The sequence below is a fragment of the Lampris incognitus genome, chromosome 4 (genome assembly GCF_029633865.1).
Source record: "Lampris incognitus isolate fLamInc1 chromosome 4, fLamInc1.hap2, whole genome shotgun sequence".
In the NCBI taxonomy this organism is placed as follows: Eukaryota; Metazoa; Chordata; class Actinopteri; order Lampriformes; family Lampridae; genus Lampris; species Lampris incognitus.
The window spans coordinates 27,752,360-27,824,448 of NC_079214.1; the positions used below are offsets into that span (position 1 = coordinate 27,752,360).

Genomic DNA, 72,089 nt, shown 5'->3' on the forward strand with positions numbered 1-72,089 from the left:
TGGTGGGCATTATTCATAATCAATCCAACTGTTCCTCTCTTGGACCTTCTGAGAAACACATAGTTGTTTTTTTCTTATTTTGATATATTTTATTGATCCTGTAGGGAAATTACGCTCTGCATTTAACCCATCCTAGTTGTGTAGCTAGGAGCAGTGGGCAGCCACCGTGCGGCACCCGGGGACCAACTCTGGTTCATCTTGCCATGCTTCGGTCAAGGACACAGATGGGAGTATAAACCCTAACATGCATGTCTTTTTGATGGTGGGGGAAACCGGAGTACCCAGAGAAAACCCACCACAGACATGAGAAGAACATGCAAACTCCACACAGAGGATGACCTGGGATGACCCCCAAGGTTGGACAAACCCGGGGTTCGAACCCAGGACCTTCTTGCTGTGAGGCGGCAGCGCTAACCACTGGGCCACCGTGCTGCTAAATGAGAGGTGAATTGGGTGCAGGTGTGACCTGACAGGCCGGCTGTACCGCTCTTACTTAAACTAACCAACACTCGATCTTTACCCCACTTGCCAAAATACAGTAAGTTAATAGTTAAATAAGTGTGTCTTATGATTAGAACCAATTCCTTTTCTGCTGCTATAACATTCAATCTTTCCATCGTCTCTGTTTTCTCTTGTCTACATGGTTCCTCTCTTGCTGTCCCGTGCATAAAGGCTCTCTACTTCCCTCCAGTCCAGTATCCATTTATCTCTCTTTTTATCTTAGCCTGTTGTAACAAAACGACCCTGCCAATAACGCCCCGAAAAAGTACAAACACGTCACCCTGCTCGAGTCTCCACACGGGGCTTTCCTTTGATGCCAGGAGGGAATCCCTGAGAGTGTGAGACAGTGAGGGACCAAGAGGATGAGAGCACTGGCAGCATCCGCACACATTTTCAGCAATTTAACACCATGCTTACTTACAGTCGCTGTGCAGGTAGTCTCGTTTGCAACCTCTTAACTACAGCAGGTTCCTGTGGTTTAATGGATACCACCTAGCCATACAGCAATACATTAAACTAGTTAAGAGCATGTTATTAGTTAGTTATGAGTAGACGTAAGAAATGTTGGCCAAATACGGGAGATGGAAAAGAGATAATTGTGTGATATTACCGTAAATTAATTCACATTAAGAGAAAAAAATTACAAGAATGTACTGTGCACTCTTTATGAGGACAAATGCATACATGCATACACGCACTTAGATCAACAAAAGCACATACACACACACACACACACACACACACACACACACACACACACACACACACACACACACACACACACACCAGCTCTGACCCAGAGAAAGTGCTGAGAGTGTTTTTGTGTGGTCCCTTGCCATCTGTCAAAGATTTAGGTGGATGGTGATGATGATGGGGTCCCTGGACAGAGATGACAGCAGTTCAAAAGAGTTCACTGTAACGTGCCACAGAAGGGACACACAAACAGGCATGCGCTGTGTATGCACATGCATACACAGCCACACTCACATATAAGCACACGTATGCATAGGCTGCATGTTTGTGAAGTGTGACACAAACCCTCACATTTACTTACAACACATACACACACATGTATGCATATGTGCACACACACACACACACACACACACACACACACACACACACACACACACACACACACACACACAAAACAACTGGAAAACAATACAATAAGGCTGTCATAATTTCCCTTTCATTACAAGAGAGGTTTGTGATCACGACTTAATTCTGTAATCCCATCTCCTCTTTTCCATCACTGCAGCAAGATCTGGTGCAGTGGTGCTACAACAACATGAAAAAGCTAGAGGCCAGCTTGCATGGACTAGGCATCATCTTCAGCCAGACAGCCTGCCAAGTCCTATGATATATAGGCCAACTGCTGTATGCATGTTTCATTGGTAGAGACAGGGGCACTTAAAGCAGAATATCAAATGATAACATGAGCGAGAGAGGGAGAGAGAGAGAGAGGGATACCATACCATTACAAAGCCTTGCAATACCAAGAGTTGAGCAACACCAACTGGTCCTGATGCTCAGTTCATTAACAAACACTAGCACTTAACAGCCTCAGCACCAGAACAGAGACAGTACACTGTGGCAGAACATCTGCACACAGTGACTGATACCCAACTGAGAACCACCTTGACGAAGTACAGACTCAGTGAGCATCGCCTGACTGAAGAAAAAGGCCAACACAGACAAACATGGCTGCCAGTAGAAGAGAGGCTGTGCCCACACTGCGACATGGGAGAGGTGGAGACAGAGCTGCACTTCATCATCACCTGTCCTAAGTATAACCAAATTAGAAATCATTACTACCCCCAAATTGAACAGATTCACCCAAATTTCAGAAGCCTCCCTGATGTCAACAAACTAGTCATCCTACTGGGAGAGGAAAAGACAAGCTGCAACACAGCAGCTAAATATATTGTTGCATGTCACAATCTGAGGGACAGTGAGCACCCTGTCCACACACCGACACACACACGCCCACCTACACACACACACACCGACACACACACACACACACACACACACACACACACACACACACACACACACACACACACACACGCACAGGATTCTTCCTTTTCTCTCTATTTTTTGTTCTTCTCTTTGTCCTTCAAGTTCAATTAACATTTGCACTACTAAATATTGTTAAATTGGTTGGTTGATTGGTTGTTTGTTTTTCACAGTACAGCAACTTTTTTTTAAATTATTGTTTGTATGTTAGAAACTGTACTGTACTGTTATGTACCACCTTGTGTTTTGGCAATACTATGTAACAGAATATGGTCATGCCAGTAAAGCCCTGTTGAATTGAATTGAATTGATTTGCGAGAGAGAGAGAGAGAGAGAGAGAGAGAGAGAGAGAGAGAGAGAGAGAGAGAGAGAGAGAGAGAGAGAGAGAGAGAGAGAGAGAGAGAGAGAGAGAGAGAGAGAGAGAGAGAGAGAGAGAGAGAGAGAGAGAGAAAGCGAGAGAAAGCGAGAGAGAAAGAGGGTTCAGCGGGTTGTGTATGCATGCATGCATGTGTGATCGAGTGAGTGAGTAAATGAATGTGTGTGTGTGCCTGTAAATGGGATCATATGTGTGCGCGCAAGTGTGTGGCCATGTGACCATTTACAAGCTGGTAAGGAAAAGCTCATCTCCAAAGATATCATTTGTGCACGTATGTCTGCTGCTATTTGGGGCAGTTAAATCACTTCAGTCAACATTAACATAACTGGGACACAACAGCACAGAAAGTGCTTTCCAAAACGTCATATATTCAAAGGAAAAAAACCCAAAACAAAACAAAAACAGAATGACTCCTAGTGAAAGCTTTGGCTAGAGAACTAGTCCCTGGTCTGGCACTGTTTAGTGTTTGTACTGCATTGCATTGGTATCACAGATCCTCAAATGCCAGTGGCCTTTCAAGTCAAGTCAGGACCTGTTTATGTGCTTCTGCTAAAGAATGGATTCGAACTGACCCTACATGATGGCTGAATATATATTTTTCATTTCCCATGTTGCTGTAAGTATTAGTTGTTGAGTAACTGACTGACAGATCATCTATTCTGTTGTTTATTAATGTTTGAGTAAGGGGCAGGTAAAATAAAAATTTTCTTCTCCCTGCTCCTTTTCAATCATGGAATATGTAAATTGATTTGTGTTTGATTATGAATTGCTTGTTTCTGTCTGGAGCTGTGCATCACCATGAGTGGAATAAATAATATTGAAATGAAATAATAATAATAATAATAATAATGATGATGATAATAATAAAAACAGCTGCTTTTTAAACGTCGTCATGCAAAAACAGTCTTATAATAAATGTAGTCGCGGTCCAGCCGTACACAAGGTTTTAACCTAGTCCTGAGGAAAAGTGACCTTGTCTGCCTTTCCTCTAGAATCTGACTCTCATTTTCCTTTCCTTCACTTCGCTAATGTCATATCTTTGTATTTCTTGTTGTCCTTTCCATTCTCTTACTCTCTCCATAGCAGGAGAAGGCCAATACCGTCATGGGAGTGAGTTTGTCTGTCTGTCTGTCTGTCTGTCTGTCTGTCTGTCTGTCTGTCAGCTTCATTCCTCTCTCCTTCCTATCCTATTTTCTCCTCTCCTCACAGGCCTGTGGGTGTCTGGGTGGAAATCAAAGTGCATTAAACATTAACCCTCCTGCTCTGTTAGCAAATTGGTAACAGAGTTACTGTTAGCGGGTCAGATGCACCCAGGCCGTGGTTTATCATCTACAGTAACACACCAAATATTTATGCAAAAATAGCCCATGCATATTATTTTCATCTCATTCGCGGGCAATATAATCAATATCTATGCAAACGGTGGATATTTTTTCCCTGATTTACTGCATTTTGCTTTTGAATATGCCAATTGGTTTCACTGTGGAAAAAAAGTGTACTTGATTAATTATATTCATGACAGTGCAAGCAGGGGAAACTATTATACATGGAAAATCAAACTTAAAACATATTTATGCAATAAACTACTGATTAATATTTTATTTCACCTATCATTCAGCACTATTTTGATTTTCATTATGTTTTGACAAAATAACCCGTATACACAAATGGACAGAGCCTGCACTACCAGGCTCAAAAACGGCTTTTTTCCCCAAGCTGTTGCCCATCTGAACCTGGCTACCCACTGAATGTCTGTGGATATTTTTAAATATTTTTGTACTCATGCTCTTTTTTTAACTTATTGTTTTCTTCATCTGTGTATATCTTATAATGCGTTTGCTGTGTTTGTCTATGTCTGTCTTGCACTGTTTGGCGAAGCCGCAGCCACTTAATTTTTAACATGTGCCTGCACATTGTTTTTAATGACAATAAACTGAATTGAATTGAAGTGAATTGAATTGCATAGACAAAACACAAGTCTTTAAGATAAATTAGTCTAATCAATAATAAGAATATCTTTTATAAAAATAAAATATGAATGACACATTTTGTTCTGAATGACAAATTATAGATAAAAAATTTAACTTTGGAAAAAAACATGAAAGTGGCACGAGTTAACTTTTTGGATTTTGCAATGTCTTTTACATCACCTGTTACAAAGACAACCAAAAGGCTTTTTCTTTCTTCATAGTGTAGCACCAAGATACTACCTGTATTCATTTACAAGCCATAGCTCAAAAGACTACCGCAGAACAAGAAGAGCTAAAATTGCTATATTTATATGTGTACCATAAAGCAATCCCTGTGTGGGTGTGTGGGTGTGAGTGTGTGTGCCAGTCTAAACAGCATATGATGGACAGGACTACGGTGTGTTTGCTGCAAATTAATTTCTTGCGCTCGCAGCATGAAGAAAACATCTATCTAACATCTCTTCCTGTTCTTGCTGCAACCTGGAAATAAATTAATATATAATTTCTAGTAATTAGAGCAAAATGTGTCTTTGTGTTTGTCATGAGCCCTTTACACCAGAGGTCTTCAACGTTTTTCAGGCCAAGGACCCCTTGGCTGATAGACATGGCGGAGGGACCCCTTATTACATATTGTATAAAATTGTGTTGCTTATTAAACCGTGCCAACAGTAATGTGTAGGGTGGCCTACAGTGCCATGTATAAAAGTACTTTGTAATGGTGTATACAATGCTAAGCCATTAAAATCATAATTATTGACAGATTCATATTGCAGCAAATTCGGGGGGCAGTCCGGGAACGGCCACAGCCGAGACGTGAACCCGTGTTTCCCACTCCGCAAGCGACAACGTTAACCAGTCGACTAAAGGGTCCGACCTGTTAGTTAAGGACCAACGTGTCTACTTATCCATGCACGTTACAATATATTTATAGAACATGTTTTTTTTGTAATTCTTATTGACAAGTCCATGGATTCATCCAACTGTAATGCCTCTGCCAACCTCAGTTTCTCTACTAGTTGCACCCTGACATGAGACGCCATGTCATCAACACGGCGAGCAATGGTTGTGTCTGACAACTGAATGCTTTTCAGTTTATTAACGTACTCATCAGTCCCAAACATTGTTTTGCACATATCACTGGCTGCTGGCAATATTAAATCCTCTGTAATTGCGTATGGCTTTTTGTTCTGAGCGATCCGAAGAGCAACTTGATAAGAGGCTTTCAAAGCTAGCTCACCAACTTTAGCTGATTGTCTCATCAATGTTTGTTGGCCTTTGAGAGATTTGAGATGGGCCTGAAAGTATTCCGCTGGCTTTTCTTTCAAGTGGGTATGGGTTATCTCCAAGTGGTGCTGCGGCTTTGACGGCTTTATACTGTAGCGAATTCGGGGGACAACGCAACCACAGGAACTGCCGCGGCCGGAAAGCGAACCCGTATCGCCCGCACCGCAGGGGACATCGCTAACCACTCGACTAAAGGGTCAGACCCGCCAGCCAGCGGCCAGCGTGTCTGCTTATCCATGCACGTTACAAAATACTTTTGTTTGACAGCACGGCAGAGCAGATGACACACACTGGTAATTCAACGCCCCCAGTCTCTTTAAAGGTAAATCCAAACTTGAGATAATTCTCTGAATATTTTCGGGTCTTCTCTCATTTGCGCTTAGCAGCAGTTGTAGCATGGCTCGCTAGCAGGTGCGTTAGCCACATCCTCTGAACTTTCGCCAGTGGTTCGTGATGAAGTGCAGGATCTGTCAGAGTTTCTTGGTCGAGAAGTTACAAAGCCCTCCATTGTAGATCACATTAATGTAAGAATGGCCGTATAATTAGGATAATAATACGTATCTATCTGGCTAGTATGGGATGCAATTATTTCCAGTGTTTTATGGCGCTGCACATATAGACTTGTTTAGCATAGGATAGCTAGCTGGTGCTCGGCTTTCAAGGTGATCACATTATTGCAAGAGAGCAGGATAAGCGGTTTGGATAATGGATGGATGGATGGATTCATGGGTATCTTTAATGTTGTAATTTTTTAACGAATAGGAAGCTTTATTTTGCGTATTATAGGTTGTATTTATGTTGATGTGTATTTTCGGACATATTTCTTGGAAGAAAAAAAAGTTTGGGATAATATAATTTGGTGGACCTCCTGCAGTAAATCAGAGGACCCCCTGTTGAAGATCTCTGCTCTACACACATTCAAATATGCAGACAGACACACACACACACACACACACACACACACACACACACACACACACACACACACACACACACACATACAGCCTCTTACCTCAGGCAGTGGAGGTGCAGGGTGGAGGTGGGACACTCCCCCTGGATTCTGCTGACCACGGCTGTTGTGGCTGAAGTTCTTGAAATGCACTGTCCCCTTTGAATCTGGTGTATCACTAGTGTGCTTATAAGCTACAAAATACGAGTGTGCCTGTACATGTGTTTGTATGTGTGAGTGTGCGTGTGTGTGCATGTGTGTGCGCGTGTGCGTGCATGCATGTGTGTCTGTGGGAAGGGGGATGCAATGCTGTGTGAGGAATGACTAATCCACTGTTTCTCTAAAATTTCCAAAACAAGTCTGGGCCATATTTGTCACCCTTATTACCTCTTTTTAGCATCAATTCTCACATCCAGGTCAAAAAACATTATCTTTGAAATACAAGCATGTGAATGGGGGTGTTGTATATGCTTGCAATAAAAAAATGTCCCCCAACATTTTCACTAGACCTAGCAAGCAGAAAGTGTACCATGGCAAATGAAATATCTTACGTTTTGAAAATTGAAATCGGGTCAATCTGACCCTAACATAACAGGAGGGTTAAATATGCTGGCAAGAAGCCGAAACATCTTCACACTGATGAAGATGGGGAAAGTAGGGCAGCAAAGGAAATGGTGGAGAGACAAAGAGAGAGAGAGAGCGACTAAGACAAGGAGATATGGACACAGATACGTAAAGGTGGAGAAAAATACATTAGAGATCCAAAAGAAAGACACAGTGGGAAATGGAGGGGGAGGGTGTGAGATAGACTATAGCCAGAGCACTTGAATCACACAATTTTCTGAATCATGAATCTGAACTGATACTGATGAAATGAGAATACTTGTGTATTTGTGGTATGTGGTTATTCGGTGCAGATGTAGAGATACATGTGCCCCTCTGTTGTCATGGAGACCACGTGTCCTGACCTACCTCCTCTGCTTTGTAACCACACACGCACACACGCACACACACACACGTCCAGGTAGCGTAGCGGTCTATTCCGTTGCCTACCAACGCTGGATCGAATCCCCGTGTTACCTCCGGCTTGGTCGTTCGTCCCTACAGACACAAATGGCCGTGTCTGCGGGTGGGAAGTCGGATGTGGGTATTTGTCCTGGTCGCTGCACTAGCGCCTCCTCTGGTCGGTCGGGGTGCCCCCCGTACCGGCAGAAGGGGTGGAGCAGCGACCGGCACGGATCAAAAAAAGAAAAAAGAGCAGGGTAATTGGCCAGATACAATTGGGGAGAAAAAGGGGGAAAATTGAAAGAAGAAAAAAAAATGCGCGCACACACACACACACACACTCCTAAATATATAGTAGAGAGATCGGAAGTAATTAAAAATACCACTCTTTTTCCTTTCTTGGCTGTCCTTACCATATAGTTAAGAAAGAGAGAGAGAATGAGAGAGAGCGACCAACAGACAGAGAGGACAGACTTACTTCCAGACCACTGAGACACTCATATTCTTAGCTCAGGACCGGTTAGCTTTGCTCTCTCTCCCTCTCTCTCTCTCTCTCTGTCTCTCTCTCTCTGACTCCGTCTCTCGTTATTGCTTTCTCTCCCCCTCAGTAGACGGGTATGTCCACAACATGCTGTTTGAACAATGATGTGAGCTCCAGAGGTTGTGCTAGATGTACCAGAAAATGTAGCATGTGGGGCCAGCAGCAGGGAAAGACGGAGGGAGAGAAAGACAGACGGGGACGTCTACTTAGCTAAAAGGTTAAAGCAGGCATCCCTCGCTCCACTGTTACTATGCAGACTGGTGAGACAAAGCAGTCTAATGTTGCCATAGGCCATTCTCTCTCTCTCTCTCTCTCTCTCTCTCTCTCTCTCTCTCTCTCTCTCTCTCTCTCTCTCTCTCTCTCTCTCTCTCTCTCTCTCTCACTGCATTTTTACTCAGTTATTGACAGAGTGTGAGCAGAGGCCGTTACAAATAGACAAGACAACATGTTGAACGAACAAATAAATATGCGACTGACACAAACAGACAAACAAACAGGAAGCCCAGCTGCCGGTGGGCACAACAGAAAAGCGTAACGCCACTCCATCGGCACATGACGGTGATCACCTGATGGTGAATTGCATGTCTCTAGGTTCTTCTGCATCCTGTTTGTGAGGAACAAACGGGATGTTTGTGAGTGTTCTTGTGTCCGTATACTGATCAAATGTCCGTTTGCAAACAAAAGAGGGAAGAAAAACCTTCCACATGAGGACTTTTGGCTGTCATCACTCTCAAAGTGGTGTTCAGTTCAGGGTTTGAGATGAGATTAAGGGATAGAATTAAGGTGAGGCTATATTTAGTTAAGGTTAGGGGTGAAGCGTTGAAGGTTATAATTTAGAAGATGAATGCACGGTACAAGATGCTCTGACACGTAGATGCACGTGTACCAACGCGTGTGTATTTGACGGAGACGGAATCTTATTCAGACTTTTCTTGTTTATGCATTTCTGATGTTTCTAAGCCAGGGCAAAATCCAAGATAATGGGTGTGACATGGAAAATCAAATTAATAGCAAACAAACTCAAAGGAATAGTCTGTTCTGATTTGTTCTTGTGGGTCTTCTGGAGCGACGACTGTGTTTTGTGAGAAAAATGTTTTATAAAAGTTAACTCATAAGTTCCTACATATGTTGCTATACCAGAAAGTATTTCAGTAAAAAAAAAAAGAAAAAAATCAAAAAATGAATTTGAAAGAATCCCATTTCTTAAATATTTGCTGTACATAAAATAGCTATATTCCATATTTCAACTTGTTTGGTTTTGTTTATTTTCAGATGGTGAATAGTTCACTTTAAGAGTTGTTCCACTTCTGTTTAGTGCTACAAAAACTGATTTCAGGGGTGTATGATGGACTTTAATGGGACCTCTCCATCTTTTCCAGTAGCCTCCAATGCAGAATGTGGTGCATTTGTCTGGGTGGTGTATTGTATTCTAGCCTCTGAATCTTTCAAATTGAAAAAAAAAAGTAAACTCGACCCGATGAAACTTAATGTGCAAATGTAGATGGTGCAACTCTTGTGTGCAATCCATGTTCTTGATTTTGAGAACTACGTTACTTTTTTGTCTATGTTTTGATCCTGTTATCTCCTCTTGCTACAATCATCGCACCTTGGAATGGATAAAAGACATTATGTGGAAAGACATGAGGGATTTTTGAGCTTGAACACCCCATGTCAAGTTGACTGAACACATTGTCTGCAGTGCTAATATCAAAAATAACGTTTTGGGGCATCCGGGTAGCATAGCGGTCTATTCCACTGCCTACCAACATGGGAATCGCCGATTCAAATCCCTTTGTTATCTCCGGCTTGGTCAGGTGTCCCTACAGACACAATTGGCCGTGTCTGCGGGTGGGAAGCTAGATGTGGGTATGGGTCCTGATCGCTGCACTAGTGCCTTCATTGGTCGGTCGGGGCGCCTGTTCAGGGGGGAGGGGGAACTGGGGGGAATAGTGTCATCCTCCCACATACTACGTCCCCCTAGCAAAACTCCTCAGTGTTAGGTGAAAACAAGTGGCTGGCGACTCCGCATGTATTGGAGGAGACATGTAGTAGTCTGCAGCCCTTCCTGGATCAGCAGAGGGGGTGGAGCAGGGACCGCGACGGGTCGGAGAAGTGAGGTAATTGGCCAAGTATAATTGGGGAGGGGAAAAAACAACTTTTGATTGTTTCATGTCTTGTGTACTTTTAGGGATTTTCACTATTGTAATATGGTGTAAAGTACATCAGAGGTGCACAGCAAGCCATCTATGCATCTGGCACCGGCTGCAAACTGCTACTTTTTGCTGGTGTAGCAGTAGCATGACAAGACTGAATGCTAACTGGTATTTTTCAAAGTCTGAATAAGGTTTATTATTAGTGTTGAGGTTTATCTGAATTACCTTTAGTATTTTTGCTCATATCAAATATTCAGGCTGCCTTTTTTGTGTGTTTTCTTAAACCGGACATTAAGAGTAAACATGAATTAAAGGTTAAATCGTGTGGTAGCAAGGCCAGACATAATATACCAACTGCAAAGGATTGCATGTTGAAGCTGTAATATGCAGTAAAAGCAACACACAGGGAACCAGCCAATCACTAGATGGTCCACAATGGTCCCTTTATTCAATATGGAATGATATTGGGGGCTAAATGGGGGCTCCCTGGTGATTGGAGGGTTGTCATTTTGAAACCCTGGTAAATATAAGGTTAAACGGGACGTCCAGATAATGTAGTGGTCTATTCCGTTGCCTACAAACATGGGGATCGCCAGTTCAAATCTCCATGTTACCTCTAGCTTGGTTGGGCATCTCTACAGACACAATTGGCCATGTCTGCGGGTGGGAAACCAGATGTGGGTATGTGTCCTGGTTGCTGCACTAGTACCTCCTCTGGTCAGTCGGGGCGCCTGTTCAGGGGGGAGGGGGAACAGGGGGGAATAGCGTGATTCTCCCTCGTGCCACATCCCCCCAGTGAAACTCCTCACTGTCAGGTGAAAAGAAGCGGCTGGTGACTCCACATGTATCGGAGGAAGCATGTGGTAGTCTGCAGCCCTCCCCGGATCGGCAGAGGGGGTGGAGCAGTGACTGGGACGACTCGGAAGACTGGGGTAATTTGGACAGGTAGAATTGGGGAGAAAAAGGGGGGAAAATTAAAATTTATGATTAATCAACAGGTGTGGTGGAACAGCTAATTATCTTGACTGTGTAACTGACCCCAGTGTGTTTGGGTCAGTGGCGCCCTCCTCTTTGTCCCCGAGTTGAATGCATGCAACATGACTGCCTCAGCCAATACGAGGACAAACTTTTTCTTTGAGTTTTGCATTCTTATTTATTGGCAGTGCAGCGGAGAAAAGGAGACAGGCTCAAGCTGCTTTTGACTTTGTGTCTCATTATGATAAATTCTTCCTAGAGCCACGTTTTGAAAACCAAGGATGCTGAAACAGATTTTACGAGGTTGCCACCTGTTAATGAGGTGAACATATAGCCACAATATTGCATTAAAGGATAAAGAGACAGGAGTACAAACACAAATATGTGCAAACTGGCATTGGCAGCAACCTCAGTTGTAAAGTAAGCAACAAAAAAAAAAGACAAAACTGATTTCCCTACATAAAACATCCATCCATTATCTGCACCGCTTATCCTGCTCTCAGGGTCGCGGGGATGCTGGAGCCTATCCCAGCAGTCATTGGGCAGCAGGTGGGGAGACACCCTGGACAGGCCGACACACACATTCATTCATTCATTCATTCATTCATTCCTAGGGACAATTTAGTACAGCCAATTCACCTGACCTACATGTCTTTGGGCTGTGGGAGGGAACCAGAGCCCCCGCAGGAAACCCACGCAGACATGGGGAGAACATGCAAACTCCACACAGAGGACGACCTGGGATGATCCACCAAGGTTGGACTACCTCAGGGCTCGAACCCAGAACCTTCTTGCTGTGAGGTGACTGCGCTAACCACTGCGCCACTGTGCCGCCTACATAAAACAATCTACTTTTTTATGTTTGTAATAAAATAACATTGTGTCATACTGTAAGAGGTTTATTGGATGTTTTCTGACATGTATTGTAGCCTGGTTTAGCAACTTAAGCATGTGCAAAAAAAGAAAGAAAAAAAAAACGGACTGACTTGGGAGTTCATAGTGAGACAAAATAGCCAAGTGAGATTTTAATGTGAGCCAGACGGCAAACGAAAATATTTGAGAGGCGTGTAGCATGGAAGGCCAGTGCCATTATTGATTATCGTTGTCACCCCCAGAGAGGCCTGTCCCAGTGGATGCCTTCAGCGTAGCATGGCTTCAATGTGTGCAAAATGCAACAAGAAATGCAAAGTTAATAACAGCAACTTCATGCAGAGGTTCTGGCTTAGGGGGCCCCTGCCCTGAGCCCTCGGGTCCCTGGGCTTGGGCCCGTTAGGCCCGTTTGGTAATCCACCCATGCCTCAGAGGCCTGTTTCAGTGGATGCCTTCAGAGTAGCATGGCTTCACAGTGTGGAAAATGCAAAGGCAAAATAACAAGAGATTCCTGTATCCTCACTCCAACTAGACTGCTCACTATGCACCAGCCACTGGCACTTGTATAACAAATTTGTTTTCTTTTCTTTTCTTTCTTTCTTTCTTTTTTTTTGTTGCACTGATGAGCATTTTTTGCACTTTAGTGACCCATTGACTCTCTGGTCTGGTCTTATGAACTGGCAGTTGACTTGATGCTTGTTGCTATAGCCTATGTAGCATGGCCCCCATTTGCCCCATGTCTATTGAACCATGCCTCGAAACAATATTTCATCATCTGAATAATTAAGATTTGAATTCCACTGATTTGAATTGAATTGCGTGCAGCTCTGAGGCTACTTAACAATGATCGTAGCCTTTTGAGAGCAGGAAAACTGATTGGATGCTGATGAGGAGTAAAGGGTTTCAGTTTGCAAGAACATGATTTTTAATTTAAGCTGTTGAAACACGTTGGTTAATTACGGGGCTGCATGCTTTAGGTCATCATTACTCTGAACTGAGAGATTTCATTTCTAAGTCAGTACTTTATGAAAGGTATTGTCAGAAGCTTAAAGAAGCAAGTTATATGACTTATGTCATTTTTTGTTTCATGATCATTTTCTGTGGAGACGTTAGTGCACCTTCAAGTGCAAGTTTTCCAAATAAACATGCTTGGTATTAACTGCTGCACTAATCTAATTCACAGCACCTGTTGCTGTAACAGCATTTGAACATGCACATAGCTCTAGCTAGCACAGCACTACACCAACTACTTGGACCTACCATTCTAAGTCTTATTTTGGAGGATCCTCGTCTCATTGACTTTTTTTTGCAATTGCTCTGTATCACTGGCCACCACAACAGAAAATGTAGTCATGATTGAACCCTGGTCTCTCTCCCTCCTCTCCTCTCCTTTCTCTTTTCTTTTTATAGGCTTTTATGGGCAGTAGACAGTGATGGCTCATTTGAAACAGAACACATATGGCAAAAACTCTGACAAACACAAGCATGAACACTGTTGTCCAACTTGCACTTGATCTAAGGTCTGTGCCCACACTGGGGTGCAAAGCCTAACACTACGGTCACTTTTTCACTCTGCCTGAGGATTCCGTCAATAATACATCTATAATGCATCATTTTGTACAGAGCACAAAACAGTGAATTATGCCATTTTGTTTGACGTAGTCTAACATGCCTTGGCTGACACCAACAGCATATGGCAGAGAGAACACAAACAGCCAACATATCCAGAGTTTCCCAAGCCATACCTGTGAGGTTAGACAGGTTCTTGTCTTATAAGAGTCAGACAGATGGTGTGAGGTGTGATGGTGCAGGAGTGTGTGTGTGTGTGTGTGTGTGTGTGTGTGTGTGTGTGTGTGTGTGTGTGTGTGTGTGTGTGTGTGTGTGTGTGTGTGTGTGTGTGTGTGTGTGACTATGTGCAGTGAAAAGGAGGGGAGGGCTCTGTGAGTCGTGCATGGACTGCAGTATTAAGGTTTGAATGTCTGTATCTGCTTAGAGGGACAAGCAGGGAAAAAATAATCTTTGTTTCACACATTTGGGTCTTGGACAGCACAGCCTCATTCAGCCTGATTCACAGCCAGTGGAGTCGACGGAGCAATATGAGGCAATCCGACTGTTTTACGTAATGCAGACACAGCCTGCATCATTCTGACACATATGCTAGAGGGGAGAGAGAGTGAGCAAAAGTATGTGTGTGTGTGTGTGTGTGTGTGTGTGTGTGTGTGTGTGTGTGTGTGTGTGTGTGTGTGTGTGTGTGTGTGTGTGTGTGTGAGAGAGAGAGAGAGAGAGAGAGAGAAAGAGAGAGAGAGAGAGTAAGTTAGTGAGTTAGTTTGAGTGTGGATATATCAATTCTAAAGATGGGGTTCACAGTGAAATGAACGTACTGTAGCTTCGGGCCCAACAGATCATGAGTAATATACAGTGGCCAGTTCATACCACAATTTCTGCAAGACAAAATCAAAGTAGCCCATAATTGCAAACTGACATCGAATTTCGTCGAGGCGACGGGGGATAAATGTAGGACACCAACAAAATCGTGCCTCCGTGTAGACCATGTTGTTAACGCTGGGTTGCATGTCTTCTGTTGAAGCCAGTCCGTTTTTATTTTCAAGTAGACCGTCCGCAGGCTTCAGCACTAATACTTAACTATGGTGAACTATTCTCAACGTTATTACAGCCATGGCAGAGTAACCAGCCCGTAATGAGATCGTATTCATTCTTTCAAAATGTAGGCCTAACAAATGTATTATTGATGCTGTGTTGGTGCCGCTGTGCAACGGTGGCTTTGGCGAACGAGGATGGTGGTGGGGGGGGGGGGCATGAGCCGCCTGTGTCAGTCCGGATCTCCGCCGTTTCCCCGACCAACCACACACGGCGTTACATGAGATTCTGGGAAACGCCATCGATATTCTCGGCGGCTTTACAGCCGCCACACCGAGCCCCGCCGGTGCTCCAGGTGCGCACTACCCGCAGTACGCGTGAGACATCGCGATGCTGAGGCAATGCAGCGGTGATACACGCCCCTCTGTGCTGTAGCGGCCGCACGTCGACGGACCCGCTCGGATCCGCTCTGGGATGGGTCGAAACCGGCGAACCAAACAGTACAAGGCGTATAGTGTACGGTTAAATGCGCTAACGTACGAGTGGCATCATCAATTACAGAGAGAGAGAGAGAGAGAGAGAGAGAGAGAGAGAGAGAGAGAGAGAGAGAGAGAGAGAGAGAGAGAGAGAGAGAGAGAGAGAGAGAGAGAGAGAGAGAGAGAGATGACGGGCGCGTCCGAGGAGAGCGTGCGTGAGAGTGGGCACACTCGGGGTAAAAATACATTTGAGGTGGGCGTCCTTCTAAACTTGAGCGCCCAGGCATGTTCATCAATGAATAAACAAACAAACAAAACAAAAATCCCACATTGCTCCGTCGGTAATTCACCGTATTTTGTGACTCTTGTGGTACAAAGCTCTACTTACGCACTGCCTCCTTTTTGGGGTCTAGGGCACCTGCGGTTTGCTGTATGTGGCCTATTTTGTTCTGGAGAACCCAGACCCGTTGGTTGGTGGTAATGATATCGTTCTCCAGCTCCTGAAACAACGAGCAGGCGTGCCGAGCCAGGTCGGACAGCTGCCGCAAGGTCCGGGACAGAACCACGTTACTGATGGCACACAGGTCCTCGAAAAGCAGACCCTCGTCATTCGGGATCTGGTGCCTGCACAGCAGCTGCGGTTCCACAATCCTTTTGGCAAACGGCATTTTGCATGCGAGAGGGGGAAAAAAAGGAAGGAAGAAAAAAAAACAAGCACAAGTGTAGATATAAATTCCCCACTCCCTAGAAAAAGGAGGCGCAGGACGGCATCCGAATATATCCACGAGTCCCGACGAACCGACGAGCCAACGATTTTAAGGTTGCGCGTTGTCCACCCCACGGCGTCAATCCAAAGTTCCCGATTTCTCCTTGAGACCCTCCATCCTGCTTGCTTCTGGGATCGCTCGCGCACGCTCACACACTCACTCACTCACTCACTCACTCACACACACATACACACACACACACACACACGCACACTGACACACACCCACTCACACATACACACATCTCACGCACACACATGCAGTAGACTCCCAGTGTGCAGCCCGCTAGCCCGGGTCGGTGGTGTGAGGATGCTTGTTGAGTCTGTGATCATGGCTTGGCTCAGCGGCCTCCACACACTCGTCTAGCGCCTCGGAACAGAGTGCAGCTTGAGAGGGCTGACAGCAGGGACGGAGACAAAACCCGGAGGAAGAAGTTGAGATTGTGTCGGATCGGGAATGGCTATGGAAAAAAATCTAACGGTGGGGCCCCCCCTTTTTTTTCTTGTTTGATCAACAATTTTCATTATCTTTCCCAAAATAAAAGGTCTGCAATATAAGCGTATAGGCAGCACTGCAGGGTGGGGTGAGGTGGCCTATAGGGAGGAGCGACACACAATAACGGATTTACACATGATCAACTACAGATGACAATTACACTACCTGTGTCCTGCTGCCTGAGGGAAATCAGAGATAATATGCAACTTTCCTTGCATTCACACTGAATTTTTGATTTTTATTTTGCTTCGTTTAACCTTGCAATCATGCAGTCATGACAACAAGTGGGTTGCGATTTCATTGTATATCTTATGTATGGTATGATATGTTTTAAAAACTGTGAATAAAATCTTAAAAGGAAGTTGATGCATGACATTCAGTCAATATCATCCCAAACTGTCCCCATCGGGGTAAATACCTAATGCTGTTAGCTGTTGTGATGGCAAGTGGCTTAAACGCAGACTCCAACGGAGAGGAACAAATTCTGGGTACCATTCATGAGAAGGTGTGATCAGGGTCACCGATGAGTTCCTGCGAGCGTTCCAACGCTTGCCTTCCACGCCAAAGCTACAAGTTCCTCAAGTTTCATTGGATGATGATGATGATGATGATGATGACGGTGATGATTATGATGATGACGACAGCGATGATTATGATAACATGATGATTATAATGATGATTTTCAGTGTTAAGCATCTAGCCCTATATAATCCTGCAATAGTGGCAAGTAAACATAAAATAGGGCATATATATAGCGTCATAGATAAGAAGCACCACTATTGTCTGACTTTGCTGTGAACAGAACGATACAGTGTCATTGTTTTAAGTTGGCAAATTAAAGTGGGCCTAGTATATTGCATATTTTCAACTGAGTAGCTAATGTTACACGTTACTTACACCATATCCTGATTGGAGGTTTAACATTGACATTGTAAAACAGGTGCTTTTGCAGCAGTTCAACAGAGCTAAAGTTAGATGGATAGATACAGTCTTTATTTTCCTGCAGGAAATTTGCCTTCACAGCCAGTGCATGTACAGAAACATACAGATAACCGCACCGCAACATACAGATATACCTACTGTAACGACCACGGATGAATAGACTTGCTAGCCCTTGGCTAACGGGTCGGACCCTTTAGTTGACTGGTTAGCGCAGTCGCCTGGGCGACCCAGGTTCGCTTCCCGGCTGCGGCGGCGGTTCTCGGCTGCCCCCAGAATTCACTACAATACAGATACATAAAATTCACTTCACACTCTCAGATAATCTGGCTCTATGCTAGGTTAACTCGTCTGAATCACGTTTTCAGCTATAACCCACAACTCAGGAAAAGCAAGCTGACACATCAGAAACACTCAAAAGCTTTTATGAGAACACACTGGTTTGTTTGAGCAGGCTAAAGGTGAAAGAGCACATCTTATTTGCATCTCCGTCGATGACGTTTCTGTGAAATCCCACCTCGAATGAAGTCGCATGGACAATATCAAGTGACAGAATATGAGGGAGAGGCTATGAGAGAATAGTGGTGGGGGTGCAGAAAAATGAGATTTAGCAAATTTTCTTACCAATAAGGATTATAATGTTAATTTAAAAAAAATCTGCAAAATGTGCAGAACTTAATTAAAGTCTTGCAACAGCATATAGTTTTAGACTCACGAACATTTTTGGACAGCCCCCCCCCCCCCATAGTTAGGTTCCAGGCCCATGAGGTGCTTTGCATCTAAAAATGAGAAGCCAACATTCTTAAGAGAGCTTCTGGAAGACGTTCTGTTGTGGATAAAGCATGCCAAGAAGGTGCTCGTTTGAGCTGGGTGTATACAGAATATTCAGAGTAACAGAGACGAAAGAACCAAGACGCTCAATTAGGTGGAGAAAAATGGTACAACCAAGGCACAGGTTGAGTTCCTGGGTCCTTCTTCTATTATTTCCAAAAACTGAGTAGTATTTAATCCATATTGGTCACTGTGTTGCCAATACCCATGTGATTAGATAAGGACGTCCCGGTGCATTTTATGCAAATAAAAAAGAGAGAAAAAAGAAAGAAAGAGCAAATCTTGCCTCTGGCTCCAGTAATAAAAACTCAATCAGACGCTACGACCGTGTTCATGGGATGTGAGAAACATTACTTGTTCTTTTCCTTTTTTTAATATCCCAGTCATAAGGGTTGCATTACTTTGTGGTTACATTCTGGCGCCGTTCATTGAACTGATGTTTCCTGGACATTCATTCATTTTCGCTGAGTGTGACGTTCCTGCATGCTAAGCCTGACTGTTGTCTGTTTCATTCACAGTGATGAGGCCGTGGCTTGGTCTGAAGCTATAGGCTTTCTCCGCAATAGAACTGCTGTCACAGCAAATGTGAGGGTTTGACAGCAGACTATCAGGAGGCACTATCTAAACTGAGCAGCCTGCAAATTCTTAACCACCCAATTTGAACACTCCGCCCAACTGTTATCACTCATATTAAAACCTGCAATAGTCAATTCAATTCCAAGTCAAGTCAATTTTATTTGTATAGCCGAATATCACAAATTACAAATTTGCCTCAGTGGGCTTTACAGCAACACAACATCTTGTCTTAGACCCAATAGTGCTGGATGATGGCAATGGGCTTTCAGAGAATGATGTGTTTTTGTCAGAGGGGTGCAGGCTCAATATAGTTTCTAAAGATATTTCAAAGCCTGATGTTTTGTTTTTTTGTTTTTGTTTTTTTGCCAAGAGATGTCTCTAATCCACTGCGACTTATACTCACTTTTATATTTGTTATACTTGTTATTCGTAAAAAATAGGCCTTAAGTATTGACAGACAATCAATCAATTATCATTTCAAGCAGTACAAGTGAAGCACATAGGTAAATTAAACATATTATGTCAGTAATAGCACAATTTTAAATAATAGGCATTCAACTTTCAATGGTCATATCAATACCAGTTATGTCCAGGAGAGGGCGATGTGGCACCAAGTTCACAATACGTTTGTGGCTGCACAACATCATGACAGTCTGGGATTTCCTTACCTGGATTATTGAACACGCATCAAGACAATATCATGACAGCCTCGTCAAAAATAAGTATGATCATCAGGAAATCTGTCTTGTAATAACATACTCTAAAAGCAACTCCAATAGCATAGGACACCTGGACCAGCACCCTCTTCCGTAAAAGTGAACGGGAACTGCTTGACACTGTGAAGAGGAATTTTGACCTGCGTCCAGGGGTCATTGTCAGGTAATGTATATCCTTTGAAGCTGCGTCAACACTGAATTAGCTCCTTGCTTCTTCCCACTGCTTGTGCTTTCATTGTGCTGTTTTGCTCAAGTTGTCCAAGTTCATTTTGACCTGCTGCTTTATGATTCAGTATGGTATAGGCGTTGTGCTTCTTGTTGTGCTGCCTGCTGTTGGTGCTGCACTTCCTGGGCCTGGGTGTTGAGGCGCTGACACTCCAAATCAGAATTGTAGTCTTCTAGGACCTGGCACTGTAACTCCTCGAGCTCCAGGTGGTGGATACTCCCCTGAAGGATAGCTTCCTGGACTGGTGACAGAGCAAGTTGGGGGTATACACCCACAGATGAACAAAGGGAGCCAACACCTGGTGGCGGTCCTAGGAATCGAATGACGTGAGGACCCACTACCCTCAGACGGAGCCCTTGCCTCACTCGCCAGGCATCTGGATGGGATCGACTGATGTGGGTGCTCGCTCCTCATAGATGGAGCCTTCATCTCACTAGCCCAGCACTGTGATGCGTGGGATAGAGCCTTTTGAGGTTCATCTTGTGGTTGAGGTTAATATCCCAACTCGAAGTCACGTAGGTGGCGTGGTAGGTGTCACTTTCTGTGGGGATGAGCCGATGTCTCTGTGGTGTCCTGGTCTGCCATAGCATCTTGAAGGAGCTCCATACGGCTTGAAGGACCAATATAACAGAGGTCTCGGGCTTCTACAGATGTGCTGAATAGAGCTGGCGAACACTATGCAGGTGTGACTCCGGTTAGAGAATCACGGAGGTGGAGCTTCAATTTGAGGATATTTATTCGAAGAATGTGTGGTTGTATCTGTCATTGACACACAATTTTCTCAAAATGGAAGAGGCAAACTGTTGCTTACCATCAGACAGACGGATTGAGACAAGCTGGTTAGAACCAGAAATTCTTTGTATTTCTTAAAGGGCCAGTAACCTTACCAGTAAACTCAAGTGAGTGCACAATACTAGTAATACCAGCTGGAGCCTGTGATAACAAACAATCATATTGCTGTAACATCAATAATTATATCTTGCCAATGAGTAATAAATAATAATAAATCTAAAGGGCAGAGACAATTACCAAACCTAACTCCTCTTCTTAACAAGGACTTTCCTACACTATACTTCAGCAATATCACACGAGAGGGAGTGCTGTTATACTGACATTTTCCTGCACAGCTTGCTACTTTGTATAGGCCTACATACGTTACCGATGGCTAGCTACTTTGTATCATGTACATTAATCTGGACATTTCCATTTATTGTGCAACCAGGGAAATAAGAGTCTGTTGACACTGATAGTTGCTTTGGGTGGCATGTGTGATTCTGATGAGCAACCAGACAGTACGTTGCCCCATCATTTCTTTTGCCATGCAAGTTTGTTACAATCTGTTATTGATAACAACCATTGATGTAGCGTAATTAACGATTATTAATAGAACACCTGTGCGGTGGAGTGATACATATAGTTAAAAGTCCCAGTGCTGTTATACTGAATATCAGCACTCATGGAATGCCTCTTGTCCAATCAAATGACTTGGTTGGAACTAACTGTTATATAATATATATTATAGCCCTGTGATGGTCTGGCAGCCTGTCCAGGGTGTCTCCCTGCCCGCCGGCCAATGACTGCTGGGATAGGCTCCAGCAGCCCCACGACCTGAGAGCAGGATAAACGGTTTGGATAATGGATAGATGAATGGATACTCTAAAAGCAATATACATTGTGCCATTATACATGTGCTCATTAACAATTGTGTTAAATGTAAATGTGTGCTCCACCTGTTGTGGACAGTCAGCAAGTTGAACGTTGCAAAAAAGAAAGAAAGAAAAAGCTTTCAGCCTTTGCACAGCTCCTTTATTTCCTTCATATGTAATCACAAAATCAACCCCCCCCCCCCGTGGTTCAATACAAAGCAAAGACAAATCTGGAGGTGAAAAAAACATGCTGACGTCCCTGTATCTTCCCTCCATCATTTAGCCCTGAGGACTTTCCTCCACTCCTCAAATTACAATGCAAAGCCATTATAATGAAACCACACCCCGACACAAGTTAAAATAAATACAATTTCAATATAACACCTGAGAGTTTGTTCAGAGCAAATAAATGATTTGTGTATCTGTTGTATTGGATCCAGCCTGTGTCTCTGGGGACCACATGTCATTATCATCAATTCAAAAGTCAAAAACATACTCACGGTTCAATAAATAAATGTGGTGGTAAGGAAAAATAGCTATAAATTAGTACATAAAATTGAAACGTACTCCTTAAATAAGGTTTTGGTGATATCGGGAAAGCATTTAAAAACAATGTGTAGCGTTACAGTGGAAAAGACTTGAAAACATTTGATTGATTGGTGGATTGATTGACTAACTCATTCATAAATTGCCTTTACAGCAAAACACAGCGTTTAACAGTCTAGTAATATAACCTACCGGTAATAATAAACCAAACCCTCAGCTGATTCTTATCAGCCTTTACAACCTAACAGTGCATGACTTGCAGTTTCCTCAGCTCCCGCTATGCCAACATCATTAGATAAGAGGGCTCATTGATTTTTATTATTTCTGTGAAATTCCAATCTCCAAAGCATTTCATCATTTCCCCATTAGAAAAAAAAATCCTCATTTGAAACTTAACTTTGCTGAAGGCGACAAATGATCCACACGAGAGATGACTAGATGATTGCACAACTTGTATGTTAATCAGAAATGCCGTGTTCAAAACACAGGTCCGACGTCTCATAATCAAGTTTGTGAATCAATCCATCTATTGTGCTGCCACGTTTATGTGAGGGTCAAAGCTACCAGATAGCACAAAAAGTGGCAGGCCAAAGGACTCCGCAACTGCTACCAACAACATCTCATCCCATCCTGCACACACACACACACATTGTAAATCACTTGTGCATAAAAATGACCAAAAAAAATTTCAACACCAAATATCACTGGCACTGACCATATCCCCACCATAAGACCAATTGCAGCCCTTGCTGTGTAACATCTAATCTACCACGAAACAATAGAAACACAGCTGTATCCGTGGATGCAAACTCAGGTGCAGCACGCCCTCAATTATGGCACTGTCCAAAGGCCAAGGCAGCAGAGAGCGTTAGACACTGTATAATGGCACACAGTGCCCTGCCTTGCTCAGTGTGCGTGTGGATGAAGCTGAAGCAGTAAGATGTCTGGGAGGACCGCTGTCGTGCTGCTGGCGCTGCTCTGTGGCGTTTACGGCCAGGGAGACATTGAGAGCAGAGCAAGGGAGTTCCTGAAGGGGTTCGATGAAGAGGCCACTAAAAAAATGTACCAGCACTCTCTGGCCTCATGGAACTACAACACTAACATCACCCAAGAGAACTCAGACAAACTGGTAAGTAAACAAAAATATGGATTAATTTTTGCCAAGCTGGCTGAAGCAATGTTTCATCCATATGAAATGATACCAAAATGAGTTGTGGAAGACATTATTGAGTTGAACGATTTGCTGACTCTGGCTTTATAATGGTATACTTGACCCCATCCGTCCCATACCAGACTGAACAGGGGAGAATCTGGGGCAGTTTCTACTACAACATGTCAGAGGAGTCCCAGGCTTTCCCCATTGACCAGATCCGCGATCCAGAAATCAAACTGCAGCTCATCTCACTACAAGACAAGGGCTCTGGAGTTTTATCTCAGGAAAAAGCTGAACATGTAAGCCACGTGTTCCACATTGAGCTCCATTCTGTTTTGAGGAACAATCCATCCATTGTTGTGTAGCTTGTTTTTGCATATACTATTAAGACTACAGCCACGTGTATACACACATGTGCACTATTGCTATGTATATATGCATGTATTTATCTGCATATATATTATATGCCATACCCTAACTAGTGAGATGGAGAGGCTGATTGCAGATGTGCCTATCATAGGTTGACATTTTATCTAAATTTTGGGTTTATGCTAAAGTTGCCCTGGTCTTTTGTCAATAACCAGCAGATATGAAATGTCCCAGATTGGTGTTATTCTTAATTTTTCTTTCCAGTTGAACAAGGTCATGAGTGAGATGAGCACGATCTACAGCACCGCGACAGTGTGTCTGATGGACGACCCCTTTAACTGTCAGACTTTGGAACCGGGTACGTGTGTGCGCAGCATCAATAGGGCCAAAGTCGGAAGCCATAGTTTATGATTGACATAGTAGTCACTGACAAATAATGAACTGGCTTTTATCAAAGTTGTTGAGCAAAACAGTTACTGTACGATAAGGTTGAATTGATATTGTGGACAGTACACCCCCCAACCCCCTCCCCCTCTCAAGAAAAGACCCAAACTATGGTCAGCATTGACAGCTAAAACAATATTTCTTTGTTTTGTTTTACGTTTGACATCTGTACTCACGCGAGACGTCTTTGCTTTGTCGTGCAGGCCTGGAACATGTCATGGCCAACAGTCGAAACTACTCCCAGCGTCTGCGCGTGTGGGAAGGCTGGAGGCAGGAGGTGGGGAAGAGGATGAGGCCTCTGTATGAGGACTATGTTGACCTGAAAAATGAAGCAGCCATGCTCAACGGTAAATGATATATAGTGTCGCATTTGCCATTATTGAAATATTGTCATTATAACAATTGTGCGATATTATCATATATGGTATGACACACCTTGCAGCATTTGGTGTTGAGAATCAGCTTGAGGAAACCTTATACAACCTACACACTCAGCGTTGATGCTGTTGTTTATGTCAATTGAACCTTAAAAGTCCATATGGGGGCATCCAGGGAGCGTAGCAGTGTATTTCATTGCCTACCAACATGAGGCTCGCCAGTTCAAATCCCCGTGTTACCTCCGGCTTGGTCGGGCATCCCTACAGACACAATTGGCCGTGTCTGCAGGTGGGAAGCCGGATGTGGGTATGTGTCCTGATCGCTGCACTAGCTCCTCCTCTGGTCAGTCGGGGCACCTGTTAAGGGGGGAGTGGGAACTGGGGGGAATCACGTGATCCTCCCACGTGGTACGTCCTCCTGGTGAAACTCCTCACTGTCAGGTGAAAAGAAGCAGCTGGTGACTCCACTTGTATCGGAGGAGGCATGTGATAGTCGGCAGCCCTCCCCGGATCGGCTGAGGGGGTGGAGCAGCGACTGGGACGGCTCAGAAGAGTGGGGTAATTGGCCAGATACAATTGGGGAGAAAAAGAGGGGGGGAAAAAAGCCACAAAAAAAGTCCATCAGAGGCCAAACAAAAATTGTATATGGAAAGCGATAACATGAAGCTGTTGATACCGTACCGGAAGAGACGTGGATTATATTGAACATCCTTAAGGAAATATTCTTGTACCTTGAGATGAGGAACTTATAGTTGGAAATGTAGGTTGAAAAAAATAGCTTTTACTTCTATAAGCATGAAGCACAAGCTACTAACTTTTTACTGTAACCTTGAACGTTCACTGTGTTTCATGACAGCACACGTGAGAGCAGCGGCCTGCCAGATAATAAAACTCCAAGTGTTACCTCCCCAAAAATACTGTACTCTGGCTAAGGTACCATTAATCAAGGGAAACTCTCTCTCTTTCTCTGACATTCACTGTCGATCATAAACACACATACACACACACACACACACACACACACACACACACACACACACACACACACACACACACACACACACACACACACACACACACACAAATAGGTTATGAGGACTATGGAGCATATTGGAGGTACAACTATGAGACCATTGAGGAGGAATCGCAGTATAAGTATTCCCGAAATCAGCTAATGGATGATGTTGATTCCATATACAATGAGGTACGTCTCATATCCATTAACTTAATGGACATGGTTATATGCATGATATCCCACACTGCTGTGTCTCTTTAACTAATATCATAGTTTATCGTATTTATATTGATGGTACAAAGTGATCAATAACATGTATTCTCCCATATAGATCTTGCCCCTTTACAAAGAGCTGCACGCTTACGTGAGAGCCAAACTTATAGAGGTCTACCCAGACCAGATTGACCCAGAGGGACCGCTACCAGCACACTTACTGGGTGGGTACACTGAGGAACTGGAGCCCTGGGTTGTAATGTGGACCCCTCTCTGAGGCATAAAAGACTAAATATCAAACTCGCTGTTGTAACTGTTCCTAAATTTATGGGGTGGGGCTGTTGTGCTCTCTTTACTGGAGATGAGGGACAAAATATCGCCACAACTGTTGTATGTGTATTTTTCTTCCAATGCATAGACAATAGATCTTCACAAAAGTGACGTGAATAGGCGTTCGGGTAGCGTAGCAGTCTATTCCGTTGTCTACCAACATGGGAATCGCCGGTTCATATCCCCGTGTCACCTCCGGCTTGGTCGGGTGTCCCTACAGACACATTTAGCCGTGTCTGTGGGGAGCCGGATGTGGGTATGTGTTCTGGTCAATGCACAAGCGCCTCCCCTGGTCAGTTGGGGCACCTGTTCGGGGGGAGGGGGAACTGGGGGGGGGGGGGGGGGACTAACGTGATCCTCTCATGCGCTACGTCCCCCGAGTGAAACTCCTCACTGTCGGGTGAAAAGAAGCGGATGGCGACTCCACATGTATCGGAGGAGGCATGTAGTAGTCTGCAGCCCTCCCCGGATTGGCAGAAGGGGTGGAGCAGTGACCGGGACGGCTCGGAGGAGTGGGGTAATTGACCAAGTACAGTTGGGGAGAAAAAGGGGAAAAAAACAAAACAAAAAAATCCAGTGAATGTGTTGCATACTGTTGCATTCTTGTATGATCGTGAAAAACATGCATTCAAAGCTGTTTTTTGCATGTTGTCCCCCCCACCCCCCATGATATTTAATATGGTACATCATACATTTTTGTTGCTCCTTCAGGTGACATGTGGGGAAGATTCTGGACCAACCTGTACCCTCTCTCAATCCCCTACCCAGACAAACCAGATATTGATGTCAGTAAAACTATGGTAGAACAGGTACTGTTTCTGATCGTTTGCACATTGAAAAAAAAACACAATAAAGTAGAAAAATGACTTGCATAGTTTTAAAACATGTGCTGTTAAGGTGCAACAGGTACCACTGACAGATTGAAATCACTAAAATTGTATTTGTAAGAGATTAGACTGAGAGGGAAAATTAGAGGTATTGTCATTAAAACTGACCCACTTGTCAGGGGCCGTCCGGGTAGCGTAGTGGTCTATTCCGTTGCCTACCAACACGGGGAATACCCGTGTTACCTCCGACTTGGTCGGGCATCCCTACAGACACAATTGGCCGTGTCTGCGGGTGGGAAGCCGGATGTGGATATGTGTCCTGGTTGCTGCACTAGTGCTTCCTCTGGTCAGTCGGGGTGCCTGTTCAGGGGGGAGGGGAAACTGGGGTGAAAAGCATGATCTTCCCACGCGCTACTTCCCCTGGTGAAACTCCTCACTGTCAGATGAAAAGAAGCGGCTGGCGACTCCACGTGTATCGGAGGAGGCATGTGGTAGTCTGCAGCCCTCCCCGGCTTGGCAGAGAGGGTGTAACAGCAACCGGGATGGCTCGGAAAATAGGGCAATTGGCCAAGTACAATTGGGGCGAAAATCCTGACCCAATTGTCGAACTTGGTTTTTCAGGGCTGGACTGAGACACAGCTGTTCAAAGAAGCAGAGGTGTTCTTCATGTCCGTGGGCCTGTACAAGATGTTTGATAACTTCTGGAACAACTCCATGTTGAAGAAACCTGAGGATGGCCGCAAGGTGGTGTGTCACCCCACGGCCTGGGACATGGGCAACAGAGAGGACTTCAGGTGATATTACGTAATATTACGTGTGTGTGTGTGCGTGTGTGTGTGTATATATTTGTGAAATACATTCACTGACATGCATGCACATACACAAAAAAGGGTAGACTTGGGCGTCCAGGTAGCATAGTGGTCTATTCCGTTGCCTATCAACACGAGGATCTCCGGTTCGAATCCCCGTGTTACCTCCGGCTTGGTCGGGTGTCCCTACAGACACAATTGACCGTGTTTGCAGGTGAGAAGCCAGTTGTGGGTATGTGTCCTGGTCACTGCATTAGCGCCTCCTCTGGTCAGTTGGGGCGCCTGTTCGGGGTGGGAATAGCGTGATCCTCCCACACGCTAAGTCCCCCTGGCGAAACTCCTCACTGTCAGGTAAAAAGACGCGGCTGGTGACTCCACATGTATCGGAGGAGTTATGTGGTAGTCTACAGCCCTCCCCCGATCGGCAGAGCAACGACCGGGACGGCTCGGAATAGTGGGGTAATTGGCCAGATACAATTGGGGAGAACAATGGGGAAAATCCAAAAATAAAATAAAATAAAAAGGTAAACATAATGAATACAAATACAGAGATGCGGTGCTTCGGTGGGCTTTTTGGGTGGTTGAGGCATGTTTGGAAAAAAATGGTCAGCTTTTTCTATTTCAGCATATGAGAGCCATAGATAGCCTATTGTTGGAACACTGATACACAGATTAGTTTCTGAGTCATTCTCTCCTGGCCATAAAGATAACAAAAAATGCATATGATTAAACAGTAATACAAACATATTTGCCACAGCACTGTTTACTGATGTTATAATGATTTAAAGCAGGTTTGATGACACACAAGCTTTACTCACAAGCGTTAACATGGTAGATTTTTCAGCCTCTTGTAAAAGTTTTCTGTGGCAGGTTAAAACACCAAATGTGTTCAGATTGAATCTAATTTATTCATCGTAAAGCCATGTTTATTGACCCATCAACTTAGATTAGCCCTTTTTAAACTGAACTCCGGCCTGGAGATGTGTTCTGTCTAAACGATTAGAATCACAATTTCACTTTTATCAGTGTCATATACGTGTCTGCTATTGTATCACACCATACCCATATCACCCAATATAACTGCTGACTTTTAAACTCGTCCTTCGACGCTCCTCAGGATCAAAATGTGCACCAAAGTAAACATGGATGACTTTCTGACGGTGCACCATGAGATGGGTCACAACCAGTACCAGATGGCCTACCGTAACCTGTCCTACCTCCTGAGGGACGGGGCAAATGAGGGTTTCCATGAAGCAGTCGGGGAGATCATGTCTCTCTCTGCAGCCACACCCAAACACCTGCAGGCCCTGGGACTCCTGCCTGCTGACTTCATCTACGATAATGGTACAGCTGTAAATCTAATTATTAGCAACAAAACATACAGCAAAATCCTCTCTAAAAAACACATGTGAATTGTAAGACATCTCTGAGCCCCCCGGGTGTACAGCCCATCAACCGTACCCAGGACAAAGGTGGCTCTGCCAAGAGTACCCAGTGAGACCTTGTCAACCTGAGTACATGGAAAAACACCTGAGTAACAGAGCACACCAAGGCCTTGGGCACCCTTCCAGCTGTTGTTCCTCTGTGTGAACTCTGTCTTATCAAAACAGTGTCTTGCATATCAGAAATACCTTATCAGTTTGATAGTCTCTAACCTCTACGTTGCAAAGTGCCACAAAACTGTTCTATGGATATGCTATTCTTAAAGGGGTACCGTGATTGAATCCACAAAAATGTTGGAGAATCATTATATTCTAAAATATATATGATTTTAGTATCATCTCTAGCATAGATTTTATGAATAGGTACCCAAAGTGATGTTTTAAAGATCCAGTTCAATGTATTATTTTTCTAATAATGACGTTGATCTGGGTGAAACTGAAATAAGGTTGACTCTGATCCACAAGATTAGCGACAGAGCAGCATCTGGGTGGTGTGGCAATCTATTCCGTTACCTACCAAAATGGGATCGGCGGTTCGAATCCCTGTGTTACCTCCAGCTTGGTCGGGCGTCCCGAGACACAATTGGTCGTGTCTGCGGTGGGAAGCTGGATGTTGGTATGTGTCCTGGTCGCTGCACTAGCGCCCCCTCTGGTCAGTCAGGGCCCCTGTTCGGGGGGGGGGGGGACTAGGGAGAATAGCGTGATCCTCCCACGCACTATGTTCCCCTGGCGAAACTCCTCACTGTCAGATAAAAAGAAGCGGCTGGCGACTCCACATGTATCAGAGGAGGCATGTGGTAGTCTGCAGCCCTCCTCGGATCGGCAGAGGGGGTGGAGCATCAACTGGGACGGCTCGGAAGAGTGGGGTAATTGGCCGGATACAATTGGGAAGAAAAAAAGGGGGTTAAAAAAAAAGATAAGAGACAGAGAGTCCCTCCAAACCTGCTGACTCTTTATGTGTTGTCATTGCCGTCTGAATTAATTGTATGCGTCGCCTTGCCTTGGTGCAGAAACAGAGATCAACTTCCTGCTGAAGCAAGCCCTCACCATCGTGGCTACACTGCCCTTCACCTACATGCTGGAGAAGTGGAGATGGGAAGTCTTCAAAGGAAACATCACCAAGGATCAGTGGATGGAGCAGTGGTGGGAGATGAAGTAAGCGAACGCATTTTAAGTGACTGTGAAGTTTGTAAATGACACACTTAACGTGGATAGCTTGTGACTGTTCAAAATCTGGGGATAATTTCAAAATTATGGGTGATAAACAGGGGTGAGGGTAAAACGAGACAGTGCAAAATCCCGATTCTAAGCCATGACGATGCTGATATCACAGCGTTGCCCCTGAATTGCAATGTCGAAGCACAGCGAACAGATGCTGTGAAGATATTTTATATATTGGTTTTTATATTTCTGAATTGTCTCCCCACTTGCCGCCCAATGACTGCTGGGATAGGCTCCAGCATCCCCACGACCCCGATTGGGATAAGCAGCTTGGATGATGAATGAATGAATGAATGAGTGAATGAATTTTTCCATTCAAATTGTTTAAATGTTCACTCAAGGAAGCGCATTCATTTTGTAACATGATGTGGGTCTTAAACCAAATGCGTTTGTCATACATTTTATTTGGATTATTGCAGTTTTCACATCTTACTGTATATGAGCAGTTTGGACATATATACGTATATATATATATATTATTTATTTATTTATTTATTTATAATATTATGAATCAAATCAACACTAAAATATCAAATTGGGAGGAACCTGCCAGTTCCCAGCCCTACCAACAAACCAGTAAAGAAACAATACAATGGTGTTAAATGTGTCTGTGATGACATCAGTGAAATATGAAGTGTACCATTCTGTGAAATGTACTATGATATGTACTTTAACAAAACATGGCTATGACATAGAGAGTAACAACTACCACAGACAGAAGTCAGGCTTTTTCCCAGCTGATAAACATGCCAGCTGCCAATCTGCAATGACAGCAGCGGCCTGTCGAGGGCAGTGTTGACCAGTAACTCTTCCTGTACTTGAACCAGGAGGAAGTATGTCGGGGTGGTGGAACCAGTGCCAAGAGATGAGACCTACTGCGACCCTCCTGCTCTCTTTCATGTGTCTGGAGATTACTCTTTCATTAGGTAACACTCATTCTGTGTATCTCACACTCTGGGAAGGACAGGCTACCTCTTTCATACTTGACCCGTGTGTGTGTGTGTGTGTGTGTGTGTGTGTGTGTGTGTGTGTGTGTGTGTGTGTGTGTGTGTGTGTGTGTGTGTGTGTGTGTGTGTGTGTGTGTTCCTTTAACAGGTACTTCACAAGAACTATTTATCAGTTCCAATTCCAAAAAGCCCTTTGCAAGGAGGCAGGCCATTCGGGTGCCTTATTCAAATGTGACATCACCGGTTCCAAAGAAGCAGGAACCAAGCTAAGGTATGAGTTGCTTTCCATTTCCTCTGATTAATGAAACCGAAAGTTTGTCGCTGTGGATGACACATCCCTTAAGTACATCTCTTAATAGGAAGACAAGAGGTCTTGTTTCTCTCGTCTCGCCTATGTATCTACTCAGCACATTCATTATGTTGTTGACATATTTAGTTTGTTCTAGTTTATTGTCACTACCCAAAGGTAGTGTCCGAAACGGTGAGATCGCGGATACAAGTGGCTGAAAGGAGTTTCCTCCGTAGGGTGTCTGGGCTCAGCCTTAGATATGGGGTGAGGAGCTCGGACATCTGGAGGGAGCTGGGAGTAGAGCCGCTGCTCCTTTGCGTCGAAAGGAGCCAGTTGAGGTGGTTTGGGCATCTGATTAGGATGCCTCCTGGGTGCCTTCCTTTGGATGTTTTCTGGGCACGGCCAACTGGGAGGAGACCCTGGGTTAGACCCAGAACTCGCTGATGGGACTACATGTCCAATCTGGCCTGGGAACACCTTGGGATCCCCCAGGAGGCGCTGGAGGGTGTTGCTGAGGAGAGGGACGTTCTGGAGTGCACTACTTAGCTTGCTGACACCGCGACCCTACCCCACAGAAGTGGCTGAAGATGAATGAATGAATGAATGAATGAATGAATGAATGAATGAATGAATGAATGAATGGTTTATTGTCAGACTATTTTTGTGATCCTTTTAGGCTGCACAATGGAAAAAAAGCCTACATTTAACTTCAATCTCTTCATGCCCATTTTGTCTTTGCTTATACTGTGAGGCATCCCAATGTATGTACCATGTGGTTGTGACTGTTTTAGCAGTAATTAACATTATCTTTGTCATAATCATCATCATCACTCATCATCATCACAACCACTGTCTTACTTTATTTCAGGAATATGCTAGAGATGGGAAGGTCTAAGTCTTGGACCAGGGCTTTGAAAATTATATCCGGTGATGCTAAAATGAATGCTGGCCCACTAATGGACTATTTCTCAAAACTACATGAGTGGTTGGTGTTGGAGAACAGGAAGAACCATAGGACAGTAGGCTGGAAGACAACAAGAGATCCATGTGAGTAACATGGCTTCCATTACGCCAAACAAGTCACTAAAGTTCAACACTCATTACATTACATTACATTAGTCATTTAGCCGACGCTTTTATCCAAAGCAACTTACAAGAAGTGCATTTAACGTAGGAAACCAGGAGAACGACTAGTCGTCAGAGGTCATAAGTGCATCTTCTCTCTAAACAAGCATCTAAGAGCAAAACCAGTGCTAAAGTAAAAGCGCAAGAAAGAGATTTTTTTTAATGAGCGAATACAATAAGTGCTAAGAGCAAGTAACAGGGTAGTAGTTCTCACTCTTTAAGATAAGATCATTTGATGAAATATGAATGTGATGAAACATGTATGGATAACAGGATACCCCCCCCCCCGTCTTTGTGTGGACATGTTTTTTGTCTTACTGTCGCCATACTTGTTTTCTTAAAACTTGCTCGTTGCCCTTTTTTTTATTTCCTGACTAGGCTGAGCAGTTGGAAACTGAAATTCCAAAATTTCCCCACATTGGGGAACTAGGAAAAAAAAAACACTTATAATTCAGTCTCATGTCTGTCAAGTCCTACAACTATAAAATCAGCAGAACACAAAGCAATAAATAAATAGGTCACAAAACATCAAAAATATGTTTTTATTTCCCCACGGCTGATGAATACTACTATTTATTTGCAGATTCAGAATATTTAATCAAAGTACGGATTAGTTTGAAGGCTGCCATGGGCGATAAAGCTGTAAGTATTATTGAATTTCTTGTATCACAACTGTGTATTTAGCATAATGTCGTGGTTACAGTGCTCGAATTTTATCGCTTCACAACTAAGCGATGATACGATAAGTTAAAGTTGGTCAACAGCTACATATAAAATGACATTTTGCAGCTTCAACAAAGCAAAATTCTATACGATGTAATTTGTTACTGTAATTTGAAATAAGGCGGCACGGTGGCGCAGTGGTTAGCGCGGTCGCCTCACAGCAAGAAGGTCCTGGGTTCGAGCCCCGGGATAGTCCAACCTTGGTGGGTCATCCTGGGTTATCCTCTGTGTGGAGTTTGCATGTTCTCCCTGTGTCTGCTTGGGTTTCCTCTGGGGGCTCTGGTTTCCTCCCACAGTCCAAAGACATGTAGATCAGGTGAATCGGCGGTACTAAATTGTCCCTGTGTGTGTGTGTCTGTGTGTGTAAGTGTGTGTATGTGTGTGTGTGTGTGATGGCCTGGCGGCCTGTCCAGGGTGTCTCCCTGCCTGCCGCCTAGTGACTGCTGGGATAGGCTCCAGCATCCCCGCGACCCTGAGAGCAGGATAAGTGGCTCAGATAATGGATGGATGGATGGATGTATAATTTGAAATAATAGTAGTAGTAGTAGTAGTAGCAGTAGTGGTAGTAGTAATAATAATAATACTAATAATAACTTTTCAGTATCCCTGGAATACCAATGAGATGTACCTCTTCAAAACCAACATTGCTTATGCCCTGAGACAGTATTACAACCAGATCAACTTGACTGCTGCTTTCACGTCAGTATCAACTCACTTCAGGGGAAGAAAAATAACGTAACACATATTTCACACTTTAATTTTGCCACTTTAATTAACAGCCTTTTTTTGTGCTTTTTTCCTCCAGATCAGAGAACATCCTTACCTGTAAAGAGAGATCCAGGATTTCCTTCTACTTCCTGGTTACAGACCCATCAAACCCTTCTTCATTCATCCCTAAGGAAAGGGTGGAGGCTGCCATAAGGTGAGGATGGAGCAGTAGTTATCACACAAATCTTTATTCATAACTCTCTGTGATCTATTTAAGCTATTGTGAGGTTGTCCAAAGCATAAAAAAATAAATGCCAAGCACAATACCGGCATTGGTTTAGCATTTACACTAAGATTATTCCCTAAGATTATTCTTCTTGCCTAACAGCAAGAAGGTCCTGGGTTCGAACCCTGGGGTTGTCCAACCTTTGGGGTCGACCCAGGTCGTCCTCTGTGTGGAGTTTGCATGTTCTCCCCGTGTCTGCGGTGGGTTTTCTCCGGGTGCTCTGGTTTCCCCCACCATCAAAAAGACATGCATGTTAGGGTTAATACCCCTGTCTGTGCCCCTGACCGAGGCATGGCAAGATGAACTGGAGTTAGTTCCCGGGTGCTGCACGGCAGCTGCCCACTGCTCCTAGCTACACAGCTAGGATGGGTTAAATGCAGAGAGTAATTTTCCTACGGGGATCAGTAAAGTATCTCAAAAAAAAATCCGTCTTTTTTATTCTAAACTGAATTAATGCATCCCAGCAGACGTTATGACTAAGGTGAACATTAGAACGGGCAATTTCAATCAAAGTTAGAGGTCTTCTTGCTTATGCCACATGTTGGACATTTTCAACTAAAACACCTTATCGCCCACTACTTTTACTGTATACATGCAAAAGTACAAGTCTTCCATACATGCACCGCATAGCATCTTACTAAGGCTCCTGCTCTGTGACACTAAAGCCAATTGGGTCTTTTCCCCAAGAGAATTACATAGGATGTGATTGTGACGGAAACATTTCCCAGCATTAAAGGCATTTTGAAATTAATCTCAGATCCTCTCGTAACCGAATCAACAACGCCTTTGGAGTGAATGATGAGACGCTGGAGTTCGAGGGTATCCTTCCCTCAATTGCCCCGCCTGTGGAGCCACCAGTGACAGTGTGGCTGGTTGTGTACGGGGTAGTCATGGGATTCGTAGTACTACTGGGGACCTACCTCATCGTCTCTGGTTTCAGAAGCCGGAAGAAGTGAGTGTGACCTCGTCAGGTTTACAAAAATCATAGCATCACCCACAAATGTACACATTTGCATGGCATGCATGCATACACAAACATACAGACAGAGCCTCATTCACTGCAACACATTATATACATTTTAACCTTATTGTTTGCTGTAATGTAACACATTCCCTGTATTTTCCCCATGTCTCTAGGAGTGCTACAACGAAAAGTTTGGAAAACCCGTACAATACACAGATGGATGGCATTAGTAATTGTGCCTATGAGAATGAGGGGGAACAAACTGGATTATAAGTTTATTGCCGTCTCTGAAGGACAGAAGGGAAGATATCCTCTATGCCTCCTTATGTATATGTATTCTACTTAAAAATGTCTGTGAATGGGGGCTATGTGGGAGGGCGCTTTGCTCCAAGGAGGCCTTTTTTTCTCTAATGCTGCAGGCCTCTTCCCCTTCACATACTTGAGTGCAAATTTGTGTATATGTGTAAAGGTTTCAGTACTATGTTGTAAAGCAGAGTGTGAATTATACAAGGAAAATCGGTGGGGGATCAACTTTTTCTCTAGGGCGTAAAGAGAACCCAGTACAGCACAGGCATGTGCTTCAGTGAACTTGAGTCTCAATCCTTACAGTGTCTTGCTTGTTAATGTCTGCAGTCTGTAGATGATGATAAGTCAAATGCATTACATCAGCTCATGGGGCACGTACCACACTACAACTTTTGTAGTCAGAGGTCACCAGCAAAGTATTCTAGAGCAAAACTGCCAGCACGTCAGACCCACACACACAACAGCCATCATTGCTTAGTTAACATTAGTTAGCGAATGTAAAAAAAAAAAAAAGTTAGCAAATGTTGGGTAAGGCAAACATTAGCTTTAGCTAGCTTACGTTAGTTAGCTAAACTAGACACTTGACACAGTCTAATTCAGAAACTCTTAAAGTAAAACAGTAAAGTGTATTAAACTGGCTATATAGCTAGCTACTTACGTAGGCCTACAGTGTGTAATTGGCTTGTGCAACGCACGCGAGCATACTTTAATGAAGACGCGAGCCACTTCGAGGGCACATGAGACGTTCAACTAACGTCAAAGTTAAGAAATGGTATGATCTACTTTACGGGTGTCCAAAATGTATGGGAAATATATTGTAATATGTATGATTACAGGTAAAGAAGATGTATCAATGTTTCGGACCCCCCCCCCCGATCTGTTGTTTTTACCTCTTATGGGGGGGTCCAAATCTTAATCAGACACCCCCGCCAATCCCCACCATAATTCAAACCGTGTTGTTAAGTGTTTTGAGGCTACTAAACAATAATGATAGGTTCCATCAGAGAAGGTAGAGTGATTTTCCTGTGTTACTATCAATTTTCTGTTTGTTTTTTTTCATTTACAGTTGATGTGTGTCAATATTAAATACCCTTTTTACTGGTCTTGTATATATTCCAGTATCATTGAATCCATCCATCCATTATCCAAACCGCTTACCCTGCTCTCAGGGTCGTGGGGATGCTGGAGCCTACCTCAGCAGTCATTGGGCGGCAGGCGGGGCGACACCCTGGACAAGCTGCCAGGCCATTACAGAATATTTAATCAAAAGAACAATTACCATGTTTTTATTGATACTACCTATATTGTACTAAAAGTTTTGATAGTGGAACATTTTCTAATAGTGCTTGATTTCAATTATTTTTAAATAAGTAACATCCTAACAATTACTTGCATTAATTGGAATTTGTGTGTGCACGCCTGTATTAGACAACGGAGGAACTCGAGAAAAATCACTGATGATGTACATAGGGGCATCAATAAGACCCGAGATCTATGATTCAATTTGTTTCATCAAAATGTGGTTTGAAAAAGTTGTTTTTACAGCCACTCATGGCCATTACACATACAGCTGTCATTAAAAGACATGAGACGCATGTTCAGTTTATTATAAGCAGTAACACTCATTACAAGATAATTACATCCACTAGAACAAGTTGCTTGAATAGTATTCTACCTTAAACATATGGTAGATGTTGGATGTGTAACTGTTGGAGTAAAATAACTCCTAAAACTCCAGTCGCAGCCACATAGCACACTTTAAATGTGATTTATGTCACATGCCAAAAAGGGAAAATTACACATTTATTTCAGTAACCAACTAAAATCACATCTTGTTACCTTGACCATTAGCACAAAAATATGTCATTTCTATTTAGCTATTGTGGTATGATGCATATCTACGCGCTTCTGCAATAGCAGAATATTAGTTTTAACATAATCATAAGAAAAGCCTCTATCAATTTGTATTACATGGACTTCAACACAACTTTCTATATAAGTTTTCAATGTAAATTTATTTTTTTAATACTACAGTGGAACTACTAAAGCCCAAATATGTTAAGTTAAAATACCAGGGTAAAAATGTTCAAAATACAAAATGATTGCAAGCATAACCCTAGATAATATGCACAGTCTAACTTCCGATTGAAAGCAATGATTTAATAAAGTCTAAAGTCACTTTCACTGACCTTTTTTCAAATTGCTGATTATGTATAGATATATAGATTCTATCTACCGTCACCCAATGAAAATCTTCAGAGGATAATTCATAGTCTACATCAGAAGTATGGTAAATGTGCTTCAAATGGGATTTGTTATTTGCCGTACGGCATATACTGAGTGGGAGATATAAATTACCCAACTTTAATTTTCCACCATATATATATATATATATAGTAGATATATATTAGATCAGATTAGATTTCATGTCATAACTCGATTTGGCTTCTGAATAAAACTTGAGAAAATACATCCAGAATGTGCTTCTTCATCATTTCCGAATGACGAAGAAGAAGGACGGGTCCTTTCCCTGTACTTCTTGGTTTGCCATTTGTAATGTGTCTGTGTTGACTACATGGATGAACCATGTGGGGCAGAGGGCAGATTCAAACTGCCGCTGTCTGTCCCTGCTGGCTTTCATGTAGAAGAGAAATGACAGGGCCAGCTGATCACTCCTGGAGATCTGTTTCAGTCTCTCCTTTTCACATGTCTGGAATGACATTTAACCACAAACATATGAGTATTTACAGATTGCATTGGTGGCTGCAGATCCTGGTGATCACCAGCTGATCCGTCATAACAATACATGGACAGTAAATTAAGTGCAGCCTTCAAACAAGATACAGGTATTTGTCAGCGCAGCAGATACACTTCCTGAAAGTACTTTCTGCTTGTTAATTTACTGAACCAAAAGGTTCATGCTCATTTTAAGCCAACTAATTAAACTAACTAACCAAACTAATTCACTCACTTACTCACTCACTGTCACACACACACACAAAGCTATGCACACACACAAATCAACATATACACTGATGCCAAGACATACACACACACACACACACACACACACAAATACCTCCACTTGTAGGAGCACCCTCTCCCCATCTCTGCAGCATTTGAGGAAGCAGTTGGAGTCAGTAAAATTCAGGACCACTGGCATTCCCCTGAAAGTCCTCTCGATACAGTTTGATTTGTAGTAATAGATGGTCATCTTCTCTGAGTACGTAGAAAGTAAAGAACAATAAAAAAAGAAACCTAAAGAATCTGTCCATCTTTGTTGAAAATTAAGTGTTTTTGAAGAAATCTGCACACATTCAGGAGATAGTGATGAACATGAAGCACGGGTTTTAAAGAAGACAGAGAAAACAATATTTGACATCAAATTCTAATGTTTGATTGATTGAAAATAACAAAACTGAACTGAGGAATATTCTCAATCGGTCAACCTAACCAACTCAACATCTCAAAAGCGGAATGAAAATCTGATAATCAGAGATGCTCATTTACCGTGAAATTTTACAGGAAGTGACAAACCTGGATTTGGTGACACATAGGGGGTGTTTTGCAAACAGAATCCTCTGAGGTAATTTTGGGAGACAGCATGTTCAATTGAAATGTTGTCCATTTGCTTTTCCTGTTTGAAAATGCCACTTCCTCTGCCTCTTGATACTGAAAGTTAGATAGTACACTCAAAAAGAAGTCACTTCAACTAAAAACAATCAAATTTTAATGTTGGTGAAATTGTAGTTATACATCCTTTAACAACATATTCTGTTTTTGAAAGTTTTAGTTTTAGCACTTAGGGAGAGACGAGAAGAGCCAACCCAGTCTCACAGACATAATATTTGCATGCAGTGTATTTGACGTATTTGCAGTTCCTACAATCTGTGATTCTCAACTGTCTGTCATGTGTACATGGGGTCAACTACCGTTATTTCCCGGACTACAAATTATCCATTCTATTCTTATTCAATTTCTATGGGTGGTACAGTATTTTCAGTTGTCACAAGACTGAACAGTACCATCAAGTGGCCTTAGTTGAAATGCAATGTATTCATCCATCCACCCATCCATCTATTATCCAAACCGCTTATCCTACATAGGGTCGCGGGGATGCTGGAGCCTATCCCAGCAGTCACTGGGCGGCAGGCAGGGAGACACCCTGGACAGGCCGCCAGTCCATCACAGAGCTGACACATTCACACCTAGGGACAATTTTTTTTTTTGCAGCGTATTCATCCAGCAAAATTACATTGTATAAATCGCTATGAAATATAAGTCGCAGGACCAGCCAGACAAGTAAAACAACAACAACAACAACAACAACAACAGTGAATTATAGTCTGGGAATTACGTAGTTATGTGGGGCCAGACATGACTATATCACTTTGCGATGAAAATACGTCCGGCCTCACAAGACTACAGGTCAACATGTCAAATCAAATTTCATTCCATACTTGAAGCATGAAGCATTGCAATCTAATAATGTTAAATACATAGTTAGGAACATCTGCTCTGATCATCCATTTTTGCACTATTAGACTGGGGATGGTTAAATAAGTTTAGCTATAAGGTTAGAAATGGTTGCGTTTAGGTATTACATTAGAGATGCTTAAGTTAGATTTGAGATGACAAGTTTAAATGTAAGGTTAGAAATGATCATGGTTAAGTATTAGATATTAGAGATGGTTAAGTTTAGGTTTGAGTTCGGTATGGTTATGCTCAGGGTAAGGCTCTGGGCGGCCAATTGTTAAGAATTATAATCCGCATTCAGGGTAAATTGTGGTTAAAAGCAGATTTCAATGGATGTCCCCAATAACATCCTCATTCATCAGTACGTTGGCAATCAGCATATTTCCAGCACCCGCTCCCCCTTACCTACCAAGAGTCATTGTGCTGGATTCTGACAACATCACAACCTCTTTAAAGTTGCATCCTCTCCCAGTGCATTCATGACAGGGACCCTCGGCATCACAGCCCCTCCCCTTCACAACAGTGATGCTGGTTTTTGTCATGGTAACAACGAGCAGGTCCCTCGGCCCCTTCTCTCCATCTTCACCTTGACATATATCCTCCCCATCAATCTCTCCTCCCATACCCTCGTTCTCTTCTCTTCTCTCTTCTTTCTCTTTTCCTTCATCAGCCTCCCCCAGGTCCTCTTCTCTCCTCATTTCCATGCTGAAGTGAAGCAGGGTAGTCTCCTTAGAGATGGGATGGAGATTGTCATCTTCATGGCACCCCTGGTCAACATGCTTCTCCATCTTGCTGGCGAGGTGTACCGTCTAGGAATGGAGAAAGGGAGGCTATGGTTTAAATCGAGGTAAGGTATACATTCTTGAACATAGTTTCGATATGACTGGGTTATGTGAAACATGGCTGAAACCAAATGTTTTCCTTCCCTTAAATGAAGCTTCCCAACCCGACTATACTTATGCCCATGTAGCTGAGGCAAATATACAAGGTGGGGGTGTTGCTTTAATATACAAGTCTATTTTCAATCTGACTTCTAGACTTGAATCTGAATTGCAATCTTTTGAGGCTCTTGTTCTGGGTCCATCTCCCTCAGCCATGAGTAAACTCAGCTCAGTCCAGATTGTGTTACTCTATCGACCTTCTGGCTGTTACTCATTATTTCAAGAAGAATTTGGAGAATTTGTCTTAGGTCTTATTGCGCATTCTGATGAGATTCTAGTTTTTGGTGATTTCAATATTCAACTGAATAAGCCTGCTGATCCTCTAAGTAAAGCCTTTTTGGTGCTTGTTGATACTTTTGGGTTCCCTTAGTTTGTTCAAGAGTCGAATCATTGCAGTAGTAACATCCTTGATTTGGTTTTATTTAAATGGATAGCTGTTTCTGATCTGAATGTCTTTTTTTATCTTCCTGCCTTTTTCTCCTCAATTTTGCTTGACCAATTACCCCACTCTTTCGAGCCGTCCCAGTCGCTGCTCCACACCCTCTGCCGATCCGGGGAGGGCTGCAGACTACCACACGCCTCCTCCAATACATGTGCCAGCCACTTCTTTTCACCTGACAGTGAGGAGTTTCGTCAAGGGGATGTAGCGCATGGGAGGATCACACTATTCCCCCCAGTTCCCCCTCCCCCCGAACAAGCGCCCCAACCAACCAGAGAAGGTGCTAGTGCAGCGACCAGGACACATACCCACATCCGGCTTCCTACTCGCACACACAGCCAATTGTGTCTGTAGGGACACCCGATGAGCTGAATGTCATGCCAACCATATCCGCTGTAAGATAATTTTCTCACCAAATTTGAAGCATTATTGGCCTGTCCTGTTAATGTCGGCATAGATGTAATTGCCACTCACCACACTGGTCCACCCACTATAGCTGCATTTGGTCAGCAGCTGCCTGAAGACTTGGCTCCTTTCACTGTAGAGACTGACTCTGTAGAAAATTTCACTAGTGACTTAAATGCGACCTTTAGTCTCCTCGATTCAGTTGCACCTCTCCCTACCAGAGCTAGGCGACTAAAGATGCCTACACCCTGGTTTAACGATGAGACACATGCTCTTAAGTGGCCTGCAGGAAACTGGAACATTAAAGGACGAAAATCAAAATTGGAAGTTTCTTACCTATCCTTGCATGAGTGTTTATTGAAATAAAAACGTGCTCATCTGCTGCAAATGCAGCGTATCTCTCTCACGTAATCAATATTAATAAACATACCCCTGATTTCTCTCTGACACTGTTTCTAAACTTACTAAAAAGCAGCAGTCTATTAGCTGCTCACCATACACGGCCCATGAGTTTCTAGACTTTTTCTGTACTAAGGTTGATGAGATCATAAACAAAATTAGTTCTTCAACTCCAGCTACTCCTACAGATCCTGTCTTACCAAAATCATATCTATATAATGAGTCACTAATAGTCCCTGTTATTACAGCTTTTGAGACTATCTCTCTAGATACCTTGACTAAGCTCGTGTCAGCTTCAAAACCAACTCTTGCCTATTTGACCCTTTATCAGCAAAACTTTTTAAAGACCTCAGGCCTTTCCTGGGAACTACAATGCTAGACATTGTTGATTTATCACTTATTACTGGCATTGTTCCCAGCAGTTTTAAGACAGCTGTGATTAAACATCTACTTAAAAAAGACGCACCTCGATCCAGGGTCTTTTAATAACTATCAACCAGTCTCTAATGTTCCATTCTTTTCTAAAGTACTAGAGAGACTTGTGTATCAACAACTGTCAACCAATTTAGAAGAAAACTATTTGAACCTTTTCAATCGGCTTCCAGGGCCTGTAACTCCACTGAAACTGCCCTGACCAGAGTGGCGAATGATCTTCTACTAGCTATGGACTCTGATTCCACTTCTATGCTTCTACTACTGGACCTCAGTGCAGCCTTTGACGTCACTGATCAATGTATACTATTAGACAGAATAAATTGCAATTTTGGTGTCTCTGGCTTGGCTCTCTCTTGGCTTAAATCATACTTATTTGGAAGAAGACATTACATCTGCTATAATAATATTACATCAAACTTCTCTGATGTTAAATATGGCGTACCCCAGGGCTCGGTTCTTGGCCCTCTACATTTCTCTCTTTATATTTCACCTCTTGGCCAAATTATATGCAGTCACGGAATAAATTCCCATTGCTATGCTGATGATGCTCAGCTGTATGTGCCAATAAGGGCTGATGATCATACTCAAATGGCCAATTTAGAGGCCCGCTTGGCTGCTGTGAAAAATTGGATGTCACTAAATTTCCTGCTTTTAAATTCATATAAAACTGAGCTACTTGTCGTTAGCCCTGCTTGACATAGACACCAGTTTGATCAAGTAACAATAATAATCGTTAACTCTCTGATTTCACAAAGTGTGGCAGCCAAAAATCTTGGTCTTATGTTGGATCCACAGTGGTGGCTGGCCAATACAGGGTGCTGGGGCACCGCCCCCTTCAAATATCAAGAGATGAAAATCTACTTAAACAGTTTAAATATAATTTAGTTGTATAATGCAAATAATTATGAAATAAAAGTGTTTTTCAGTCTGTGAGCGCCTGTCAGCAGCCAGTAAATATTGGTTCCAAATGGAATTTGGTTGATTTCTGTCTTAATACATATACTTCTTGGGTGAGGGGCGGCTAAACGATATCTTATGTAAGCCCTCAAACTTTTGGCAAGCAGGTGACCTGAGACTGCTGTCTAATTGGTTTCTTCAGATTTTCCGTGCCCCAGACACTTCCACTTTTATTGGAAGCAAATTGGTATTGTTTTAATGTTTTTTTCTGTATTTCTGTATTGGACAATTCTCGTGGCTGTCAGTTATGTTCACACCCACCACGACGCCTTGTCTCGACTGTCAATCAACCACCGTCTACAAACCTTGATAAACTTTATAGGCGACATTGTCCTTCGTAATAACTCTGTGACTGTGTAGACATTAAAGCAGCTGTCAGGTGTGCTGCGCCAAGGTAAATTGCGCCCCCCCCTAAAAAATTTTTTAGCACCAGCTGCTACTGGATCCCAGCCTTTCCTTTGATAAGCACATCAGAGAAATTACCAAGACTGCCTTTTTTCACTTACGTAACATAGCTAAAAGTCGGTCTTTCCTCTCTATGACTGATGCAAAGACTCTAATACATGCATTTGTTTAATCCAGGCTGTATTGTTGTAATGTTCTGTGTTTAGGTCTGCCACATGCTAGTACTAAGTCTTCAAATGGCCCAGAATGCTGAAGCTAGAATCCTAACTAAACCTAGAAATTTGACCATATTACACCAATTCTTGCCTCCCTTTATTGGCTTCCTATCCATGTTAGATCAGACTTCAAGGTGCTTCTGCTGACTTATAAAATCCTAAATGTGCTTTCCCCATCATACTTGTCTGATCTCCTTAAATCATACATTCCATCTCGAGCACTTCGCTCTCAAAATACAGGGCTCCTGTGTGTACTCAAAGTCAAAAAGAAGTCAGTTGGTGGTAGGACCTTTTCCTGTCGGGCCCTGTTCGTGTGGAATAACCTCCTGCTACCATCAGACAATCAATCTGTTGAGTCCTTTAAAACCAAACTTAAAACTGATTGTTACGGCCACGGTTGTGTCTGTGTCCGTATAGTTGTTTTGTGTTGCCTTTTTGTATTTAACTCTCACTCTACATTCAGGTATCGCCAGGTGCTCCTCATCACCTAATCAACCGGTCAACAAATAATCCAATTTCCATCAGCTGTGCAGTCTCCCATTTAAACCCCCCAATGTGTAGCTAGTTAGTTTGTGTGTTGTAGCTACTTTATGTTGATGTCTTTGTCTATGTAGCTACTTTGTTTGCCATGTCTGGCCTGTTTTCGGTTAAGTTTGAATTTTTACTATTTTGAGTTATGTTTAGCTTTTAGTTGCTTTAGTTGTTTTGGGCAAGGGGATCAAGGTAAGATGCCCATGGGTAAACACCCCATCACGTAGCTCACCTCTGTTAGATACACTAGGTTAGGAGTGGTTGCCACCTCCTGTCTTTAGGTTTGGTGCCTTTGAGCACTGTCAAAGGTGGGTTACTTTTGTTAGTAGTTGTTTTGGCAACCGTTCGGTTCCCGTGTCCTGTCATGGTGTCAATAAATATACATTTTATTATATTTATATGTTTATGTCTCACTGTGTTGCACCCTCACCTCCACTGTTACCCAGTACACTAATTGTTGCACTCTCTCCAGACCGAGGGACGTAACGCTGATCTTTTTGCCTTAGCCTACTTTTAGCTGCCTTTAAAGTGGCGGGTAACTGAGCTCAAATCTGTGTTCACCTCCACTGTTACCCAGTACACTAATTGTTGCACTCTCTCCAGACCGAGGGACGTAACGCTGATCTTTTTGCCTTAGCCTACTTTTAGCTGCCTTTAAAGTGGCGGGTAACTGAGCTCAAATCTGTGTTTTGGGATACCCATACCCCAGGAAAACATATCAGTAACCACCCAGCCAATTCTGTATGATTAAAAATGTTGCGAAGTATATAAAACAAAGCTTCAAAAACGTGTAAAAATCTGCAGCGTCCACTAGTTTCAGACTCTGGGGCTGTGGCAGTGAAAGGAAGACAGCGACGTCACCAAGGAAACCGGCCAAAAAAATAAAGAAAGGAAAACGGGAAAAATACCCAAAAACGGTCTAACTCCGCAAATCAGTTCTACACATGGTTCAACACATTTTAACATGTCAACAGCAATACATCTCCCACATTTATAAACGATTTTGAAGCAAATCTTCTGTCAATTTGGTTACCCTGCTCTTTAAGTTGAGTGCTTCACAAACTGTACTGTGGGGCGGGTCAGTTTCTGTCTCAATGAATTTACCAAGCACTGTTCTGCAGATGAGATTATAGCCTATAGATCTTTTGAGTATGTAAACTGTTCTCTTCTCTCACATGTCTTTTCTCTCTCTGAATGATGTCTTCCCCTTTCTCTTCTATTGTGTGCAACTAGACAATGTGAGTCTCCCTTGTGTGCACATGCAGTCTGTCCTCCTCCCAGATCTCCATGGTGATGGTGGTCGCCAACTGGATACTGATCAGCATCCCCCTCATCACATTTTCTTTTTATATATATCTTGTGAATCCATATAATATTGTTATCCTGTTTCAAAGTTATATCCTTCTCTCACTCAGACGTGTGACGGACGTGTGTGTGTATGTGTGTTTTTTTTCTGTCTACATGGTGATGGTGGTCACTTGGCTCTGGTCCTGGGCTGTTCCGGTGGCGTCTGGACACTGCTTGGCATCCTCTTCATCATATTCTTCACATATAATGTAATTCCATTATAATTTTATTATCCTCTTTCAATAATGTATTCTGTAAATTGTGTAAACACAAAATCCATTGCATGTCTGTCCGTCTTGGGGCAGCAGAGATCCCTCTGTTGTTCTCACTGAGGATTCGTCCTGTCTTTTCCCCCTGTTAAAGGGTTGGGGTTTTTTTTAGGGAGTTGTTCCTTGTCCGATGCAAAGGTCTAAGGACATGGTGTTGTGTTGCTATAAAGCCCACTGAGGGAAATTTGTAATCATGTGCTATACTCATATATATATATATATTTACATTGTCTCCAATTCTGTTTGTGATATTCATGGACAGGATCTCAAGGCGCAGCCAAGGTGAGAAGTGTGTCCATTTTGGGAACCTTAGAATTGCATCTCGGCTCTTTGCAGATGATGTGGTTTTTGTTGGCTTCATCAGAACGTGACCTCCGGCGCGCACTGGGGCAGTTTGCAGCTGAGTGTGAACTGGTCGGGATGAGAGTCAGCACCTCCAAGTCTGAGGCCATGGTTTTCTGCCGGAAAATGGTGGATTGCTCCCTCCGGGTTGGGGATGAGTTGTTGCCTCAAGTGAAGGAGTTCAAGTATCTCTGGGTCTTGTTCACGAGTGAGGGTAGGATGGAGTGGGAGATTGACAGGCGCGTTGATGCAGTATCAGCATTAATGTGGATGTTGTACCGGACCGTTGTGGTGAAGAGGGAGCTGAGCCAGAAGGCAAAGCTCTCAATTTACCAGTCAGTCTTCGTTCCAACCCTCACCTATGGTCATGAGCTTTGGGTAGTGACCGAAAGGGTGAGATCGCGGATACAAGCGGCTGAAAGGAGTTTCTTCCGTAGGGTGTCTTGGCTCAGCCTTACAGTTAAGGTTAGGAACTCGGACATCCGGCGGGAGCTTGGAGAAGAGTTGCTAATCCTTCGTGTCGAAAGGAGCCAGTTGAAGTGGTTCGGGCATCTGATTAGGATGCCTCCTGGGCACCAGGTTTTCTGGGCATGTCCAAAAGTGAGGAGACTCCGGGGTAGACCCAGAACTCACTGGAGGGACTACATGTCCAATCTGGCTTGGAAATGCCTTGGTATCCCCCAGGAGCAGCTGGAGGGCATTGCTAGGGAGAGGGACGTTTTGGAGTGCCCTAATTAGCTTGCTGCCACCATGACCTGACCCCGGAGGAGTGGCTGATGATGAGATGGGCTATACAAATAAAATTGAATTGACTATAGAGGGGATGGGGCATATGGATTAAGGAGTCCAAGTTTGACACAAGTCCTGAATACACCTCTCCCTGTCTGTCACTCTCTTTCTTTCTCTCTGTCACTTTGTCCGATGGCAGCTGTTGAAACAAAGTTTTATATTCCCCCAAAATTCTCACCAAGTTCTACCACTGCACCATCGAGAGTATCCTGACCAGCTGCATCTCAGTGTGGTACGGCAACTGCACATCAGTAGACCAGCAAGCTCTGCAGTGGGTCATCAAGGCGGCCCAGCATATCACCGGAACCCAGCTCCCAGCCATAAAAGACATTTATCACAAACGCTGCCTTCGAAGGGGTCTCGGCATCAGCAGAGATCCCACCCACCCCAACCATAGACTGTTTGCCTCCCTGCGCTCTGGGAGGTGCTACAGGAGCCTCAGAGCCCACACTACCAGGCTCAAAAACAGCTTCTTTCCCCAAGCTGTTGTCCACCTGAACCCTGCTACCCACTGAATGTCTGTGGATATTTTTAAATATTTTGTACTCGTGCTCTTTAACTTATTTTTAGCTTTGGGTCCTCATCTGTGTATATCTTATACTGTGTTTTCTGTGTTTGTTTATGTCTGTCTTGCACTGTTTGGCGAAGCCGCAGCCCTTATTTAATTTTTAACATGTACCTGCACATTGTTTTTAATGACAAATTGAATTGAATATTCATCCATTCATTCATTATCCAAACTGCTTATCCTTACTCAGGGTCGCGGGGATTGCTGGAGCCTATCCCGGCAGTCATTGGACACACACATTATAACGTATAAATATATGCATAGATTACAACACGTACAAGTTAAAGACAAAGCTTCAGGTTGAGCCAAATCCATAGGAAGTTAATTTCACTCAAATAATGATTTCTGTTTTAGGCCAAGATGAAGTTAAATTTATGTAATCTTTTGAGCTTGTGCAACTCTATTTCAGTTATACTTAAGTTAAACCTACAGGAGTAAACTACAAAGGGCTGCCTCTGGAGAGACCATGATTAGGCACACATTCAAAAGTGTTCAAGAACTACAGCAATTTCAATACATAATTTCTGGCTTTGGGCTGTGAAACCAATGGGCATCTTGAAGGGTTAATTCAGCCAGAGGTTTTTATACATCTACACATCCTGGATGTGGTTATGATGTCAAATATTCCATTGTGGTATCTGAGGGCTTGTAGATGCTGTAGGCAACTTTCTTTTGACACCATTTTGTCATATTTCCTGAATTTCACTTTATTTACTGACAGATATCCATCAAGTGTAAATGTACTGTGAAAAAAATCTGGTCTCTCTGCCTGCTCCTGGTGTTGTATTCTGAATTTTATAAAAATCAGTTTGGCCTGAATGAAACAACCAATCACCATTAAGGAGTGTCCCTTGGAAATAATGCTCTTTACAAATACTTCACCTCTTAGTAAAACAGTACTGCACAACAACAACGTTGGTGTAACTAAGCGATTCACTGAAAAGAAAAAAAATTGCATGTATAGATTATCAACGACATTATGACTTTTGTCAGTTATGATGGACAAATCCATGCCCGTGCATGAAGCCAATTTGGAGGGAGGAGGAAGGGGGGGGTCTGTTAAAAATGCTCACCTCTACAAAGTTACTTGCAGCAGCTTTAATAAATAAAGGTTACACTAACTTGATAAAAGCACCAATCTCAACTTGAACACTGAGTGACAGACTTTTTAAACTCACCAACATGGGATTACCCTGAGACAGGATCTGTGCAAAGTCCTCGGGTGTAACATCCTGCAGGTTGATATCATTGATAGTCATCAGCCTGTCTCCCTTTCTGAGACCAACAGAAAATTGTACAGTGCCATTCAGCCTCAATCTATGCATTGTAGATAGACCATCACCAAGACCCTCTTAATCAACCAATCAATCATTGAGACACTGAATCAATGGGGTTTTTTGAGAGAGCTGTATATTCATTTCCAAACACGCAGATTTTTTTCTTCGTTTCTGACATCCTGTGTTGTTAAACCCTGAGGTAATTATAGAGGGTGAAAACTTTGATTTACAGCAAAAAAAAAAAAAAAGGCCAAGTAGACTGGCCTGGTTTAAGATACCTGGCAAATGCTTTCCCTCTATCTGCTGTTTTGAATTTGATGACATCCTGCACTTCATACTGGTGCTTCCCATCATGGTTCTGGTGGGTGATCATTACTCCTCCCTTAAGTAGAGAATCCTGAAAATCAGAAATATTGACAGACGTTCTCACAGCAAAGAACATTGTAAAAAGATTTCCACCTTATCTCTGTAAATATGTGTATTGACACAAGTAACGTTCTTTATTAAAAATAAAAAATAAAAAATCAGAACGAGAAAGAGGAAGTGCTGTGATCTGAAACACATACTTTAATACTTAACTTTCCCCTGTAACTTTCCCCTTTGAAAAAAAAAGAACCCCAGGCATAAATCACGAGGTAGCATTCTACTGGGTTATTAAAAAGGTTTCTAACAAAACGAGGGAACGGTGTTAGAAACAGTGACCCATTGTTACCAACCTTCTCCATGCTGATGATGAGTATGTTCAACTGGTGGCGTTGGCGGCTGCAGTGAATGATGATGCAGGTGAGGATGGCCTTTTAAAGCGCTGACCGCATTCATACGAGTCGAACATTTCCCAAATATTCTGTGTCACATGGGGTGAAGGGGAAGTACCAAGACTAGTGAATTGATATTTGGGGAACTGATGTCAGAAAAGGAAATGGTTGAGAGTTGTAAACCATACAAATATCACACAATTCTCGCTTTAGTTAGAAAACAGAACTATGGAGGGTGTTGTGCTGTATCTCTGTATTAAAGTGTGGTTCAAAACCTTTTTCATCACGCCCGCCCTCCCCAATTTTTCACAATAGAAACATTTTCTTCACTTTTTTATTCTTTTCTACAAGCTCTTCCAAGTAATTTGAAATGTGAATTTGATTAGGAGTACCAGGCCAACCCCCCCCCCACACACACACACACACACACATACACACACACACAGCAGTCAAAAGTCACTGTGTGCTGTTGTAGTCCACACTTTGGCTTCCAAATTTGGTCCATCTAGTAACTCCGAAGCATTTACATTTATTCAGTTAGCAGAAACTTTTGTCAAAAGCGACTTACGTACGTAGGCTAGAAACAATCAAAGCATATACATCGACCACTGAAGCAACCTCAAGCTTAAGGGCCTGAGCATCCATGTTTCTAAATTTAACCAGACACAAGTGCAAGATAACTACAAGAAATCAGAATAGATATTCAAGAAATAAAAGTTAAAAGTAAAAGTTGTGTTAGCAAGGTTTTTTTTGTGGGGGGGTCTTTTTGGAGAAACATCCTCAGTTTATTTGTCTTTTGTTTTCTTATCATTGTCACCCCTCATCTTAAACGTCCCCCAACATCACCCATCAAATGTGAGGTGCTCAACACCTTGGGAATAACTGAGCTAACTCCATCACTCACTCGCCCACTTTCACACATGCACTCAAATACACACACACACACACACACACCACCTCACCTCCACCAATAAAAGACCAGTACTTTGAAGATGAACTCATCATGGAGACTTTTTTTCTTCTTTTACAAAATAAGTCTTGTCACGTTCATGTGACAGGCCCTAAATCACGGTTAAAAGGCGATGTTTTTACACGGAGATCTTACAATAGTGTGTAAAAAGGTTTTACATCCACACCGTTGAGAACAGGTAGATACACTAAATGACAATGGGCAACAACCCTTTATCCCGAGACGTTCAATTCAGACGAGGAAAAGCTCCAGTTTTCAAACCATAATTCTGGATTGTGAACACTGATTTATAGGGAACAATTATCTCACTCTCAACAATCAAAAGGACAAAATGCCACAACCTGAGAAAAGAGGAAGTGTTAGTGCAGTTGTTTTACATATCACTATGCAGAGATGGAACTACTTTACCAGTATTACAATATTACTTCCTCTATGACAGTGAATCATTTCTCTTTATGCTGTATCAAAGATCATATGTTTTGGAAAACATGATTTGCTTAGTTTTGGCAGTGACTGAGCAATATGAAATAATATTCATGTGCTGGGTCATCAAGGCAGTTTACTTCCCATTTCACTGGTCTTTTATCAGGAAAAAAAAAATCACCAGATTACACAAGCCAGCCAGAATTCATCCTAAATTCATCCATGTCAAACTTGGGCCCCTGTGAAATCATCCAATGATTTCTGACCTAGGAACTCCTATAAGCCCCCGCCTTCTCTTGAGAGCTGGGTAACGCCATATCATCATATTTGCGTGTGTCTTTGGAATGGTTAGTGCAGCTGAGAATAACTTGACGCCATGAAAGGGAATAAACTAGGAAGGTGGGGCTACGGGTTCGTATACTAATACTATTCTGAATAAGAGTTAACTATACCGAGCAAAATTGTGCTTAATGAACTCAACTTATTATTCAGAATGAAATAAATGGACCAGACAATAGTGAGGAATGCAATTAGTAAAATATTAGACGCTGCTATTGTTATGGCTCGTTCACCCCGCGCCGTGGCCCGCCCACCCCGCGCCGGCAGCCAATCGGCTCGTCAGGGCCGGGCTTAGTCATCAGGGCTGGGCTTAAGTTTGGTGGCCTCCCACGTGCCCGTTGTCAATTCGTGTTGTAACCTCCCCGCAGTAGCGGCTACTCTCCTCCCACGGTCCTTTTCTCTACGAACTCATCCCAGCCCTTGGTTCATGTTTTTCCCTTGCAAAGTTTCCCCGTGGAAGTATCCTGCCGTGTTCCCGTTTGGATTACCCGCGAGTTTTTCCCCTTGGACTTTCTGTTTTTTCCTTGTCGCTCATTGCCTTCCTATGTTTGACTATTTGTACGCGTAAGGAATAAAGTATGCCAGTTTTCGGCTAACCCCATCTCTGCCTGGTGTCGTGCGCTTGGGGTCTTCCACAAACCCTAACAGTACGAACTGACCATGACGACCCCAGCCGACACAGAGAGCGTACCGGCCAGCCCGCTTCGAGCGGCCCTCATCGAACAGATCCAACTGACCAACTCCCTCCAGGCCTGTGTGGGTAACCTAACGAGCCAGCAGGCAGCGTTGGCGAGCCAACAAGCAGAGATCCTGCGGCAGTTGCAAACCATCATGGCGGCTCTCACCATCCAGCCGCCGGGCCAGCCTGCCCCTGGAGTCGTGGGTAACCGCCCCCTGGGCCCGCTGCCCCGGTTAACCCTGTGGGGCTCAACCCAGTTCCCCGGGAGCCCTGCCTCTCCAGCCCACGACCGTTTGATGGTCTTCCTGCACCAACCCAGCATGTTCACGGCTGATGCTGCCCAGGTCGCTTACGTGACCAACCTGCTCACAGGCCGAGCAGCTCAGTGGGCCACTGCTTCCTGGTCCATGAAGGCCAGTTTCTGCCTCACCTACAACGCCTTTGAGGCGGAACTACGGAAGGTTTTCCACCATCCAGTCGGTGGCCAGGACCCTGGTGCTCGGCTGAGCAGTATCTAGCAGGGCAGTGGCAGTGTCACAGACTACTCGGTGGAGTTCAGGCTGGCCGCAGCTGAGAGCGACTGGAACGACCGGTCACTTCGGGTCACCTTCCGGAGAGGTCTCAGCGAGGCTGTCAAGGACCAGCTAGCCACCCGGGAGGAGCCCACCTCCCTCGAGGACCTGATCAAGCTCGCCATCCGCATCGACGGACGCCTCCGGGAGAGGAGGCGTGAGCGAGCCCTGCGTGGATCCCCGTCCATTCCCCAGTCGTCCAGCACTCCTAACAGGATCCCTACTCCTGTTCACCCCACTTTCCCTGTGGCCATTTCTCCCCCCGCGCCCCAGACCACGACGGGGGAGGAACCTATGCAGCTGGGGCACACGCGCCTTAGTCCGGCCGAACGGGAGGCCCGGTTCAAGGCGGGTCAATGCCTCTACTGTGGCCAGAAGGGACATCTGATCAGCGGCTGCCCCACCCGCCTCCCGACCTCTCCTCTGTTCCCCCTGAGTACCACGAGTTAGGTGAGGTTTTCAGCAAGACCCGGGCCCAATCTCTTCCTCCTCATCGGGAAGGGGCACCCCTTCCCAGCAGTCGTCTGTACAGTCTGACCATCCCCGAGAAAGCTGCGATGGATGAGTACATCTCCGAGTCCTTGGCAGCGGGGCTCATTCGGCCCTCGTCCTCCCAGGTGGCAGCTGGATTCTTTTTCGTGAAGAAGAAGGACGAGGGCCTCCGACCCTGCATTGACTATCGCCAACTCAATGAGATAACCGTCAAAAACAAGTACCCCCTTCCTCTCATGAGTTCCACCCTTGAGCCCCTCACCCAGGCTACAGTCTTCACTAAGCTGGACCTCCGGTGTGCCTATCATCTGGTCCGGATCCGGAAGGGGGACGAGTGGAAGACAGCCTTTAAGACGCCCCGGGGTCATTATGAGTACCTGGTCATGCTGTTCGGCTTCACCAACGCCCCGGCGGTATTCCGGGCTCTCATGAATGACATTCTCCGCGACATGCTCGACGGGTTTGTGGTGGTGTACCTCGATGACATCCTCATCTTCTCCAGGACCCTCGAGGAACATGTCCAGCATGTCCGCCGGGTACTCGAACATCTCCTCCGGAACCGGCTCTTCGTCAAGGCAGAGAAGTGCCGGTTCCATTCCCCTTCCGTTGACTACCTGGGCTTCGTCGTTGAGAGGGGACAGACCCGGGCCGACCCCCGCAAGATCCAGGCTGTGGTGGACTGGCCCGATCCCACATCATGGAAGGAATTACAGAGCTTCCTTGGGTTTGCGAACTTCTATCGGAGGTTCATCCGGAACTACAGCTGCGTGGCAGAACCTCTCACCAGGCTGACCTCCCCCTCCCAGCCGTTCATCTGGTCCCCGGCTGCCCACTCTGCGTTCCAGTCCCTCAAGGAGAGGTTCACCAGCGCCCCGGTCCTGCTCCACCCCGACCCCAAGAGGCAGTTCATCGTAGAGGTGGACGCTTCGGACACCGGGTTGGGGGCTGTCCTCTCCCAGCGGTCAGCATCTGACCAGAAGGTCCACCCATGCGCCTTCTTCTCTTGCCGGTTCCCCCCTGCCCAGGAGAACTACGATGTCGGGAACCGGGAGCTGCTGGCAGTGGTGGCTGCTCTGGAGGAGTGGCGTCATTGGCTGGAGGGGGCGGAATAGCCGTTCACCATCTGGACGGATCATAAGAACTTGACGTTCATCCGGGCAACCAAGCGCCTCAATGGTTGGCAGGCACGGTGGGCCAGCTTCCTCAGTCGGTTTGACTTCACGCTGACTTATCGCCCCGGGTCCCGCGACACGAAGGCAGACTCCCTGTCCCGACAACACCCGAGGAGGGAGCCAGCTACAGAGGAGCCGACTCCCATCCTTCCTGAGGCCAGGGTGGTTGGCGTGGTTACCTGGGGCATCGAGACCGTGATCAGGCAGGCGTTGCGCTCCCATCCCGCCCCGAGCCACATCCCTCCAAGCCGCCTATTCGTCCCGGACACAGTCCGGCCCCGGGTTCTCCAGTGGGGCCATGCCAGTCAGTTTGCTTGCCACCCGGGTGTCCACTGCACCTTCACCTTTCTGGCTCGGCGTTTCGGGTGGCCCACCATGAGGAACGACGTCAGGGACTTTGTAGGGGCCTGCTCCGTCTGTGCTCGCAGCAAGGCCTCTCATCGGGCACCCGCGGGTCTGCTGCAGCCCCTCCCAACTCCAAGCCGGCCCTGGTCCCATGTGGCGTTGGATTTTGTCTCCGGACTGCCTCCCTCCCAGGGTAACACTGTGATCCTGACAGTGGTGGACCGCTTCAGCAAGGGAGTGCACCTGGTGGCCCTCCCCAGACTCCCATCGGCTTCTGAGACGGCGGACCTCCTGATGAGCCACGTGTTCCGTCTCCACGGCCTTCCCCTGGACGTCGTCTCGGGCCGAGGGCCCCAGTTCGTCTCCCAGGTATGGCGGGCCTTTTGTAAGGGGTTGGGTGCCTCTGTTAGTCTCTCCTCTGGCTATCACCCACAGACTAACGGACAGACAGAGAGGATGAACCAGAGTGTGGAGTCTGCCCTCCGGTGTGTGGCCGCCAAGAAGCCCAGCTCCTGGAGCCGGTTCCTCCCCTGGGTCAAGTATGCCATCAACTCCCTGGTCAGCTCTGCCACCGGCCTCTCACCTTTTGAGGTGTCCCTGGGCTAACAGCCGCCTCTCTTTGCTGCGCAGGAGTCGGAAGTGGCGGTTCCCTCCGTGCAGGCCTATCTGAACCGGTGTCGTCGCGTCTGGGAGGTGACCAGAGCTGCTCTGCTCCGGGCAGCTGAGCGCGCCAGTCGGGGAGCCAACCAACGCCGGTCCCCAGCACCTACATACCAACCAGGCCAAAGGGTGTGGCTGTCCTCGAAGGATCTCCCGCTTCAGTCCACCGCGAAGAAGCTGAACCCCCGGTTTGTCGGGCCCTTTGAGATCAGGAAGGTTCTCAGCCCCGCGGCGGTGAGTCTTAAGCTTCCGACTTCCTTGAAGACCCATCCCGAGTTTCATGTGTCTCGAGTTAAGCCTGTCTCCCACAGTCCTCTGATGCCTCCGGCCCCGGCTCCGCCTCCCCCTGAGATCGTGGATGGGCACCCCCAGTGGAAGGTCCGCCGGCTGCTGGACGTCCGGCGCCGAGGACGGGGGTTCCAGTATTTGGTGGACTGGGAGGGCTACGGTCCGGAGGAACGTAGCTGGGTCTCCCGCCTGCTCATCCTGGACCCTGGGCTGCTCACTGAGTTCCATCATTCCCATCCCGACAAGCCGGGCAAGTCGCCTGATGGCTCCTGTGGAGGGGGGGGTACTGTTATGGCTCGCTCACCCCGCGCCGCGGCCCGCCCACCCCGCGCCGGCAGCCAATCGGCTCGTCAGGGCCGGGCTTAGTCATCAGGGCTGGGCTTAAGTTTGGTGGCCTCCAAAGTGCCCGTTGTCAGTTCGTGTTGTAACCTCCCCGCAGTAGCGGCTACTCTCCTCCCACGGTCCTTTTGTCTACGAACTCATCCCAGCCCTTGGTTCATGTTTTTCCCTTGCAAAGTTTCCCCGTGGAAGTATCCTGCCGTGTTCCCGTTTGGATTACCCGCGAGTTTTTCCCCTTGGACTTTCCGTTTTTTCCTTGCCGCTCATTGCCTTCCTATGTTTGACTATTTGTACGCGTAAGGAATAAAGTACGCCAGTTTTCGGCTAACCCCATCTCTGCCTGGTGTCGTGCGCTTGGGGTCTTCCACAAACCCTAACAGCTATATTCATAATGATAATATATCTAGTGGACAATATGGCACAGTGGCGTAAGTTTCACTTGAACATTGGGGGTGACACGTTTAGCGGGGGGTCAGGGGGTCCTCCCTCTGGAAATGTTTCATTTAAGCTAACATTAACGTCTAGGGGCTACTGTTAGCAAACGCTAGCTAGCTAGCTAGCTAGTTCGTGAGGGGGTCTGAACTGATAACCCCAAACATAAGTTATAAACTAGATAAGGCTATAATTCATCTGGAAATACGTAAGAAAATCTAACTCAGAAACCCCAAAGGTAAGAAAGGGTAGTGTGCTGGGCTAGACAAGCAAGCTGGCTAGCTACGTTACTTACACTTGCTTACGCGATCATTCATGCTCCGGTCTCCTGGTTGTCAGGAGCAACTGCAAGACAGCAACGAGGTCGGCAGTCCCAGTGGCCAGGTTAAAATGGTATGGTCCAAGCATAGGGGTGTATGAAATCGTTGGAAAACAAGCATTAATGACATTTTAAGTAGTTCGACTGTCTGTGTTGTTATTTTACCTTTTTTGGCGAGGGAGTTAACATTATTATTCATGATATATATTTTTGGGCGGGACAAATTCACCTCTTCTAAATATTGAGGGGGACATGTCCCCCCTGACCCCCCCATAAGTTACGCCTGTAATATGGCACTAGCTGTGAGTATACGTCCAATAAAGCTAATGATCTATAGTTTTTAAATAGATTGGGCCTAATTACTTTGACTGTAATCAGTACTATAGCAGATACTCGGCTTTAAATGGACCCCTAGGAATGTATTGGCTGTACCGTAACAGAGTAATTCACATTTTGCTTTAAAACAAGTGCACGTACCTTTGCGGTACAATAATATACCCCCAAGTAAAAACAAAACACAAAATACCTGTTGCTCAGTCTCGCAAATGTAACAATAGTGGTGGGCCCACACACTTTATAAAACAAATAAAATAACCCCAAAAGCCGGCATAAACAAATAAACGCTGCAGGCCTGGTCGTTGCTTGGGTGCGTGGTGACCCGTGCGCTACTTACAATGGGCCCCTTCACTCAATAGAGCCGAATGAGACTGTACTTACGAATGTCCGCGGGTGGTCGTGTGGAACAAGTAGTGCTGCCTTGTGGCCAGGAGAGCCCTGTACGCGCCCACGTAGCACAGAGCGGGAACGATGATGCCAGGGAACCTCTGTTCGAGTCCAGGAGAGCTCTGTACGCGCCCACGTAGCAACAGAGTGGAAACGATGATGCCAGGGAACCTCTGTTCGAGTCCAGGAGAGCTCTGTACGCGCCTACGTAGCACAGAGCGGGAACGATGATCAAAATCCAACGATGAACTGCCGTATACGAAGCTTGATGCGTGGTGCGTGTGACCTTGTTGATGTACTGCCGAATACTATGGCGCAGTCCCACGAGCTACAGTCTCACCGAAACAAGACAGAGTATAACCGATACATATAAGTTAACTTGCCAGCATATTTGACTAGCAAGACAACCGGTAATGGACACTGTGGTCAGCTAATTTATAGATAAGCTAACTTGCTAGCATCTCTGACTATCAAGACACTCGTAAAAAACCCTGTGGTCGAACAGAAAATAAAACACGTCTTTCAGACGTGCTATAAAACCGAGTCGACTCCTATAGGTTGTCAGTAAAAGACTGTAATTCGAATGACAACTGCAGTCATTAAAGTAAAGGCTAGATTAGCCTAACTACCCAAGATAATCGGGAGCGATCAGCTAACATTAGAATTAGCTAGCTAGCTAGCTGATTGAGCTAGCAAACAAAGCTAACAGTGAGAATGTACGTACACAACCTCAAACTGAATATAATCGAACTCAACATACCCTGCAATTTACACATTTAATCAACGTATAAAAGTCGACTCTAATAAGTATATAATTAAAGCCGAATACAGGATAATGCTGAGGAGATTGAAAGCAGCGGAACGCCACTTGACTTGAGACCTTCACTCACGAACCCCCTAGAACTCTCTGTCTCCTTCCCTAAAGTTCTCTCTACTCCCGCCCTCCATCCAATGCAATAAAGATTTACCCTTATTGGCATTTGACATTAACCAATAAAACCCTCTTATATACCATACACGATAGGTTGTACAATCGCTATGCCACGTGTTTAACTGCAGACAGTGTCAGTGAAGTTTTTAGTTTTGTTTTCTGCATTATAATTTTGGTTCCTACTTCTCACCTGTATATTGTAGTACGGAGGGCGGAACTAATCTCCGCGGCTCTATTGTTACCGGCAATTAAGAATGTAGCACCTCGATATCAAGCGCCAAAAATAATAGCACTAACAGCGACAACAAGAAAATAGCAGCACACAAGACAAATCTAATTAAGAGAAAGACAAGTTAAGATAACAAGAAGATTTAATTGTATACTTACCTGTAAGACCTGAGGAAAGAAGATAATCTAGACGGAGACCAGACGGAGACCAGACGAAGTGAAGAATTTAGCCCCTCTCAGTACTAAGTGAAGTAATACTTGGGGTAGTATTGGTCGAGGATCAATGACCACACTGGGTTATAGAACTCAGGTTTAATAGTGGCTCAGTAGGCAGACGTAATAACCATACATGGTAGTGGTGTAACCATAATAACAGTCCGGGTAGTACATAACACCTAGTGTAGTTCCAGTGGATATACATGGCATTATATCACTACACTAAGCAGCTGACGAGGTAACGTTATGTGTTGCTAATTGTCTGTTGTGCTAGCTAATTTGATAATGTGCTAACTATCTGTGCAGTTATTGAAAATTGACGTAAATGTATGCATTTTATTTATGTATTTATTTATTTTTATTTTTATTTGCTCTCAACCCAGTCTCACGGGTTGGCCTGTTCCCGAAGAATAAACCCCGTTCCTATCCAAGACTTGCTTCGTTGTGATTACTGAGTGGAGTTACAGTGAGACTCTACTGCACCTTCCGGATTCGACCAATAGGCGGCGCCAAATGACAGCAAAGTACCGGTAGATGAGAGACAGCCCAAGCTATCAACCCAAGATGGAAAGGTCCATCACTGTCATCGGTGCTCCTCTTATCTTAAGTTAAAGTCCTACCAAGAGACTGAAAAACATTTATTTTCACTTCTTATACCAAGTTAATTAAGTTTATTTGCTTACCTTTTCAAATGAAGTTCATTTAAGTCATTTAATAATTGATATTGCATTTGTGTGTGGTTGTTATGTGTTCATATAAGAATAGTACATTTAAAGGTGAATTGCAGCTATTTAGTAATTGCACAAATTAACTTCAGTGAACATTTTGGTTAATTTAAGTTGTTACATTGGTCATTTAAGGTGAAATAAGTCTATTAGGTATAAAATTAACTCAACTGAGTGTCATTAGCCTCGAGATAAGGTAGTTAATTACCAAAATAAAATAACTGCTCAACTATGGTTTGACTACAAGGCTATAACAAATAAGTCAAAAATAGTGCTATTTGCTGTAAGTTATAGTAGTTATATCAAAGGGGGATAGCTATTCAACTAAACTAGAACATAACATGTACTGTAAATGTGGTTAAATTACAGTTAAAGACAAGACTCAATTTAAACCAAACTAAGATAAGAGGATAAGTCAAGTAAAATGTCAGAGAATGAGTATTATTGTGAGGGTAGCAAAAAGCCTTTAGATGACAACTTGCAGCACTTCACAGACACGCAACCATCAGCGGCTGAAGGCAAAGGAGCTGATGAGCCTGATTCCTCACAAGAGCCACAAAGAGGCAAAAGAATCCGCAAGTTAACGGAAAAGGGCCAAGAACTGCACGATGAGTAAGTAAGAAGACTTGAACACCGTTTCAGTGTGAACTATAAGAAGTGGAAGGCTATCTCCAAAGACGCCAATCAAGCGCTGAGTGAACAATGCTCAAACGAACTGCTGCAAGAGCACATCAGAAGGGCAAGCGACACATCAAATAATGTGTTCCTAATCTATGATGAATTACGGGATATTGACAGTCCTGACCATGACACACGTCGCAGGGTAGACACCTGTGAAGCAATAACAAGGAAGATAATTGAGACTTCAAAGGATCATCTGGACACAAGACAGGATGATGGTCATGGGGATAATGATCAAGGCAGGAAGGAGATAGCGCCTGCACTTACTTCTGAAGACTTAAAAAAAATAAGTATCAACACTCACTGCAGCAAGACCTCAAAAACATCATCTTCACGTTCAAGCCTGTCTGCTGCCAAGAGACAAGATGCTGCTGCTGACATTGCTGCCAAAGAAGCCACTTTAGAGGTACTGCGAGAGCAAGAACGTTATATGGAAGAACTTCGAAGGCTCCAAGCTGAAGCTGCTCAAGTACGAGCTAAACAAGAAGCTGACAATTCAGAAAGACAACGAGAGCTAGAATCCAAGCGCAGACAAGTAGAGCGTCTGGAGACAATTAAGAAGCTAAAAGCTGCCAAGGCTAGACTCCAAATATATGAGCAGAGTGAATGCTCCGACGAAGAAATATATAATATGCTCCATGATCGTGTCTCTCTGAGGAAGGAAGTCAAGCATAAAAGCCCATCGCAGTACCATCCTTCGCCACAAGCTGTGACACAACCAATGGCTGTGATACAGCCAAAGCAAGAAGACAGCACAGCAGCTCTTGTTAGAGCATTCGCAGTCTATGAGTGCTAATCGACTTCCTGTGCCTGACCCAACAACATTCAATGGTGACCCACTTAGATTCAACGACTGGAAAGCTTCCTATCAGACACTCATTGATAGAAAAAGCATACCAGCTGAAGAAAAGCTATATTATCTGCGAAAGTATGTGGGTGGACCTGCCAAGGCGGCCATAGAGAACTACTTCCTTCTAGGCACAGAGTCAGCCTATAATACAGCATGGGCCGTTTTGCAAGAACGATATGGCAACCCATTCCTCATTGCTAAAGCATTCAGAGACAAACTCGATGCATGGCCCAAGATAAGCACCAAGGGCAGCACAGAACTTCAAGAATTCACAGATTTCCTTGCCAGCTGTGAGGCTGCGATGTTGCAGATGAAAGGGCTTGAAGTACTCAATGACTGTAATGAGAACCAGAAATTACTCACTAAACTTCCAGACTGGTTGACCTCAAGATGGAATAGGAAAGTCATAGAAGAGGAAGAGCAAAGTCACACCTACCCAAGCTTCAGCCAGTTCGTTAAGTTCCTCACACGTGAAGCCAAAATTGCTTGTCATCCAGTATCATCCCTCCACGCTCTAAAACCAAGTGAGAGCGAAAGGTTCAAGGTTTCAAAAAGCAGAAGTCCGGGAGCAAAGGTGCTGGCAACCAATTCAGACGAGAGGGTTGTCTATTTATCCTGTGATTTCTGTGAGAAGGCAGGTCACAGTCTACACAAATGTCGTAGATTTATGGATAAGACAATCGCTGAGCGAGTCAAGTTTGTTCAGGAGAAGAAATTGTGCTTCGGCTGTCTGAAGTCTGGCCATCGCTCAAATGAATGTAAGTACAAAAATTATTGTGATACATGTGAGAAAAGACATCCAACTTGCCTCCACGATAATCGCACTAAAGAAGAAAAGATGGCAACAAGGCCTGATGGAGCAAGGAACATTGACAACGCACAGGAAAGGAGAGTGGAACGCTCACATGATACACCAGCAAGAACATCAAGTGAGGCAAGAGCATCAAGTGATGTGAGAACATCAAGTAAAGCAACAACCTCAAGTGAACCACGCACATCAAGCGAAGCAAGGTCATTGAGAGTTGTTCAGAATATCAAGGACACTCATACATCCTCAATTGTTTCAGTGTGGGTGTCAGCAGCAAGTGAGCCCACCAACAAAGTTCTTGTGTATGCACTTCTCGATACACAAAGTGACACAACGTTTATCCTCGAAGACACAGCAAAGGCTCTCCACACAAAGAATGCACCAGTTCAGCCAAAGCTCTCCACAATGGCTGCAAAAACCATGCTTGTGTCATGCAGGAAACTGACTGGTTTACAAGTGAGAGGATACTTCTCAGACAAGATAATCCCTCTGCCAGGGACCTACACTAGAGAGTTCATCCCTGCAAACAGAGATCATATTCCTACACCAAAGACTGCAATGGCTTGGCCTCATCTTGAACACATTAATTTCTGCCTGTTAGTCAGAAAACACATCTCTCAATGGTCACTTCTCGACTGCCTTTACACTGGCATAATTGCATTCTGGATTGGGACCATTTGGGACTGTTACCTGTCACTCATCAGTCAGGCTTCCAGTCAGGGGAGTAAATAACAAACGTGTTTTTTTTAAAAGCACTATTGCTGCCTTAAAATATCAATCAATCAATCAATCAATCAAGCAAGCAAGCAAGCAAACAATCAGATTTTATTTGTATAGCACTTTTCATACAAACAAATGTAACACAAAGTGCTTCACATAATAAAATCTCCCCCCTCACAAAATAAATTAATAAATAAATAAAAGTAGAGGCAAATTTTATAAAAGTACAGACAAGTTTAAAACTGAGTTAGTAAAATAAATAAAAGTGCCATAAACACTGATTAATTAAAAGTAACAACAGAGCAGAATATATAAAAATAGTAAAATATGTAAAACACACTCACACACACACACACACACACTATGAATTTAGCTGTAGGCTGTTTTAAAAAGTAAGGTTTTTAACCTGCTTTTAAATGTGTCCAGTGTGGGGGTTTCTCTCGGGTCCTCGGGCAGGGTGTTCTGTTCCATCTACTTGAGGCATAAATAGAAAATGCAGCTTCCCCTGCTCTAGACCTAGCACGAGAAATGGGTAAAAGACCACTGCCATTGGACCTGAGAGTTCTTGCTGGTTTATAAGGAATTAACATCTTTTATATAGTGTGGTGCAAGGCCATTCAGCGCTTTGTATACAATTAACAGAATTTTAAAATCAATTCTAGTTTTGACGGGGAGCCAATGCAGAGATATAAGAACAGGTGGAATGTGATCATACTTTCTAGTTCTTGTGAGAACACATGCTGCTGCATTTTGAATTAACTATTTGGCGCACAAATGATTTTGGGAGGCCAGTGAATAGTCCATTGCAGTAGTCTAGTCTACTTGTTATGAAAGCACGGATTAATTTCTCACAGTCTGATATTGATAAAAGCCCCTTAGTTTTGAAATGTTTTTAAGATGGTAGAAGGCTGATCTTGTGAGATGATTGATGTGGCTCTTAAAATTTAGATCACTGTGTATGATTACACCAAGATTTTTCACTTTTGCACTCCAGAGACAGTGAGCTGAGATTAGCTGCAATTCTCTGTTTGTGAGTCTTTGCACCAAAAATAAGTATTTCTGTCTTGTCTTTGTTCGGTTGTAAAAAGTTATCTGACATCCATAGATTAATATCGTCAATACACTGAATTAGGAATTGTATGGGATCTAGGTCATCAGGAGATAGGGATATGTACAATTGTGAATCATCTGCATAATTATGGTAATTTATTTTGTGTTTCTGTATAACATGTGCAAGTGGGAGCATATAGAGATTGAATAGTAGTGGTCCAAGAATCGAACTTTGGGGTACCCTACACATTATACCCACTTTGTCCGAGTGTGACCGGTGTACTTTTTCATTGCGTTGTGTAGGAAAGACAGGACAACTTCTCTCATGCATGGGATCTGTATTCTGTCGCATATAAACAAAACAGGACAGGTTTCAGAAAACGTCAGATCAGCTCCTACTGTAGCCTCTTTCTACATGTCCAAAGCAGGAAAGAGCGCGTAGCTAGCAACACATTTTTTTTTTACAAAAATAAATAAAACATACCTGTCGCATATAAACAAAACAGAACAGGTTTCAGAAAACGTCAGATCAGCTCCTACTGTAGCCTACGCAAGAATCGGGACCCACATTAGACATAAGACACATTAGGAATGGATAAAATAAATTACAGGGGCAGACAAAATGAACACATACCTCTTTCTACACATTCAAAGCGGGAAAGAGGCAGAAGTCAGGGGGGAACATACGTTTTATAGCTACTGTGGTGTATTGGATCGAGCACTCGGTGCTCGATTGTGTTGGACTGTCACCACTACTGAGTTCTGTAGTACACTGTAGTGTGTGATGTCTCCATCAGTAAAGATCAGACTTGTGCCGCATCCTCGTCTCCGTGTACTTATATATATTAGTGATTTAGTTAGTAACCCACGAATAGTAACACTACAATAGTGTACATAAGAGAAGTCACAACGTGGTGTCAGAAGACGGAGTTACGGTATAATTCGAGGGCGGTACTTCAACGAGTTCGCTGGTAGCTGAGGCAGCTAGCTAACACGTGCTAGCCTGAGCACAAATATGGAACAGTTCAAGCCGCCACCACCACTGATACTTACCGGGAATGTCGCAGAAAACTGGAGAAGATGGGAGCAGCGTTTCCAGCTGTACATGACCGCTTCAGGTGCGTTGGATAAGGAAGAGACGGTTAAAACAGCCATTCTGCTTCACACCATCGGCGAGGAGGCGCTAGAAGTGTATAACACATTCACCATCATCCCAGAAGGAGACGACGAATCGATGGAGGACGTTCTGAAAGCCTTCAAGGACTACTGCAGCCCTCGGAAGAACGTCGTGTTCGAACGCCATCAATTCTGGTCGCACACGATGTCAGCAGGAATATCGGTGGACAGATTCATCTCAGAGCTGCGCCAGAAGAGCAAAGACTGTGAGTTTGCCAGACATGAAGATGACATGATAAGGGATAAATTAGTGTTCAGCATAAATGATGCCCGTTTGAAAGAAAGACTGTTACGTGATAATGAGCTTACTTTGCGCAGGGCCGTAGAGATATGTAGATCAGCCGAGCTCGCTAAGTCACAAATACAAGCGATGCAGACGTCACATGTTGTCCAAGACGCCTCAGTGGATGCATTAAAGAAAGCAACAGGGCAAACGCGCACGGGCAGCTGGAACAAGAACAAAACGAGCAGCAAGAGGCATGTAACAACAACTCTCTGCCACAAGTGTGGAAATAAACATGAGCCCCGTCAATGCCCAGCTTATGGTGCAGTGTGCCACAAATGTGGTAAGAACAATCATTTTTCCAAGGTGTGTAAATCAAGCACTGAAAAAAGCGGCAATTACAAGACAAAGACAGTGCATAATCTAGAAAGTGAAATTGATTCCTTATATATAGGCATGATTGGAAAATACAAAAACAAAGCAGCCCACCAAGCTAAAGGCACTGTATGGCGTGAAACAGCCACGGTCAGAGGCGTAGCAATTAACTTCAAGTTGGACACAGGCGCCGATGCAAATGTGCTTCCTATGCGCGTATTCCGGCAGCTACCAGGTCCCGTTACGGCCCACAAAGACTGCGCTGATTGCTTTTGGTGGTGCACGACTACCCTCAGATGGTGTTGCATCTCTAGATTGCCGCACGTCTAAGCGTACGGCTATATTGGACTTCCATGTGTCTAGCCGAGCTGGCAAGCCGATCCTGGGTGGAGATGCGTGTGAAGAGCTGCAGCTGGTGAGAAAAGTCGAGGCGCTTGCAGTGGAGTCCCCACAACCAGCAAAACCTCCGGCCACCAAAGAGGAGCTGCTACAGAGGTATGCGGAGGTCTTCACAGGATTAGGCGAATTTCCTGGAGTTCATCACATACACATTGACCCCAGCGTCACGCCTGTGATTCACGCGTGCAGGAACGTACCACTCTCCATCATGGACTCACTAAGAGAGACACTCACAGACTTGCAGAACAGGAAAGTCATAACTCCTGTCAATGAACCTACAGAATGGGTGAACAGTCTTGTTGCCACAAAGAAAAAAAAATGGTGCGCTAAGGGTATGTTTGGATCCTTGCAACCTGAATGAGGCAGTCAAGCGTCAACACTACTCCATTCCTACACCGGAAGACGTGCGCAGCAGGCTAACAGGAAAATCCATCTTCTCCATCCTAGATGAAAAGGATGGATACTGGCAGATCAAGCTAGATTAGCCGTTGTCTAAGCTATGCACCTTCAACACGCCGTGGGGCCGGTTCCGCTTCCTCAGACTCCCATTCGGGATCAAATCGGCCAGCGAAGTGTTTCAACAAAAGAACTGTGAGACCTTCGGCGATATCCCAGGTGTGTACATTATAGCAGATGACATGATCATCGCAGCGTCATCAGAGCGGGAACACGATGAAATCCTGCAGAAAGTAATGGAGAGAGCCAAGACCGCACATGTGAAATTTAACAGGGACAAGATCCAGTTTAAAGTTGATACTGTAAAGTACATGGGACACGTCATCACGGCAGCAGGACAGAGAGCTGACGACACAAAGATCAAAGCGATTGTCGACATGCCAACCCCGGAAGACAAACAAAGTCTCCAACGTCTGCTGGGAATGACAAAATTCCCTAGCGCAATACATACCAAATGAAGCCTCACTCACGGCACCCCTCAGACAGCTGCTCAAGAAGGATGTAGCGTGGCAATGGTGCCCGCACCACAGCTCAGCGCTAAAGGCACTAAAGACCACCCTCACACAAGCCCCTGTGCTGAGATACTACGATCACAAGCAGCCTCTCACTCTACAAGCAGACTCCTCAAAGGATGGACTGGGAGCCTGTCTGATGCAGGACGACCGCCCAGTGTGCTATGCCTCACGAGCGCTCACCGACACAGAAAAGAGGTACACACAGATAGAGAAAGAGTTGCTCGCTATAGTGTTTGCTGCTAAGAGATTCCACCAGTATGTCTACGGCAGACCAGTAACTGTCCAGTCCGATCATAAGCCTCTGGAGGTCATCATGCGCAAGCCGCTGAGCAAAGCACCTGCGCAGCTGCAAGGTATGCTTTTACAACTGCAGAGGTATGATCTGAGTGTAACATACACACCAGGCAAGCACATGTACATTGCCGACACACTCTCACACGCTACAGCTAGCAGAGAAGGTGACCATATTGATGAAAACCCTTGTGATGAGAGAGTTGTGTATGCCTTGGATGCCACAGATGCCTTGAGCGAGGAAACACTCAGCCAATTAAAGAAAGCAACGGCAGCAGATAGCGTGCTGCAAGCTGTGTGTGAGAAACACAAGAAAGGCTGGCCCATGAAAAAGAAAAGTTTGGACAGAAAACTACACGCCAACTGGGCAGTAAAGGACATTATAAGCATGGAAGATGACATTGTCTTGGTCGGAGACAAAATCATCATACCCCAGAGCTTCAGGAGCACGATTTTGGAGAAGCTGCATCTTGCACACCAAGGAGTGCAGTGCACAAAAGCCAGAGCAAGAAAGTCTCTCTACTGGCCTGGCATGGCACGACATATAGAGGCAATGGTGGAAAAGTGCGTGCAATGCCAGCAGCTACAGCCCAAACAGCAGGCTGAGCCACTTATGCCGCATCAGGTCCCAGAACTGCCATGGATGAAAGTCGGAGCTGACATCTTCGAGCTACACGGTCAGTCATACCTGTTGTTAGTTGATTACCTAACCAAATATCCTGAAGTGCTCAACATATCTGACAAAACAGCATACACAGTAATCCAGAAGATGAAGTCTGTGTTTGCCAGACACGGGATTCCTAGGGAGATAGTGAGTGACCATGTCCCATTTGCCAGCTATGAGATGAAGTCATTTGCAGCTTCATGGGAGTTCAAGCTCACACACTCCAGCCCAGGTTTTCCCTCTTCAAATGGCATGGCTGAGAGAGCCATAAAGACAGTGAAACACGCACTGAAGAAGGCAATGCAGACCGGCACTGACCCACATCTGGTGCTGCTGTCACTGAGGAACACACCGGTGACAGGACTGGACTTATCACCTGCACAAATGTTGATGGGGAGAGTTCTACGAAGCACACTTCCGTGCTCCAGTGCTGTGCTGACACAATCAGTCCCACAGCACATTCACAGCAAGATCCAGAACCTGCAGTTTCGCCAAAAACAACGTTACGACCAGTGTGCAAAGCCCCTGCCAGTGTTGACCCCAGGAGACACCGTACACATGCAAACACGGCGCGGCTGGGAGCCTGCCGTTGTCATCCGACAGCGAGATGAACCACGGCCCTACTCTGTGCAGACACCGGCTAGGAGGACGCAAAGAAGGAACAGGCGACATCTGAGGAAGATACATCCGCGCCTATTCAGAGACACGGACAGTGAGGAACATTTTGACCCAGAGGTACAACCCTCACCCTCACAAGCGCCTGTGCCAGTCGACTCACCACCACATGACCTGCCACCACACGACCCTCCTCCGGTGACTACAGGCAGTACACCCACATGCTACACAAAGTGCGGCAGAGCAGTTAGGCGCCCTGCCAGATACAATGACTAACCTCAGGGTTCTTTTGTGTGATCATTCAAGTGTTTATTAAGAAAAAAAAGAGAAAAAAGAAGGTGAAACAAAGAGTACAAGGTGTGTTTAACCTGAAATGTTGCAAGATTGCTGAATGTTCAACATGTTTACATGCTAACCACCAGAATGTGAAAAGGAAATGGTTTATGTTGTTTAATGAGAGTCATCTGTCATTTAAAAAACATGCTTTATTAATCATTGAAGTATGCAAGTAGAAAAGACTTGTTCAGTGTTGATGCCATAGCGTTAATGGTTCAGTAAAGGGTCTACTGTTGAAGTAACTGATGAGTAGGCCACGTCTCAGTTGGAAAAGAGGGATGTGGTGTATTGGATCGAGCACTCGGTGCTCGATTGTGTTGGACTGTCACCGCTATTGAGTTCTGTAATACGCTGTAGTGTGTGATGTCTCCGTCAGTAAAGATCAGACTTGTGCCGCATCCTCGTCTCCGTGTACTTATATATATTAGTGATTAAGTTAGTTACCCACGAATAGTAACACTACAATAGTGTACATAAGAGAAGTCACAACAGCTACTAACAGGAAATGGTGTCACAACAAGGAGGGGCTACTATAAGCGTTTCCTGATGATATAATAAAATAAAATAACAATGTTGGCAATGAAAATAATAATAATCATGTGGTGATACTTTGTGTAATTATATAAATTTTTTTGGTTATGACGTTTTTAACCATGCTACCTACACGAGGAAAAGTCTCCGTCTCCAATAGACACAAAGAATTGCCAGTCCTGTAGTTGTTCTTTCCGGTTCTAACAAGCTTGTCTCTGTCTGTCTGCTAGTGAGCTACATTTTGCCTCTTCCATTTCGAGGAAATTGTGTGTCAGTGACAGATGTAAGTAGATTATGTATGTCTTAATTTGTGCCTGTTTCATTTACTTTGACTTACAAGGGAAAATGTTTATATAAATCCGTTTTCTGTTGCTGTTGTTTCTCTCTGCTAGTGAGACGCTGTTAGCTATACCATGCTTGTTAGCTTAGCTGGGCGTTAGCTAAATTTCATCCGCTACCGTGCCTCACGCCGACGCATGCGTTGTTGTGTTATGTTTATGTGTATGCATGTGGACTATGATCGCTCATGTGTTATTGTTGTTCATTAATATAGATGTTGTATTGTATTTACCTGCAGACAACCACACATTCTTCGAATAAATATCGTCAAACTGGAGCTCCGCCTCCGTGATTCTCTAACCGGAGTCACACCACCATAGTGTGTGCAAGCTCTATTCAGCGCATCTGTAGAGGCCCTAGACCTCTGTTAAAGTGCACAAAAGCTATGCTACAGATTTCCAAGTGAAAACAGTTCTACGAGCCAGAAAACTTCAGGAATTGAAGTCTCAGTTAGCAGCGCAACAGTCAATTTTTATGAAACCCAACACCAAGGGTAAGGCGGCAACGATAGCATCGTATCGCGTCAGTCATGTTCTTGCTAAGCATAAGACGGCGAAAGAGGCGTTTGTTATGGCTGCGGATGCACTCTTCTGTGATTTCAAGAACAAAACGGACATTGCGAATGCCATTAAAGACGTTCAACTATCCCAGAATACCGAGAATCTTCACGAGCAACTGAAGAAGGACATTGACGCATGTGAGTGTTTTCTCCCCCAGTTCGACGAGTCAATCGATATGGTAGATGTGGCACAGTTATGCATTTTCATTAGAATCGCCGTAGGCTATGTCGTGGTCTGAGCTGTGAGCTAATCCGTTTACGCGTCGGGATGCTAAACATTAGTTAGCAGCTATCACTGATCACTATTAGACTACTCAACAATCCTTTCGGTCCGTGGCAAGGTAGGTCCTTTTAATCCACAAAATCCTCGTCGCCATTGTAATGTCCACAAATACACGGGATGACTGTGTGAACGAATAACTTCGGGCTTTATTTTATCACTCTTGTTCTGTCGTTCATACATCCATGCTGTGTGTCTTGCATACATGCTTGTTCCTTCCTCCTACTTCCGTACTCCTCCCATAACCCCTTGCTTCTCTTAAAGAGGTATTCTCTATTAAAGTCTGAACATCACAGCTGATAGTCAGTATTTTATGGTGGGTTGTACTTGAGCTTAAAATTATAGAACTCTCTTTAAATAAATAAATATAAACGCTATACACTTTCATCAATGGTGTTGATGAAAGTGCTCAACAAATGAGGAGCGGAATATTAATATTAATCTTTTATGTATATATATGTATACATAAGACACGCACATATATTAGCGAATGTCCTAGTCACCTCAATATTGATTCAATATTGATATTGTGAAGCACTTTTGTACTTACAGGCAAAGTATTACAAACCCCAATGCCAGTGAAGTTGGGACGTTGTGTAAAACGTGAATAAAAACAGAATACAATGATTTGCAAATCCTTTTCGACCTATATTCAATTGAATACACTACAAAGACAAGATATTTAATGTTCAAACTGATAAACTTTATTGTTTTTTGCAAATATTCACTCATTTTGAATTTGATATCTGCAACACGTTCCAAAAAAGCTGGGACAGGGGCAACAAAAGACTGGGAAAGTTGAGGAATG

At 44.3% G+C, this 72,089-nt stretch overlaps 3 protein-coding genes across 3 annotated transcripts in view; 1 reads left to right on the forward strand and 2 right to left on the reverse strand.

Annotated features, from left to right (window-relative positions):
- nhsb (Nance-Horan syndrome b (congenital cataracts and dental anomalies)) overlaps positions 1-16,388 on the reverse strand; it is an 86,646-nt gene extending 70,258 nt beyond the window's left edge. The window contains exon 1 of the mRNA XM_056279052.1: positions 16,109-16,388. Within this exon, the coding sequence (XP_056135027.1) occupies positions 16,109-16,388 (280 nt within the window). The remainder of the gene's footprint in view (positions 1-16,108) is intronic.
- Positions 16,389-23,388: 7,000 nt separating this feature from the next.
- On the forward strand, positions 23,389-36,016 carry ace2 (angiotensin I converting enzyme 2). The gene is made up of 18 exons (XM_056278381.1): positions 23,389-23,591; positions 23,756-23,914; positions 24,249-24,342; positions 24,632-24,775; positions 25,894-26,009; positions 26,152-26,257; positions 27,075-27,172; positions 27,812-27,984; positions 29,117-29,343; positions 30,452-30,596; positions 31,490-31,588; positions 31,758-31,880; positions 32,767-32,945; positions 33,607-33,665; positions 34,348-34,445; positions 34,552-34,668; positions 35,498-35,692; positions 35,878-36,016. The coding sequence occupies exons 1-18, from the start codon at positions 23,403-23,405 to the stop codon at positions 35,975-35,977; spliced, it is 2,421 nt and encodes an 806-aa protein (XP_056134356.1). The 5' UTR covers positions 23,389-23,402; the 3' UTR covers positions 35,978-36,016.
- A 2,477-nt stretch (positions 36,017-38,493) lies between these two features.
- LOC130111257 (uncharacterized) lies at positions 38,494-50,560 on the reverse strand. Its single transcript, XM_056278382.1, has 7 exons — positions 50,522-50,560; positions 50,084-50,202; positions 49,707-49,803; positions 40,896-41,295; positions 39,548-39,682; positions 39,090-39,229; positions 38,494-38,720 (listed from the first exon to the last, which is right to left on the reverse strand). The coding sequence occupies exons 1-7, from the start codon at positions 50,528-50,530 to the stop codon at positions 38,502-38,504; spliced, it is 1,119 nt and encodes a 372-aa protein (XP_056134357.1). The 5' UTR covers positions 50,531-50,560; the 3' UTR covers positions 38,494-38,501.
- Positions 50,561-72,089: the final 21,529 nt, after the last annotated feature.

Excerpts from the sequence above, each read along its gene's own strand:
- ace2 (XM_056278381.1), top strand. The coding sequence starts at position 23,403 with ATGTCTGGGAGGACCGCTGTCGTGCTGCTGGCGCTGCTCTGTGGCGTT. Across the intron at positions 27,985-29,116 it reads GGCAACAGAGAGGACTTCAG|GATCAAAATGTGCACCAAAG; the intron begins GTGATATTACGT and ends GACGCTCCTCAG. Across the intron at positions 34,446-34,551 it reads AACTTGACTGCTGCTTTCAC|ATCAGAGAACATCCTTACCT; the intron begins GTCAGTATCAAC and ends TTTTTCCTCCAG.
- LOC130111257 (XM_056278382.1), bottom strand. Across the intron at positions 39,683-40,895 it reads ATCCAGCACAATGACTCTTG|TATCAAGAGGCAGAGGAAGT; the intron begins GTAGGTAAGGGG and ends TCTAACTTTCAG. Across the intron at positions 38,721-39,089 it reads GGGTGCTCCTACAAGTGGAG|ACATGTGAAAAGGAGAGACT; the intron begins GTATTTGTGTGT and ends ATGTCATTCCAG.